Source organism: Carica papaya, chromosome 1 (genome assembly GCF_054855325.1).
Source record: "Carica papaya isolate Zhongbai chromosome 1, ASM5485532v1, whole genome shotgun sequence".
Lineage (NCBI taxonomy): Eukaryota > Viridiplantae > Streptophyta > Magnoliopsida > Brassicales > Caricaceae > Carica > Carica papaya.
This window is the reverse complement of record NC_142309.1, coordinates 2,058,203-2,130,291: the sequence shown is the minus strand read 5'-3', so window position 1 is coordinate 2,130,291 and position 72,089 is coordinate 2,058,203. Positions and strand designations below refer to the sequence as shown.

Sequence of the window (72,089 nt, the reverse complement as noted above, 5' to 3'; positions counted from 1 at the left end):
ATCTTACGTCTAAAAGAAATTGATGTTACACTTAATGTAAATAAAAAAATTTAAATAATTTGCTAAAATGGGTTGTATATCTATCATGTAATAATGGTTTGTACATATTATTTTATACAAATATATATATATATATATCTATATATATATATGTATGTATGTATGTAGACTACAATTACACATGAAGAAACTACAGCTTTTAATTTTCAGCAACGTAAAATTCTGATAATTCATCAAATTATGAACAAAGAAAAATTTAAAGGGTATGAATATATATATATATATATATTATTTTAGACAAACATATATTTAGCAATTAAACTATTTCTCTTTGATTTAATATTATTTATTGTGTGAGGTGGAAGATGAGTGTTGGTAATTTATGATATATTTTTGAAGCTAAAATCTTGATGTTGTCCAGGAGTCATGAACTGGAACACAAAAAGCTGACAGGCATAGTTTGGGATTTTTTCTTCTCTGTCTTTATAGTAGTTTCTTGGTAGGACATAGAAACAGCCGTCAAAAATTGAATCATACATCCACTTAATTGGACCACAACTTACTCATTTTTCACCTGTCTTTATACATATATATATATACACACACACACATATATACATAGTAGGATATGGACAAGTTAAACTCAAATAGATGCATATGATCAGAATTTACCAGTTGAGAGAAAAATAGTTGTCTGGGGATTATAATACAGAGCCTAGAACAGGATTATTGGTCTATGTGATTCACAGTTCAAAGAAGGAAAAGAATTAAAGACAGAACAGAAAGCTATTCTCAAGGACAAAAATAGAGCTAAGACAGAGAACATACTGGACAGAGAATTAGAACAGTTGATTAAAAAAAAAAAAAAAAAGAACCAAATAACTAGATAAGAGAATTTGCAGAGCTGCACAGATTATGCTGGCTGATTATTAGTCTCCCCTCTTTGGTTGATTCTTACTCCAGCAGCTGAACTCACTAAAGTCCATAAGTAAAAACTATAATATGGTAGATCAGGTCCTCAACTTGTTAAGAAAGGGTCTTTTTTAACTCTTTTTGCTAATGAACTCCGAGGGGATGTCTATTGAGGATCTACTATAAGCAAAGGCGGATTTCATGTTCTACTACTCCATCTTTGTCGGTTATTGTTGAGGATTGTGTGTCAGTTTCTGGCATTCTTCGCTTCTTGTAAGGGACAAACCCTCTTCCGAGCTTCTCAGCACTTGCTCTTATTTCAGAGAAAGCTGATCTTTCACTTGGTTTGAACTCAAAAACTTGACCTGTTTCTTTCTCTTCCTTGACAAGAGAAAGCTGGCAACTCTCAGTTTCTACATCTGAATTTTTTTCAGCATCACCCCGGTCGTTCACTGATCCGGAATTTGAACCAGTCCATGATCCTTCCTTCTGAAATTCCTTTTCTTGGAGTTCTTTGATGTTAGAATCAACATGCGAAAGTGTTGGATCTTGTTTTTGGAATGGTTGAACAGGAAGCTGTATACCTCCATAAAAAGTCCAGCATGACAAGGGAGGGACAGAACCGGTTTCTTGGTTTGATTTTTCATTTTGATTTTGCAAGTAATAAAAGGCTCCAGGCATTTTATGTGGTGGATGGCTCCAAATAGATTCTGAATTCCTTGACAATGCTTCAACTGCCACAAGTTTCCGAGGTAATGGCTGGACAGGTTTTCCTTTGTTCATCTCAGATGGCAATTTAAAGGCCGTTATGTTTGGAGAAGCTGGCCTATCGGATCCGGTGACTAAAACAGTCCTTCCAAACAGCTTAAGACTACGAGGGGTCGTTTCCTCAGCTGACACTCCGTCAGGAAACATGTTTTCTTGGGGAAATAACTCAACTTTCTGAACATTCAGCAAGAGGAGATAGTAGCACATGTCAGAAATGAAAGAAGCTAATAACCATTCAACAAAAAATATGGTAATAAAAGGTGTTAGTACCATGGGACATTTCTCATCAGCAACTGCACCAGCAGTAACTGGGACCGCTGTTGATGATCCATTTTCTTCAGGTAACGAGCAGGGCTCTAAAATTGTTATGCGGCCAACGTGAAGACACGCAGCTGATGAAACCGGTGATAAGCTACAATTAGGTGCATCTGAATCAGTAGATCCCAGTGCATCTGAGCCAACTGCAGATAACACAGATGTTGGAGACTGGTTGTCTTGTTCTGAAATTGATAAATTTGGGGAGGACGACCTTCTTGTTTGTTCTGGATTGGAGTTTTGTTTGATAGTAAGATGTGCCAATTTACGGGGATAAGGGTGCATTGGCTTCCTTTTCGGTCTAGGGGGAGGAATTTCAATTGGCTCCACAGAGCTTGTGTTGCTGCCACTTGTCTCTCGGACAACCTACAACAAGGATAAGCCAGAACAAATGTTAAACAATCGTACAGTTAACCCATTTAAAGTCATTAGCACATTTGGGTCACTAAACTTACTTTAATAAGTAGACTATAGACATTATGATAGAGAATGGATACTGGAAAAAGAGCAGTAAACCTTAGAAAAGAACTTCTGAGCATGGCTTCGTATCTGAACAGCAGTTTTCGTACCCACATGTTCTGTTAACAAAACAGAAAAAGGTCATATTTATTTACAGGTTCTAAGAAGACATGCTTCACGATTATAATTTATCACCCAATTTTACCTTCTATACGTCGCCAGGCTCGCCCATAGAGCTTCAGGGCTTCAATGAATTTCTTATGCTCTTCATCTGTCCATCTCTCTCTTTGTTTTGTAATTGTATATGGTTTCCTTACCTAGTGAAAAACGAATTGAGGATCGTGAGCAGAAGTTTCAAACTGAGTTTTAGAAGATAAAAGCAGAAGAGAGAACGCAGGCAATATTAACACCTTAGGAGCATAGTCATGCCCACAAGGAAACTGCTCTTGCCTAGTCACGTTATAGAGGCCAGCGGTCACTATGTCTCCGTTTCCTGCTGTGAGAACTGTGTTTGAACGCGAACCTATGCGCTGATCCTATATTCAATACCCAACAAAAAAAATGAAGCCATGAGAAACTGAGAAATGCTACCTTCATTTCAACATTGGAGGCTGGGGCAACAGAAAGGGAAGATCCATTGCAATTCAACACACCCAAATTACATCGAGAAGCGATCAGTCGGATGTTCATTAATTTCATAAATGTAGAAAATCTAGCGGTTTAAATAGCGAAGTTTGAAGACATTCATTTAGAACACGCTCGAGACTTTTTGCTACTAGTGGAACTTGGAAGCCAAATGAAAACTACCATGTGAGTGGTAAAAACAAAAAAGAGAGAGAGGGTATTCTTAGTCATTTTCAATGCAAAATTTCTCAGAAATTAAGACAGAGAAAAAAAAAAATATTGAGCAAAATTGAATACATATAGCTAAAAGAGAAGCAAGACAGGCCGAATCTCCAATGATATAAGAAGATAATTTACAAAGAACAATGACATATAAACCCATTTATCAGATCTAATTTTTTCTGACACCAAATGAAACCAGGAGTTACTCTTTTATACTGCTACAGAGCTCTGTTGGATCATAAAATACTCTTTTTACGAAATTAAATATTGCATTTGACAATCTCATTAATGAGCCAAGATATTTCTCTTAGACATTTCTATAAGAAGGGCAAAAAGATCCAGAGCAAATACAGTGATTCAGGTAAACACTTTCTGTCTTTCCCCTTCTTAGACCATCTACATAGCTATGCATAGAAAGCAATAATTTAACTGGGATTTCAGATATACCTGAACAGCCATAGCTATAGAAACCATCAAGCCCACAACCGAGCACGATCTCCCGCACGCAAATTCGGAGCTTGAAAATGAAACGCACTTTTTCTAATTTTCCCCACAATCATAAGACGGTGAGATAGTGATAAATCTAAGCTATCTGTTCCCAACTGAACGCCAAATTTTGCTTCCTCTCTTCTCTGAGCCAACAAATCTGTTCACACAATGACTCCTCTTGATCCAAAACAAATTTCTAGAAATAATAACTGATTTCTGGCGTAGATTCTAAACTAAAAAAAGCCTCCCACGAATTCAACGATCTGCTAAGAAAAAAAGCCTTGATATTCGATTTTGATTCCACCAAACAGAGGTTTCGGATTCGCTCCGATTCGACTCAATAACTCTACTGCGTCTAAATTAAAACCTCCCATAGCTTCCGAAAAATCCACGAAATAATCTTATTTCTTCCTCTGAAGAAGAAAACAGGAGAGAATCAACTCAAAGCTATAAACTAGTGCCGCAACATTCCATCACAAAACAGTGATAAACGAAGAGAATAATCCTGAATATAATTCGCGAGTATTTATACTCGATAATTTCGGCAAGCGGAGACGAACAAAAAGAAGAGAGAGAAAGAAAGACAAGGAGAATATAAAGTAGTTTACTCCCAAGCAAAACAACGGTTGTCCGATCACCGGAGAGGCAGTTCTTTTCCCTGAAAGTCTCACCGGAAAAGAAAACGCCGAGACACCAATTCACCGGAAAACCGAGAAATGGAAAAAGGGATTATACAGGGAGACGAAGGGAAGTTAGAGACGAAGAAGAAGAGTAAACTGAGAACAGAGAAAACAGAGAGACTAATGAATAATGGAGGAGAGTGGTATTTGGCTTGTGACGTTTAAAAGAGAAAAAAATAAAATAAAAATAAATAATTAAAAAAAGAACAAAGGAGGTGTTGCCACGTCAGCTTCTGCTTTTCGCTATTTGATTTTTTGGTTTTTTATTTAATTTTTTAAATAAATGGGTTTGATAGAAAGGTCGAGAGATAGATGGAATCTTGTGGCTCACGTTGAAAGATGGCTTGGACACGTGGCGGTCGTGTGTATTCGTGCCCTGCGCTTTTTATTACGCAGATGCTTAATCCATTCCGGAATGAATGAGAGAGAGTTTGAGCGACCAGCGCGTGAAATTACACAACCACCACCACCACTCGCACAGCTTTACTCTTTCGCTTCCCTATTCGCCACTAATTCATCGCCACGTGGAACAAACCCATTTAGATATTTCTTTTTTCATTTCTTTATAAAATAATTTTAAATTACCAATAATTATAACATAATCAGAGCAAATTTTACCAAGTAAAATATTTTTTATTCTATCAAATTGCTTTTAAATAAGTGAGATAATTAAAAAAATTATCCCATCAAAATCTAATATTATAGAATTTTCTATTATCAATAAAAAAATATTTCTCCCTTTAACTCATCTTAAATAAAAAAATATATATATACGCAATAATATTGTATTTTATGTATTCTATTATACATTTAATTGAATACTAATATATTAATACATAACTTCAATTTTATTACATTTAATAATTTTTTTTCTCGATTATTTAATTTATAATTTATAATTTTAATAAGAATAAACCTCATGAACTAAATTATTTATAAAAAAAAAAAAACTAATTTTGGCTTAAATTTATTATAATTATTTTTTTACTTTATTTAATCTTTTGTGATGCAGTGAATTAAAAATAATTAAAAGTAAAAGAGAAAGCGAAATTATATTGGAGCCACAAGGATTGGGAAGGAGGCACGAGAGGGCGAGTAGGGGAAAAAACCATACCCGCTGAAAGTGCGAAAGAAACAAAAAGTTTGAAGAGAAGATAGAGACACAAAATTAAAGAAAATAAATAAATAATATTTTAAAAATAATTAATTAAATAATCAAAAAAATAAAGGACGATATTTTCGTGAGAAAAAAAATAAATAAATAAAATATCTGGAGCCTCTAAAAAACGTAAGGGGAGAGAGAGAGAGAGGAGGTAGGCCACGAGTTGTGGATTAAAAGCGAAGGAGATGATGAGGATGAGAGATAAAGAGTCAGGTGACTTTCTATGCACTTTTTGCCACGTCATCACCACTTACCGTCGGACTTAACGGACAACGCCACGTTACATTGCCAAACAGGAGAGGGCAAACGGATATGGATGGCTGGACGCCACTCGTTCCTTGTTGGTCCTCTTTTTATTTTATTTTTTTTATTTTTTTAATTCAGGAAAAATTATACACCACATGTTTGTTTTAATTTATTTTTTAATTTTTTAATTTTTAGAGTTCGGGCCTTTTAGAGGTTATGGTTAAGTTGGTGGACAGCTACTATGGGACCGCTTCTATTGACTTGTGTCATGCGCTCGCTTTTATTTATATTTTAATAAAATAAATTATTTAGTGCCAGACAAGAGATTTGACCTTTGCAAACAATGCAATTTCAAACCCTCATTAAGTCTTTTTGATAATTATAATTAAAAAAATTAATTAATTAAAAAACATAAAACGTTTTATACATTTTTAATTAACAATAAGCCCGAAAATAAAATATTAATATCGTCAAAAAAAAAATTTGGTATACTATTCTAATATTCATGTTTATAAAATATAGTTTATTCTATAGATAAATTTATCTTAAAAGTGATATACATATATGTATATGTATAGTTCCATCTGGGTAAATTGATATACATATATTGGACTAATTCAAAAAATGAATTAAGTGGTATAAGGTATCAAAATAGTAATAATAATACATAGCAATAATATCATTCTTTTGGTGTCAAGTGTATATTAAACATAGATATTTAATAATTGTGATTAATAATAAAGTGAGATGTGATTTTTCATTTTATACATTTCTTTATGACTAGACATGTCATTTTCAATATTTATATAATTATATGATAATTTTAATTTAGTTATATGAAAAAAAAAATTATTAAATTAATTCTCAAAACTTTACATTTATTACGATTGGATTTCTCTTTTTTTTTTTTATTATTATAATTTGATTCTAAACGTTTATTTTTATTTTTTCATTTCACAAAGAAAAAATAAAATTATTTAATTATATTTGAACATTTAAAAAAATTAGAAAAAATGTTTTTAACCAAACAATTAACTTAATATATTAATATTTTATTAATTAATTGGTCAAATTTGTTTTTATAAATTATTTTTTAATGTATTTAGATATGATCTAATAAATTTTAATTTTTTTAATTCAAAAAATTGAAGAAATTAATAATCAAATTTGAAAATTAATAATTTTCAAACTTTAAAAATTAAATTAGTAATTTAATAATATTATAAAGTATAATTATGTCATGCATTGTATTTGATTTGAATGGTGAATCACCTATTTGTTTGTTCACATACAAAAGTAAATTCATTGGCTTCAAACCAAAAATAAAATGAAATTATTGCATCGGTTAACACTAATCTCATCATCTTTTTATTATGGGGGTGAAAATTATCTTAATTATTATGTGTTAAACTAATATGTTATTGTGATCAATGAAGTTAAAATTATTATTATTTTAATAAAATCATAATTACCAAAAGTATAAAATCAAATTTATTGTGTGTTAACAAAATTATATATATATATATCAAGGGAGGTTTTATTGGCCCCTTTCAACTACAAAAAACTATTTGATTTAATTTAATTTTTTGGTCAAATCATTTTGCTAATCCAAATAAAATACAAGTTTTAGGAACTTAAGCCCAAACTATAAGCTATAAAACCTTAATTTTTGTATCTATATGTAATGCAACAAAGCCATTTTTTTTTGGGGTAAATTTTTAATTAAAAAATACACCAAATTAAGCGTATTTTTTAATTTTTTTTAATAATTCATCAGACATCATATTAAATTAATTGATTTAAATTACATCAAATTTTAAATGATAAATACAAAATTAATCTAAAATTCGATCTAAATTAAATTATCAATAGTTGAATCGGATAATTCATTAAAAAAAATATTACTTAATTTTTAAAAAATTAAACCCTAAATCGAGCATAAAGGGGGAAATCGATCTACACGATGACCCGGAACAATTTGAATACAATAAAAATTGGTTGTGTTATTTAAGAAGGAGAATGTGGTTAGAAATTAAAAAGAAGAGATGAATGAATGAATGAATGGTTTGTGTGTGGGTAAAAGTTGGGGAATTTGGCAGGTTGGGTTGGAGTCAACAATTTATATATTTATACAACAAAACCAAAATAAAACTCATAGTGGTTGGAATTCAGTGCCTGCGGTTCCATGATCCTAAATGCACTTTTCTATGTTTCTTTTGGTGGGTCCCGCTGCCTCCAATTTGCTTTCCTTGGAGTAATTACGTTTGCCCAATCTGGTATTCTTTTTCTTTTATATATATATATATATGTATGTGTGTGTGGCTGCTATTTTTTTCCCCATAATATATACATATACACATACATATACATATACATTTAGGACATTATAAAAAATTCTTGGCACACAATTTTCATATTTGTAATATTTTTTGGGTATGGTGAAGTACAATATCTAATATTATATAGTGTAGAGTTTAATAATATATAAATTAAAATATTTTATTAATTTTGTGTATAGATATAGTGAGTGTCGCGGCCCACCCCTTTTTGTATAAAAAAATTAATATTTAATATTAAATTTGTATTTAGATATAAATTTTAATATCTTTTATGAAAAAAAAAATTATATACTAAATAGGTGATTTTAGGGGAAGCAATTAAAAATACCTATTTAATATATAAATTTCAAGTTTAACTTTAATTTAATATCCAAAAGTTACATGTAAGCTTTGTAATGCCCAATTAATTTTAATGTACATAAAATTGATTTATAAATATAATTTTTTATATTTTAGAATTTTAAATTAATATAAAAATGAAGAAAAATAAGTAAAAAATAAAATTGAAAATAATTTTAGAAAAAAAAAAGTAAAAATAAAAAACTGAATGTCAAAATACAAGTTAAAAAAGTTGTGCAAAGTAGGATGTCGAGTTAGTAGCCGCGACGAACCAGAATGCGCTGCGTGGTAAGGGACGCTGACGCGGTGCCATGCGGGAGGCTATGCGGACGATCCGTATGCCTTCGATCGGACGACCCAGATTCGCTCATGCGCGCACGGACGGTCCGGATGCGTTCCCTCCCCAAATGCGATCGGACGCTCAGATTTAAACACGATCAACAATCCAGATCTACTTCCTCTTTAAACGCGATCGGATGATCCAGATTAGATCGTGATGAACAGTTCAGATTCACTCCTTATTTAATTGCGATTGGCGGTCGAGATCAAATACGATAGACGATCTAGATTAAAAGGGAACGAATATAAATAACTTTCCTCACACTAAGCCCTAATCTTAGCCGCCAAACACCTTCGCCGAAGAAGAAGATCCAACCATATGGAAGGAAAGCCGCCACCACCTGCCGCCGCACTGGAGCTACTTCTGACCACCAAAAGAGGTAAAAAATTTTTTTTTGCTTGGAATTCAATTTTAAACACCGTCATGGCCGAATCGGGGCAAAAAGACTAGCGGATTGGCTGAAAACCACAGATAAAGTCCAGTGGCACCGTTGCGGAAAATTTTAAAAAATGCCTCTGATGAGGTCCTTCTCGATTATTGTTCTGCGTAATTCTTCCACAATTGTAATCACTGTTTCCTTCTTTACAGGTTGACCGAAGCAAAATACCCAACCACAAAGGTGAGCCGGCAGAGCTGTCGCACTGGAGAACCCTGCCGTCATGTTAAAATTCTGAAATTGGCCAAAAAGAGGTCTTGACACTAATTTTGGATTTTTGAGATATTTGTAGGTACTTGTAGAGTGTTTTAATCCCCGAAAAAAAATTCAAAAAATCTGGGGACTTCCAGTAAGCGAAGTCAACAAGTTTAGTATTTCAGGTATCAATTCGAGTAAGAATCCCTCACCCTCTCATATATTATGGAATTAAAGTTAAATTAACAAAAAACGGTATTTTCTTCAATTTAAAAAATATCCATAATTAATTACGGGTTACTAATGGAGGCAGAACCGGAAATTATTCATTGTTGATTTATGTTGAATTATTTTACAGTTTGAATGTATAATAATATTTGTTAATCGATTTTATGATTTTGAATGTATGTGTTGCTGCCTTATGTGACGACAGTTGAGTTGGAAAACTGAGATGTGATTATATTCTCTTATGCATGTTTTATTTGTTTTATGTGATTTCGATTGAATTGGAAAGCTGGAGATTAAAGGTAAATAAAAAATTGTGTGATTAAATGAATGGATGAAACGACAGTCTTACTGGATATCCTGAGAGATAGTGAACGGACCGGGTACATAGGGAACCCTATCATGAACATTGCCTCATACCGAACGGGATATCGAGACTTGGTAATTTGGCACTCATACCGGATGGGGTATGGGAACAACCCGTTTCACCCTCATACCGGATGAGATATTGAGGTTTAATAATTTGGTACTCATATTGGACGGGGTATGGGGATGTCCCGTTAATTAGAAATGTTAAAGAAAAGGGTTCACACGTTGTGGGGATATCCCTATGAACCCCTATGGATACCAGTAGGCTGATAAAAGAGAAAATTATTGTTCCAACCAATTGCATATGAAATCATGAGATGTGTTATGTTATTATCTCTATAAGTTATTTTGTAAATCTCGTTACAGTAAGTAGACGGTAAATGATTTTATTTATGATAAACGATTTTACTAAATTAAGAGCTCCATTAGTTATTTCTATTATTTATACCAATCTTCATTTCTGTGTCGGTGAGTAGCGTGATATTCTTATTGGGCTAGTGTAATTCATTCATTTATTAACCATTTTAGATCAAGAGGACCAGGATTCAGAGCCCAATCCACAAGAGGGTTGCGAGTAGGATGCCAATTTTATTTATTTTCTGGTTATTTCTTTAATTTCTCGTATTTCTCTCAAAAGAGTCATTCTCTATCCCTACTTGGTACTTTAAGTTATTGTGTAAGGAATGTAAATCCTAACTATTTATTTCGCTTCTGCACTTAATTTATAATTTATTTCTTTTAAAATTTCTGGGGTCTTTACAGTTGGTATCAGAGTCATGTTCCTCGGAACCACTCCGTACACAAAAATCCTTAATAAACACAAAAAACAATGAATTATCACTCAACTGTTCCTTATGAAATGCAAGTACAGATAGATGAGGAGTGGAAGGGCCTCACTAAATCGAGTAGCCCGGGAGGGTTCGCTACGAGAGGATGTTGACCGGTTATTAAAGATACTGGAGAGACTCATCGTTGCTCAGCAGGCTCAGGAGGAAAGGAGGGAGCTACTTGATCCTCCCCTACTGCCATAGGTTGAGCCACCCCTACAGCGAGAGGATCCCAAGCCACCCCAGTACGACCCTGCTCTTCCACAGTACCACCTGACACCACTACAGTATGATTTGGTGTCGTAGCCACAGTACCACCCGGCACCACCACAGTATGGCCCAGTGGCCTAACTGCATCACCCAACACCACCACAGTACAATCTAGTATCTCTACCGTATCATCCAGTACCACTGCAAGGCCACCCAGTCCATCCTTAGCACAGTTCAGTCCCTCTTCCACGGGACTCAGCTCCTCCCATGATGGACCCAGGCTATATCGAGAGGTATAAAAGATTAAATCATCTACTTTTACAAGGGGATTCTCCTTCGAAGAGGTCGAGTACTAGTTAGTTGAGACAGAGAAGACCTTTATGACTTTTGGGGTAATTTCTGAACAAAGAGTCATTCTTGCTATCTACATACTTGTGGGAGAGGCAGGCCGCTGGTGGCAACTCAAGCAGGTCACCCTGACTTTTTTAGTCACTTGAAAATAGTTCCTGACAGCTTTTCATGCAGAGTAACTTCTACAGCATCTCCGACATCTGAAGGAGATGAAGTTTGCACACTTGGTTCAAGGGGACATGATTGTATCAGAATATGTTCGAAAGTTCCTAGAGTTGGGCCGGTATTCCCCTGAGAGCATGATGGATGAAGGCAGGAAGGCAAGAAAATTCGAGTGGGGTCTCCGTCTTGAGATCAGACAACAGTTATATGTGTTCAAACTCAGTACTTACTAAGTTGTTCTGGCCAAGGCACAGTTGGTGGAGAGGAACCTTCGCCTTTTCCCTGCCGCATATGTGGTAGAGCCCAACATTATGCAAGGGAGTGCCCGAGAAACCAGAACTAGGCCAAACCTCCTATTTAGGGCAGAGCTTACAACCTCACTCAGAAGGATACAAAAGCTGACCCAGACGTGGTACAGGGTATGTACACTATTTGTAACCATCCTACTCATGTTTTGATTGATACTAGTGCATCGCATTCATTTGTTTCACATGTTTTTGCATCAAAATTAAATGTACTACTTGAAAAACTTGATTGATTTTATGTTGTTTGTGTCTATTCTTGGGAGTAGGACACTACTGGGGAAAGTTATATACAGAGCTTATGTCATAGATATAGTAGATAGAAAATTGAGTGTGGAAGTAATAGAAATTGACACGGGGGACTTTGATATAATTTTAAGAATGAATTGGTTAGCGGTGTATCACACAACCATAGATTATTTTCGCAATAAGTTTGAATTCAACCCTCCTAATGAGGAATCATTTATAAATTAATAAAAAATTTAAACATTTGTTTTCCTCATGGCAAATTCTCTTATTATCAAGTACTTTAACTCGACTGCTTTATCTAACTAGGCAAACCCAAGAAATATATTTGTATTCAAGAGATTGTAGTAGTCTGAGACTTTGCAGATGTGTTCCCAGATGAACTACTTAGACTGCCAGTGGTATCCATGGAGTCCATAGGGATGTCTCCACTACGCGTGAATATTTATTTAATATTTTCAAATAACGGGCCGTCCCCATACCCTGTTCGGTATGAGCGCCAAAAGATATCATCCCTCAATACCCCGTTCGATATGAAGGTGAAATAGGTCGTCCTCATACCCCGTCCGGTATGAGCACCAAATTACTAATCATCGATACTCTATCTGGTATGAGGCAATGTTCATGGTAGGGTTTCCTATATACCCAATCCGTCCACCATCTCCCAGGATATTCAGTAAAACTGTCGTTTATCCATTCACTTAATTAAATAATTTCTCGTTTACCTTTAATTTTTAAGTTTTTAATTTAACCATAATCACATAAAATAAATAATACATGAATCAAGGAAACACAATCGTATCATCATACTAATTTAAATATATTATCATACATTTAAAAACTGTAAAATCAGGCAATCAGTTAAACATAACAAACAGTAATAGGTAACTAGTTTCGGCTCCATTAATAACATGTAATTAATTACAAATATTTTCTAAATTTTACAAAATACCATATTATTTAAAATTAAACTTCAATTCCATAATAGGGAATAAGGTGAGAGATTCTTACTCGAACTGATGTGCGAATGCTAAGCTTTTAACTGCGCCTACTAGCGGTCATCGGATTTCTTAAATTTTTCTTCAGAGATTAAAACGCATTTTAAGTACCAAGAAGTACCCCAAAAAACTCAAAATCAGTGTTAGAAACTCTTTTTTGGCCAATTTTAGAATTCTGACACGGCTGTTTTGCCGTGCTCTGGCGACAGCACCGACGCCCGCAATAGTGGTTTGCCTCAGGTTGGCTATTTTTAGCCGTTTCTGGTCGATTTCTGCTGATTTTATACTAATCCCTACGAAAAATACGTTAAGGGACATCGGTTGGTCGAAAAAAATCAGAAAACCAAAGCTTACCAGCTGCGGGGTTCTTTAGTGCGGCGGCTCTATTGGCTCACCATCGCAGTTGGGTGTTTTACTTCGGTCAACTTGTAGAAAAAGGAATGGTGATTACAATGGTGAAAAATTTACACAAAACTATAATCGGAAAGGGCCTCATCGGAGGCGGTTTTTATTTTTTTTGTGGTGGTGCCGCCGGACTTTGGCTACGGTTTCTGGCTCATCCACCAGTTTTTTTACTCCGATTTTGCCATGGGGGTGTTCAAAATTGAATTTTGAGTAAATGGAGAAATTTTTACCTCTTTTGGCGATCGGGGGCGGCTCCAGCACGGCGGCAGGCAGCGATTTGACTCCTTTCCAAGTGATTGGCTTTCTTCTTCGGCGGGGGGGAGGGGGGGTCTGTCGGCTAGGATTAGGATTTGGTGTGAAGAGTGGTATTTATATTCGTCTCTTTTTAATCTGGACCGTCCGATCGCGTTTAAATAATAAGTAAATTTGGACCGATCATCGTGATTTGATTTGTACTGTCTGATCGCGTTTAAATAAGATGTAGATCTGAAAAGTTCATCACGTTTAATCGTGACAGCCAATAGCGTCTGAGGAGGGAACGGATCCATACCGTCCGTGCGTGCGAAAATAAATCTGGACCGTTCAATCGGCAGCAATCGGATTGCCAGTGTGGCCTCCTGAGTGGCACCGCGTCAGCGTGCCTTGCCACGCGGCGGACTCCGGTTCGTCGGGATTGCTGACTGGACGTCCTACTTGGCACAAATTTTCTAAATTATATTTTCACTCCCAGTTTCTGATTTTTCTTTCAAAAACACTTCTAGAACTCAAATTTTCTAAAATTGTTTTCAATTTCATCCTCCACCTATTTTTTTTCATTTTTACATTAAATAAAAATTAAAAACTTATATTTATACATTAATTTTAATTACATTAAAATTAATTAAGAGTATTACAATCTTCTTATACATAATTTATTTTTTTTAAAAAATATTTTGTATGTTTATATTTATATCGCTTTTATGTTCAAAAGTAGAAATTAATCCGAATAAATAAACTGAAATAAGAGAATTTGTTTTTAAGATCAATTTAACAATGACCTAATTGTGGTTTGAAAAAAATTATACCTAAAAATGGAAAATTACAAAGTTAGGGAAGTAAGAAAATGTAACTAATAATGTTAAATTATAATTATAAGTTTCTAAATTAGGCAAGTTATATCTCTACTTCCCTAACTTTTTTCTCTTTTGAATCTCCCTTTATTCCTATTTTTGGTAGTAGAATGTATCTGTCTATATATGTATGTATATACATTTTGAGAAAATATAGAATTTTAGTGATGCTAAAAAAGGAATTAATTTCGATGGAACCTCTTAAATGGGGAAATAAATACAAGAGAGAGGTGTCTTTTTCAAGTGCAAAAAACAACAAAACAGAAAACCATAGAGATTTCTACTGGGATCTTATATATATATATACACACACACATCCATATATATATATGTGTATGTAGTTATGATGTTAGAGCACCATAAAATCCTACGAAAATAACTCTTTGACTACTGAGCATCACAAGAATTAAAACAATTAATTTCTCAAAATTAAGAAAGAAAATAAAAAGAATATATATATATATATATGTATGTATATAGGGACATCCATATATGCATGCATGTGGCTAATTTAGAATTGCAGCTATGAACACAAGTATTTGGTGAGTGATGACAACCTTTTCCAAGTACGAAATTGGTGATTTCCATTTATTTTTCTATCTACTACTTCAAGTAATCTGTCACACACACACACACACACACACATATATATATATATATATATATATCAATTTTTCAAAAGGTGCTATATTTATTTAATCATTTAGATTTGTTAATTTTTTTTTTTTTATATTTAGATGATTCTATTATATAACATATAAAATCTAAAATAACTAGTTTAATTCAGTTATATATGAGTTTCAAATGCTAACTATTTATAACACGTATAATGTAGCGCCCGGAAAGGGTAGGAAAAAAAAAAACACCACGTTAGCAGCCACGTCAGCAGACCCAGTCAGCAGTCCTGGCCAACCAAGACCTGCCACTTGGCAAAACCACGTCGACCGGGAACGGGCCACGTTAGCGATCTGCGTACGCGCGATCGGACGGCCCAGATCAAGCGTGCGCACGGACGGCCCAGATGCAATCGCACAGACGGCTCAGATTCAATCAAAAACGGACGACCCAGATTAAATCAAAATGGACGGCTGAGATCAAAAGGCAAAAAGGTATAAATAGAACCCCCCACACCTGACCACAAAAACCCTAGCCGCCTGCCCTCGCCGGAGAAGACGACCCAAACGCCGGAGAAGCCGGCCGCCGCACCGGGGAGATTTTCGACCGCTGATCGAGGTAAATTTCATACCCCCGACTCGTTTTTCCACGCTGATTTCCCCTGTGGCCAAATCGGAGCTAAAATCCCGGCCAAACGGCCGAAACCCAGCGGCGTCGCCGCGCCCCTTCTCAGTTTTTGCCTCCGATGAGGCCCTTCCCGGCCTCCGTTTGATGCAATTTTTATATCACCGTGATCACCATTCTTTTCTCTACAGGTTGATCGGAGCCGAATCACCAAAACACGAACTTCACCAGAGAGCCGCCACACCCGAGAGCACCGCCGCCGGTAAGCTTCGGTTTTTCGTAATTTTTTGGCCCCCCGAGGGCCTTAGGGTTGTTTTATCGCAAGGACCGATGCAAGTGTGGCCGAATTCGGTCGGAAACGGCCGAAAACAGCCAAACCGAGGCAAATCATCGCCGCTTGCGGCGGCGCCGTAGCCAGAGCACGGCGGAGCCGCCGTGCCGGAATTGCGATATTGGCCAAAAAGGGGCCCTGGGCCTAATTTGGGATTTTTTGGAACACGTGCAGGTACCGGTAGTGCGTTTCAGTTCCCCGAAAAAAATTCAGGGAAAATTAGGGACAGCCTGTAGGCGCACTGTGAAGCCGTGTTCGGACCCCGAAACGAGTAAGGACCTCTCACCCTATTTTCTATCACGGTATTAAAGTTCAACAATGATAAAACAGTATTTCTTGAACCAACGAATGTGTGAAATTGCTTAAGGTCGCTAATGGAGCCCGAGTCTAGTGTGTTTGTCGGTTAACTGTTATTTGGCCTATTTTACAGTTTAAAATGCAGTATGAGGTTTGATGTTTTTATTTTATAGCTTCGTGTGCATATTTTACTGTTTTATTAATTATGAATTGAATGACTGGGATATTGATGATGTATGTTGTCTGTTTGGCATAAATTACCGTTTTGCTTGTTTGTATGTGGATTAATGATGCTAACTGAGGAAAAAGAGAATGAAAGATTATGTAAATGGGTAATTGTATAATGGGATCAGCCTGACTAGATATCCTGGGAGATGGTGGACGGACCGGGTCCGTAGGGAACCCTACCGGGATTGTGGTCTCCCATACCGGACGGGGTATGGAGATCTTATGTATTTTGGCGCCCATATCGGACGGGGTATGGGGACGACCCTGGAATCTGATTTCAAGTGTTAAGGGTTAACGGGTAGCGGGACTCCTATGGATCCCCATTAATACTAGTGGGCTGGTAAATGAGGAAAATATGTTGTGTAACGATTGAATTACAAAAGGCTTGATAAGTATTATGTTATACAGTTTATGTGATTTCATGATGATGATAATCTTATTGCTTTCGTATATTATTTTATGAATTTTACCAAAGTAAGTAGATAGTAAAGGTTTTATTATTGATAAAAGGATTTGTTGTAAATTATGTTCCATTGGTCTTTTGTGTTTTCTACCCACCTTTACCTCCGTGACGGTGAGATATTGTGATGTCCTTACTGGGCTAGTGTAGCTCATTCCTTATTTAATCATTTCAGATCAGGAAGACATTGTTCCCGAGCCCGTTCCGCAGAAGGACGACGAAGGGGACGCCTAAAGACTCCATAGTCATATTCGTAGCTTTTACTTTCAAGTTTCTCCTTTAGGTAGTTGATCTTTTATATTTTGTGAGCACGTTTTTGGTTTTAGTGTAAGGGATGTTAATCGAATTTTTGACTTCGCTTCCGCATTTGATATTTTTAATACACATTTCATTTTAAATTTTCGGGGTCGTTACATATAATCCCACTTAATTTGCATAACTATTTGATTATGGTTTAATTATTCATTAGTGATGATAGTTTTATTTAAATTTTAAATTTAAACTAATATAAATAATAAACTAAACATATTTTTTGACAAAAAAAATACTTTAGAAGAGATTTATAAATTACTAATTAATATATTAATTAATTATAGAATTTACTTATAATAAAGTAATTTTGATAAACGAGTTTTTTAACAAGTGTTGACTTGTATATAACATGAAGGGTTTGGTCTTTGGGAATAAAATTGTAAAGACCCAAAATTTTAAGGTAAAGAATATATATTGTAATGACGGAAGTAAATAATAATTTACAATTTACATTCTTTACACAGTAGATTACGATACCCAATAAAATTATGGGAATGTCTATTTTAAAGAAGTTAAAATAATAAAAACTAAAATGAAACTAAAATCCTATGGGATTAAGGTAAAGAATATATATTGTAATGACGGAACAAATAATAATCTAGAATTTACATTTCTTACACAGTAGATTACGATGCCCAATAAGTTTACGAGAACGTCTATTTTAAAGAAGTTAAAATAATAGAAACAAAAATAAAACTAAAATCCTATGGGATTAACCTCTATTGGCAACTTTGATGGAGTCCAAGAGGTAGCCTTTACTCGCAACCCTCCTATTGTTCAAGATCTGGATATTGGTCTTCTTGATATGAAATAGTTAGATAGAGGGATGAACTACACTAGCCTAGTAAGAATATTACATTAATCACTAACATAAAAAATTGAAGATTGATAAAAATTATAAAACAACTAATGGAGCCATTAATTTAGGTAAATTCATTTAACATAAAACTGTTTATTCCATTCTTACCATTATGAGTTCCCAAAATCAACCTATAAAGACAATAAATCAAATAACATTGTAATTTCATATCTAAATGAATAAGAATAGCAACTTAATCTTTTTTTCTACATGTTTACCGGTACTTTTGGAAGTCCATAGGGATGTCCCCCTACACGTGAACCCAATATCCAAATTTGTCAATTAACTGACCGTCCTCATACTTTGTCTGAAAATGAGCGTCAAACATACCATCGTCTCGATACCTCGTCAAGTATGAGAACAAACTATCTCTCCCAAACCCTTTCGGCATGAAATTTCTCAGCCCCGTTTGCCTGAGATAATGTCCACAATATGGTTTTTTTGTAAAGGCCTGGAACTTAAGGGAAAATAAATACATAAATTAAATGCGAAAGCGATTAATAGAGTTAGGATTTACATTCCTTACACAATAATTTTGAATGTCCAATAGAGCTACGGGAATGTCCATTCTAAAGGACAAATAAAAATTAAAGAAATAAAATAAAAAGCGAATAACTAGGACAACGTTCACTAGGACTTGAAGAGAGTTTGGATAGTGAACTACTCACAAACCTCTTGCTCATCGAGATCTGGATCTTGGTCATTTTGATTTGAAATGGTTAATGAAAAGGTGAGCTATACTTACCTATTAAGAATATCACACTAATCACAGATATAGAAAACTGAAGATTGGTAAAAAAATCAGAAAATAATTAATGGAGCCCTTATTTTATTTAAATACATTTGAAACTTGAAAACATTTATTTAATACTTACCATAACGAGTTTTCCAAAGATAACATATGAAGATCCATATCCATATCATATTTTACTTTCACACGTAAGAGAACGAGAAATAATAACTTTCTTTTCTTACATACTTACTAGTACCCTTGGGGTCTATATGAGTGTCCTCCCTATTCGTGAACCTAATATCTAATTTTACAATTGACCAGTCGTTTTTATACTCCGTCTGGTATGAGAGTGAACTATATCTCCTAAACCTTTCTGGTAAGGAACTTTTCAGCCCCGTTCGACTGAGATAACGTTCATGGTAGGATTTTCTATGTACAGGGCTCGTTCACCCTTTCCCTGGGTAACCAGCAAATCTTTCACATATAGATTTTCATCAACAAACCAACAAACTCATACCAATATCTCATGTCATATACATAGATCAATTAAACTATATTCATACTTATGGTATATAACCAAAATAACCGGATAAGTCGATAAGACTATTGAACTATAAATTAAGAATATGTACTATACGAAAATTAAGTAAGACAATACAGAAAAATAAATAAGAAATTAAGACAATTGTGAACTAGCCAGTTTCGACTCCGTTAGTAACTTATAATTATTTTTAGGATTTTCTAATTGTTCACAAAAATAAAACTATACATCGTTATCCCACAATTTACAGTAACAGAGAATAAGGTGAGGGATCCTTACTCGGATCAGTGTTTCGAGATGTCGAGTTGTTTACTATGCCTCCTAACGATACCTAGTTTTCTAATTTTTTTTGTAAAATTTAGAACACTCGTCACATATCTAAAAATACCTCAAAAATCTAAAATCGGTGTCCAAAACTTATTTCGGCCAATTTTGGGGTTCTGACATGGCGCCGGCTCCGCCGCCCATGGCGGTTCGCCTCAACCTAGCTAATTTTGGCTGGTTTTAGCCATATCCCTATAGAAAAACACGTTAGGGGCCTCGGTTGGCCAGAAAATCATTAAAAATTTGAACTTAACGGCAGGGGAGACTTCCGGGTGTGGCGACACTGCCGGTTCTCCTTCGCAGCTAAGGTTCTTTCTTCGGCTACCATGTACAGAAAAAGATGATGAACACAATGATTGAAAAATCACATGAAACAAGAATCGCGAAGGGGTTCATCGGAGGGATTTTAGAATTTTAACAGTGGCAGCTTTGCCGGTCTTTGCCCGTGATTTCTGGCTCACTCGTCGTCCATCTTGCTCCGATTTGGCCACATGGGTACTCATAATCGAATTTCGAGTGGGTAAGGAAAATTTTTACCTTTTTAACAGTTGACAGTGGCCATGGTGCAGTGACGATCGACGATCGACCTCCTTCTCCAATGTCTGGTTCTTCTTCTTCAGTGGGAGCTGGCAGCTAGGGTTTAGGTTTCCGTGTGATGTAAATTATTTATAACCATTCCGTGTTAATCTGGAACATCCATCGTGATCGATCTCGTTCGTCTGATCATGTCTAATGAGAAAATGAATATGTACTGTTCATCGTGATGAATCTCGACCATCTGATAGCGCCTAAGGAGAAAATGTATCCGAGCTGTCCACACACGCAATATCGATCCTGTGTTGTCCGATCGCAGGGCACGTGTATCGCCAGCGTGACATCCCTCGTGGCATCGACGTCAGCGCGCCTTGCCACGCGGCACGCTCCAGTTCATCGAGCCTGCTGACTAGGAAATCCTACATGGCTGAACTTTCTCTATTTGTACTTTGACTCTCATGTTTCTAAGTTTTCTTTCAAAAACACCTATAGAACCCAAATTTTTATCCATTTTTTTCAAAATTATTTTCAATATCGTCTCTAATTTATTTTTTCTCAAAATTCTATTTAAATAAAAATGAAATGAATTAATTAATTATTTTAAATTAATAATTAAATAATAAAAATTTATCTCGGGTCATTTTTTGGGCTCGGATATTACAACTTTCTCCCCTTAAAAAAATTTAGTCCATCAAATTGGTCACTCTCTCACTCAGTTAAACACCTAGGGGTACTGGGCCCTGAAGCTTGATTCCAGTTCTTAAGTGGCCTCTTTCTGCGTATGGTTCTGCCATAGGATCTTGATGAATGAAATTTCTCGGTTATGGAGTATTCTACTCTTTCGGTCTATAATGCCTACGGGTACCTCCTCATAGGATAGATCCTCCTGGAGTAAAAGGGGCTCGTGGGACATGATGTGTGACATATTTGGGTTGTACTTGCGTACCATAGATACATGGAACATATTATGAACCATTTATAGTTCTAGAGATAGTGTCAGTCTGTAGGCAGTCGTATCAATCCGATTTAAGATCTCAAATGGTCCAATAAACTGGGGATTTAATTTTTTTCTCTTCTCAAATTCTAAATCCCTCCTCTGGGAGCCCGCATAACTTTTTTATCTACTCTAAGCTGTCTGGATGTTCTTCCTGATCTCAACTATCTTGGCTGTAGTATCTTCCACAAGATCTGGCCGAATAATTTTTTATCACTCATCTCTTCCCAATAGATCAACAATCTGCATGGACGGCCATACAATACCTCATACGGAGCCATGTCGATACTTACCTGGTAGCTGTTATTGTAGGAGAACTCTATCAAAGGTAGGTGATCATCCCAATGACCTCTAAAATCTAGAACACAAGCTCGGAGCAAATCCTCTAGTGTGTGAATCATCTTCTCTGATTGTCCATCGGTTTAAGGATGGAATGCGGTACTAAAGGACAGTTTCGTTCCCATGGCTTACTGAAAAATAGACCAAAATTGAAAAGTGAACTTAGAGTCTCTGTTAGATACCACTAATACTGGAACTACTTGTAACCTGACTATATCTCAGATATACATTCTTGCTATCTTGTCTAAGGGGTCAGTCATCTTGATAGCCAAGAAGTGAGAAAACTTGGTGAGCCAATCAACAATTATCGAAATGGTATCTTGTCCTGAGCGTGCCTTAGACAACCCTGCTATAAAATTTATTATGATATGTTCCCACTTCCACTCCGGGATCAATAATGACTGAAGTAATCCGCCTGGGCGTTGATTCTCTGTCTTAACCTATTGGCATACTAGACACTTGAAAACAAATTTAGCTACCTCTATTTTCATCATGCTCCACCAAAACTGGGGTTGCATACTTTGATACATTTTAGTACTTTCAGGATGTATAGCGAACTTGGAGCTGTGAGCCTTTGTCATGATGTCTCTTTGTTAGTTCACTATCATCAAATCACACTGACCGACAAATACACCAGACTCGGTGGGCCGAAAAATCACGAAAAACTGAAACTTACCGGTGGCGGTGCTCTCGGGTGCGACGGCTCCTCCGACGTGAGTCGCGTTTTGATGTTTAGCTCCGATCAACCTGTAGAGAAAAGAACGGTGTATTTGTCGGTCAGTTGTTGTTTGTTCTATTTTACAGTTTTAAATGCAGTATGATGTCTGATATTTTTATTTCATAGTTTCGTGTGCATATATCACTGTTTTATTGATGATGGGTTGAATGACTGAGAACCCGATATTGTGTGTTATCTTATTTGGCATAAACTACTGGTTTGCATGTTTGTGTGTGATTTGATGATAGTGACTGAGGAAAAAGGGAATAAAAGGTTACGTGAATTGATAAATGGATAATGTGGATAGTCTGACTAGATATCCTGGGAGATGGTGGACGGACCGCGTTCGTAGGGAACCCTATCGGGAACGTGGTCTCTCATACCGGACGGGGTATGGAGATCTTATGTGTTTTGGCGCCCATACTGGATGGGGTATGAGGACGACCCGTTTCACCCTCATACCGGACGGGGTATGGGGACGGCTCTGGAATCAGGTTATAAATGTTAAGGGTTCACGGGTAGCGGGACCCCTATGGATCCCCATGGATACTAGTAGGCTGGTAAATGAGGAAAATGTGTTGTTTAATGATTGAAACGCAAAAGCGTGGTAAGTATTTCGTTATACAGTTCATATGATTTCATGATGATGATAATGTTATTGCTTTCATATGCTGTTTTATGGACCTCACCAAGGTAAGTGGATAGTAAATGTTTTTATGTTAATAAACGAGTTTATTATAAATTATGCTCCATTGGTCTTTTTATGTTTTCTACCCACCTTTACTTCCGTGGCGGTGAGATAGTGTGATGTCTTTACTGGGCTGGTGTAGCTCGTTCCTTATTTAACTATTTCAGATCAGGAAGACGTTGTTTCCGAGCCCGTTCCGCAGGAAGATGGCGAAGGGGACGCCTAAAGACTCCGTAGTTATATTTATAGTTCTTATTTTTGAGTATCTCTTTTAGTTAGTTTGTTCTTTTATACTTTGAGTACGTTTTTTATTTTAGTTTAAGGGATGTTAATCAAAATTTTTATTACGCTTCTGCATTTGACATTTTTAATACACATATTTCATTCCAAATTTTCGAGGCCGTTACACCGTCACCTTGGGCGGCAGTTTGCCTAGGCCTGGTCAATTTTGGCTAGTTTTGGCTAGTTTTAGCCATATTCCTACAAAGAAATACGTTAGGGGCCTCGGTTGGCTGAAAAATTACAAAAAAATCGAACCTACTGGTAGTGGGGACCTCCGGGTACGGCGATTCTGCTAGTCCTTCTTCACGGCTGAGGTTCTTTCTTCGGCTACTCTGTACAGAAAATGACGGTGAACATGAAACAAGAATCGAGAAGGGGCTCATTGGAGGGATTTTGGGGTTTTAGCAGCGGTGACACTACCGGGTTTTGCATGCGGTTTCTGTCTCACCCGCCGTTTCTCTTGCTTCGATTTGGCTACAAGGGTACTTAGAATTGAATTCCGAGCAGGTAGGAAAATTTTTTACCTTTCTTGGCAGTCGGTGGTTGCCCTGGTGCGGCAATAGTTAGCGGTCGGCCTCCATCTCTGGTGTTTGGTTCTTCATCTCCGGCGAGGGTTGACGGCTAGGGTTTAGGTTCTCGTGTGATGTAAAATATTTATAACCATCCCGCATTGATCTGGGTTGTCCATCGTGATTGATCTCATTTTTTCGATTGTGTCTAAAGATAAAACAAATCTGAATCGTTTATTGCGGTTAATCTCAATTGTTCGATCGTGCCTAAGAAGAAAATGGATCCGGACCATCCACGCCCGCGGGATCAATCCTGGGTCGTCTGATTGTGGGTCACACGGATCGTCAGCATGGCCTCTCGCGTGGCACCAACATCACTGCACATTGCCACGCGGTGCGCTCCAGTTCATCGAGACTGCTGATTGTGCGGTCCTACGTGACGAACTTTCTCTATTTGTACTTTAACCCATATTTATAATTTTTCTTTCAAAAATACCCCAGAATCCAAAATTTCACATCTTTTTTCCAAAATTATTTTTAATCTCGTCCCTAATTCATTTTTTCTCAAAATTCTACTTAAATAAAAATAAAATAAATTAATCAATTATTTTAAATTAATAATTAAATAATAAAAATTTATCTCGGATAGTTTTTCGGGCCTGAGTATTAAATTTTTTCTATGTACCGGTTCCGTTCACTCTTTCTTAAGTTACCCAGTAAGTTTTCATACATAGATTCACATCATCAACCAATCACCAATTACATACCAATATATCATATTGATAAATTAATAATAAGTCATGAAAAGACACGATGTGTAAATCAAGAAACCGTGATTAGGACATTTATTACAAAACGAACCAACAGATGAGGGCTACGTAGTTAGGTAACGAAATAACCGAAAAAATAATTAAAACTAATAATTTAAAACACACAATATAACAGTAAGCATTTTAGACAGAATATGAGAAAATAAACAGTAAACTAGCACAAATATACACTGACCGGTTTCAGCTCCACTAGTGACATGTTATTAATTTTAGATTTTTCTAATTTTTATAAAACACAACATTATTGATTATTAAACTTCAATTTATATTAATAGAAAAAAGGGTGAGGGACTCTTACTTCATATTAGTATCTGAAACACTGTACTTTTTACTGTACCTCCTGGTGGTCCCCGGGTTTCTTGAATTTTTTCTGTAGAAATTTAAATTACTCGTCACGTATTTAAAAATACACCAAAAGGCCAAAATATGCATTTTAAAACTTTTAAGGCAAATTTTAGGGTTTTGACACAGCGGTGTTGTCGTGCTCCAATGTCGGCTCTGCCGTCCACGGTAGTGGTTCATCTCGATTTAACCGTTTTCGACGTGTTTAGACTGGTTTTACATGTAGGCCAGCAAAAACCAAGTTAAGAGGTCTCTATTAGCCCGAAAAGACAAAAAAAACCAAAACCCTACTAGTTGAAGGTCTCCAAGTGGGGCGGCTCTACTGTTCCTCCTTCGCGACCGAGGTTCTCCTTTGACTAACCTGTACCAGAAAATGACGGAGAATACAATGGTAAAAAAATCATGTGAAACAGGAACCAAGAAGAAGGTTATCGGAGAAAGATTTTGGGTTTTGGCCATGGCGACTCGGTCGAGCTTCACCTCTAGTTTTCGACTCACTCGTCAGTCCTTTGGCTCCAATATAAACATAGAGAGATTCGGGATTGAATTCCGAGCGGGAAAGGAAAAGAAGATACTTATTTTGGCGTCGGTGGTGGCTCTAATGCGGTGATGACAGTGGCTGTCCTCCTTCTCTGGTGCCTGGTTCTTTCCTCGGCCGCCCTTCTTTTTCTTCTCCGATTATTCCTATGTCAGCTAGGGTTTCGGTTCCCTGTGAAGAGGAGTTTAAATACCCCTCTCCATCCGATCCCGATCGCTAATTCGAGTCGGCCATCCGATGATTTTCTATTTCCGATCGCGTGTGCGAATCAGGACCGTCTATCACGATCAACCTCATCCATCTGATCGTGTCTGAAGAGAAAATATATCTGAGCCGTTCATGTGCGCAGGATGTGATCTGGACCCTTGGATCACCCAGACACGCGGATCGCTCCCATAGCCTCTTGCTTGATGCCGATGTTAGCGTGTCCGCCACTCGGCGCGCTATGACTTGTCATGGCTGCCGACAGAGCCGTCCTATGTGGCTATAATATATATTTTTACGATTTTATCCTCTGTTTTCAATTTTTTTTTTTAAAAAAATACTCATTTTATTCACAATTTCACTTATTTTTCTTATAATTATTTTCAATTTTGCTTCTAATTCTATTTTTTTCAAAGTTCTAAAAAAATAAATTAAAATAAGGATTTGATATATATTTTTATTAATTGAAGAATTGTCCCGGACCACATTTTCGGTCTCGAGTGTTACAAAAATACCTTAAATATTTATTTATGAATTAATTCTAATTTTGACATGGATACCTTTTGATTAAATTAAATTAAATTGTAACGGCCCCGGAAATATTAAAAAGAAATGAGTATTTAAATATATCGAATGCGGAAGCGAGATCAAAATTTCAGTTAACATCCCTTACACGAAAAACCAAAAACGTACTTAAAATATAAAAGGTTAAACTAACTAAGAAAGAAAACTCGAAAATAAACTATGCGTATGACTACAGAGTCTCTAGGCATCCCCTTCGTCGTCCTCCTGCGGAACGGGCTCGGGAACCATGTCTTCCTGATCTGAAATGGTTAATTAAGGAGTGAGCTACACTAGCCCAGTAAGAACATCACGATATCTCACCGTCACGGAGATAAAGGTGGGTAGAAAAACACAAAAAGACCAATGGAGCATAATTTACAACAAAACCTTTTATCAATAATAAAACTTTTACCATCCACTTACCTTGGTGGAATTTATGAAAACAATATGAGAAAAACAATAACATTATCATAATCATTGAATAATCTAAGCTGTAAAACATAACACTTATCACGCCTATTGTAATTCAATCATTGTACAACATATCTTTTTCTCATTTACCAGCCTACTAGTATCCGTGGGGGTCCATAGGGGTTCCGCTACCCGTTAACCTTTAACATTCATAATCAGTTTCCAGGGCCGTCCCCATACCCCGTCCGGTATGGGCGCCAAAACCATGAACCTCAATACCCCGTCCGGTATGAGGGTGAAACGGGTCGTCCCCATACCCCGTCCGGTATGGGCGCCAAAACCATAAACCTCAATACCCCGTCCGGTATGAGGGTGAAACGGGCCGTCCCCATACCCCGTCCGGTATGGGCGCCAAAACCATAAGATCTCCATACCCCGTCCGGTATGTGAGACCACAATCCCGGTAGGGTTCCCTACGGACCCGGTCCGTCCACCATCTCCCAGGATATCTAGTCAGGCTGACCCCCATAATACAATTATCAGTCTACACAATCTTTCATTTTCCTTTTCCTCAATCAGCATCATCAATTCACATTTAAACAAGCAAATCGTAATTCATACCAAACAGACAACATACAGTATCAGTTTTTCAGTCATTCAACCCATAATTAATAAAAATGTAGTACATGCACACAAATATGTAAAATGAACACATCAAACCTCATTTTGCATTTAAAGCTGTAAACAGGCCAAATAACAGTAAATCATCAATCACACTAGACTCGGGCTCCATTAGCAACCTTAAGCAATTTCACACATGCGTTAATTCAAGAAATACCGTTTTATCATTTTGAACTTTAATACCGTGATAGGAAATAGGGTGAGGGGTCCTTACTTGTTTTCGGGATCCGAATACGATTCACAGTGCGCCTGCAGGCCGTCCCTAATTTTCCCTGAATTTTTTTTCCGGGGAACTGAAACACACTAACAGTACCTGCACGTGTTCCAAAAAAAATCCAAATTAGGCCCAGGGCCCCTTTCGGACCAAATCGCAACTTCGGCACGGCGGCTCTGCCGTGCTCCGGCGACGGCGCCGCCGCTGGCGGCGGCGAGTCGCCTCCGGTTGACTGTTTTCGGCCACACTCGCATTGGTCCTTGTCAGAAAACAACCCTAGGGCCCTCGGGGGGCCAAAAATCACGGAAAAACGGAGCTTACCGGCGGCGGCGCTCTCGGGTGCAGCGGCTCTCCGGCGAGGTTCGTGTTTTGGTGATTCGGCTCCGGTCAACCTGTAGAGAAAAGAATGGTGATCACGGTGATATAAAAATTGCATCGAACGGAGGCCGGGAAGGGCCTCGTCGGAGGCAAAAACCGAGAGGGGGCGCGGCGGCGCCGCTGGGCTTCGGCCGCGTATTCCGGCCGTTTGGCCAGGATTTCGGCCTCGATTTGGCCATAGGAGGAATCAGCGGGGAAAAACGAGTCGGGGGTATGAAATTTACCTCAATCGGCGGTCGGAAATTTCCCCGGTGCGGCGGCGAGTGGCGGCGGGTGGCGGCGGTCGGCCTCTGGTTCGTCTTCTCCGGCGAGCGGCTGGCGGCTAGGGTTTTTGGTCTGGTGTGGAGGTTCTATTTATAACCCCTTGCCTTTTGATCACAGCCGTTCATTTCGTTTTAATCTGAACCGTTCGTTTTTTATTGAATCTGGGCCGTCCGTGCGTTTGAATCTGGGCCGTCCGATCGCGTGATTGATCTGGGCCGTCGGATCGCACCCACGCGGATCGCCAACGTGGCTCCTTTCGGAGTGACGCGATCTTGCCACGTGGCAGGCCCTGGTTGGCCGGGACTGCTGACGTGGCTGCTGACGTGGCCCCCCCTTTTTTTTTTCTTTTTTTTTTTTTTTTTTTTTTCCTCCTTTCCGGGTGCTACATAAATAATTTCAATATGGTGAAAAAATACTTTAAAATGTTATTAGGAAAATACCCAGAAAATAGAATTAGAAGTAATTAATATTTTGGATATATTACTTTTACTAGTCAAATTAATTAAATGGGTATGTAGGTAAATTTGATATTATAAAGTGAAAAGCAGATTTTTCAAAATAATTCTACAATCTTCTTTCTTCTATGACTCATCAAAGGTTAAAAAAAAAAAAAAGAAAAGAAAAGAAACTTCTAGTAATTATTTTAAAGAATAAAAAGTAACCGAAAAGATATAATGAGTACATATCTTAATTTGATATTTTTTCATTAGTAATAAACTTTATTTTGTAAATTTTATGGACCACTTTATTTTTTATTAATAAAAATATCGTATAAATAAATTTTTATTCAAACTACTAATACAATAATTTAATTACTAAAATTTTGTATTTTTATAAAAAAAATATAAATTTAAATATTACTTAATATATAAAATTTGTGGATAATTTATTACATTTAATTTAATTAAATTTAAAACTTACTTTATTATTAAATTATTAGAATTGTGATGATCAAATTAGATATTATCATAATAAATTATGATATTTTTTGATAAAAAGAACAATCTGCATCTCAAGAAGTTAAAAGATTCAATGTAATTTTTTTTAAAGATAATAAAATTTTATGGGATAAAAAATAAATAATTTAATTTTCTTTAATTAAAAAAACATTTTCTTTTAATTTAAAATATTTATAAATAACAAAGTTATTTAAATTAACCTAAAAAGGGTTATGGTTGACTAATGATTAGTTGATGATATTATATTTTATTAATATAGTATGATGCATATATATATATATAAATTATAGTATATGTTTGGTAACTTCTTTAAAAAGCACATATAGTCACGTAGGAAGTAGGTGTATCTGGCAACGGTCTTATCTTTCTGGACCTTTCAGTTGTGATAAAGTGTCACGTAATCATGGCTATGACTTGAGCCAAGTATTATATGACCGTCTTTTATATATATATATATATTTATTTATTTCTCTCTATTAAATAATAATTATCTTATTGAATGGCTACAATTTCCTGCTATTTTTTTGTACAAAAATCTCTTGAATTGTATTTACACAGTACATTTTTAAATATTATTAAATGTTATATTGTAAATTAAAAAATATAAATTATTCATGGTATCATGAGTGATACAACACTTCTTAATGCGAAGTTTTTATTGCTTCAATATTCTACTCCAACAATTGTAACAATTCGCGACTTAAAAGAAAATAAAATTATAAATTAAATACGGATACGGAATAATAGAGTTATAGTTTACATTCATTATACAATAGTTTTAAATACCTAATAGGATTACGAGAATGTCTCTTATAAAAGAACAAACGAAAATTAAAAAAATAAACGAAAAATAGACAACTAAGTATTATAGGACGACCTTCACTAATTTTTGAAGGAGTTATGGTGGTGAACTATTCATAACCTCTTTATTGATCGGGATTTGAGTTTTAGTTCTCTTGATCTGAAATAGTTAACGAATGAGTGAGCTGCACTAGGCTAATAAGAATATCACACTACTCACTGATACAGAAACTGAAGGTTGGTAAAAATCGTAAAAATAACCAATGAAGCTCTTAATTTAAGTAAATTCATTTATTATAAATAAAACTATTTATTGCATACTTATCGTTGCAAGATTTTTAAAACCGATCTATAGAGACAATAATTCAAATGGTATTCCAATATTATTTTCAAGTAAGCAATAATAGCAACCTTCTATTTTTATTTGTCTACTAGTATCCATAGGGGTCTATAGAGATGTCCAACTATGCATGAATCATTATTCAACATTGTCAACTAACTGGTCATCATCATACCTCATTTGGTATGAGCGTCAAGAATACCATCTCTTAATATCCCGTCCAATATGAGGGTGAAACGGGCTGTCCCCATACCCCGTCTGGTCTGAGCACCAAAAATACCAATTTTCGATACTCCGTCCGGTATGAGTCGACGTTCACGGTAGAGTTCTCTATGTACTTGATATGTCCACCATCTCTCAGGATATCCAGTAAGGCTATCATTCATTCATTTACTTAACCAATCAATTTTCCGTTTACATTTAATTTTCAGTTTTATAATTTAACCGTAAATCAACGCAAGACAAATAATACATGCATTAAGGAAATAGAACTGAATCATTTTACCAATTCCAGTATGTTATCATGTATTTAAAGGTGTAAAATCAAACAATCGGTTAAACAGGACAACCAATAATAAGTAACAAGTTCTGCCTCCATTAATAACCTGTAATTAATTCTCAAAGTTTTCTAAATTACACAAAATACCGTATTATTGATAATTAAACTTTAATTCCATAACAGAGAATAAGGTGAGGGATTCTTATCCGAATCGGTGTTCGAAACATTAAATTTTTAGCTGCGCCTACGGTCCCCAGATTTTCTGAATTTTCGTGTGGAGATTAAAGCTCGCTTCACATACCTAAAAATACTTCAAAAAATCCAAAATCGGTGTTAAAAACCTTTTTTTTGGCCAATTTCGAAATTTCAGCACGACGACACCACCGTGCTCCGCCGATGATATTGCCGCCCGTGGTGACGAGTTGCCTCGGACTGGCTATTTTTGGGCAGTTTTGGTCGGTTTCGGCTGATTTTATACCTATTCCTATGAAAAAACACATTATGGGACATCTGTTGGCCAAAAAAAGTCAAAAAATAAAAACTTACCGACAGTGGGATTTTTCGGTGCGGTGGCTCCACCGTCTCACCCTCGCAGCCGAGTATTTTTTTTCTGTTAGCCTATAGAAAATAAAATGATGAATACAATAGCGAAAAAATCACACGAAACAGGAAATGGGAAGGGGCTCATCGGAGGCGATTTTTTGTTTTGCCCGCGGCGGTGCCGCCGAGCTTTACCCACGGTTTCCAACTTATCTGCTGTTCTTTTTGCTCCAATTTGACCATAGAGGTGTTCGAAATTAAATTCCAAGCGGATATGAGAATTTTTACCATTTTTGGTGGTCAGATGTGGCTCCGATGCAACGACCCCGAAAACTCCAAATGTGATAAATTATAAATTTAGTGCGGAAGTGAAATAATAAATTAGGGTTTATGTTCCTTACACAACAATTGAAATTATCAAATAGGGCTTACATCGCAGATGCGGTTTGCCTCAGATTGGTTGTTTTCGGCCGAATTCGACCAGTTTTGTACCAATCCTTGCGAGAAAATACGTTAAGGGGCATTGGTTGGCCAGAAAAAAGTGAAAAAACTGAAACTTACCAACGTCGGGGTTCTCCGGTACGGCGGCTCCGCTGGCTCATCTTCACGATTGGGTGTTTTGCTTCGGTCAACTTGTAGAGAAATGAATGGTGATTATAATAGTGAAAAAATTATACAAAACGGGAATCGAAAAAGGCTTCATCGGAGGCAGTTTTTGCTTTTTCTCGCGGTCTTCGGCCAATCCGCCGGTCCTTTTGCTCCGATTTGGCCATGAGAGTGTTTAAAATCGAATTTTGAGCAAAAATTTTTTTTTATCTCTTTTGGCGGTCGAAAGTGGCTTCGGCGCGGCGGCGGCGTCGGTCGGCTCCCTTTCCAACGATTGGGTCTTCTTCTCCGGCGGGAGGGGTCTGGCAGCTAGGGTTAGGATTTAGTGTGAACAATGTTATTTATATCCGTCTCCTTTTAATTTGGGCTGTCCATCACGTTTGATTTGGACCGTCTGATCGCATTTAAATAAAAAGTGAATCTGTACCGTCCAATCGTGTTTAAATAGGAAGTGGATCTGGACTGTCCGATCGTGTTTAAATAAGACGTAAATCTAGACCGTTCATCGCGATTTGATCTGGATCGTCTGATCATATTTTAATAGGAAGTGGATCTGGACCGTTCATCTCATTTAATCGTGACCGTCCGATCATGCCTGAGGAGAGAACAGATCCGGACCTTTCGTGCGTGCAAAAACAAATCTAAACCGTGCGATCGTAAACACATAGTTCGCCAGCATGGCCTCCCATGTTACACCCGTCAGCGTTCCTTGCCACGTGGCGTGCTCCGGTTCATTGGAGCTGCTGACTGGGCGTGTTATGTGGCACAATTTTCTTAAATTACGTTTTGACCTCCAGTTTCTGATTTTTCTTTTAAGAATACCTCCAAAACCTAAATTTTCATCATTTTTTTTCAAAATTGTTTTCAATTCCATCCTCCATTTAATTTTTTTTTTATTTTTAAATTAAATAAGAATTAAAAAATTATATTTATACACTAATTTTAATTACATTAAAATTAATTAATTCAAGGGTATTACATCCGGCGCGACGGCGGACGACGGTTAACTATCTGCTTCGACGATTGGTTCTTATTCTCTGACAGGAGGCTGGTGGCTAGGGTTTGGATTCGGTGTGGTGCGAGATATTTATGCCCGTCTTCTTTAAATTTGGGTCGTTCAACGCATTTGATCTCGATCGTCCGATCGCGTTTAAAGAGAAAATAAATCTGAACCGTTCATCGCGATTTGATCTCGACAGTACGATCGCTGAATATGGACTGTTCATCGTGTTTAATCACGACTGCCTGATCCCGCCTGAGGAGGGAACAGATCCAGACCATCCACGTGCGCGAGAACGCATCCGAGTCATCCGATCGCAGACATGCAGATTGGCAGTACAACCTCCAGCGTGGCACCGAGTTAGCGTGCCTTGCCATATGGTGCGCTTCGGTTCGTCGGAGCTGCTGACTGGGCAGTCCTACATGGTACAATTTTTTTTAATTGCGTTTTAACTGCTAGTTTTTGATTTTTCTTTCAAAAATACCATCCGAACCCAAATTTTTACCATTTTTTTCCAAAATTATTTTCAATTTCATCATCAACTTATTTTTTCCTAATTTTATATTAAACAAAATTTATAAATTTAAAAATTATATTTTTATATATTTTTTTTAACTTTAAAATTAATTTTGTGCCAAATTTCATACCCGACCATTACAACAATTCTCTCCATTCATTCTTATGCATTATGATCTAGAGAGGGAAAGTCTAAATCAAATTTGCTGGTCCAATTTCTTTTTTTAGTTCAAATAAAATAATACTTGCTTTTGCTGTAGATAATTGACTTGCCTATCGTATAATATTTATAATTATACTTTTTTTTTATCTTAAGATTTTTTATTCTTTTTATTTAGTTTTATAAAATACTTTTAATATGGAACTAACATATATTTTATAAATTTTTTTAAAATATAATAATTAGTAAAAAATCTAACAATTTTTTTTTTGAATACTTAGTAACTAACAAATCAGAATCTGATAATTAAGTAAACAAAAATATTTAACAGTTTTTCATAAAATATTTAATAATTAAGTTGTTGATATCTAACACCAAGTTCACAACACTTGGTCTAAACTCTTTTTAGTTACTTTTTAATAAATATTTAAAAGAATGTGTTAATGGAAACTTAATCCCATAAATATTCACCACTTAATTATTGATTAAAAATAAATATTATATTTTTTCACTAATAAACATACATAGATAATAAGATTATAAAGTTAAGCTCTTTTTTATTTTTTAAATATCTTTATTTATTAAATGTCAACTTTGTATGACAAACAAAGTGGCCAACCAATCTAACATACACTAAAAAATAATTTAAAAATAAAAAAATAATTTTAATTTAATTTTATTAAATTATTTGGGAAAAAATAGGTTAGAAATATAATGAAAAATAATTTTGAGAAAAATTAGTGAAAATTTGAGTTAAGGGAATGTTTCTGAAAGAAAAATTAGAAATAAGGAGTCAAAATGCAAAAAGAAAAAATTCGATCACAGGGGACGGCCCAATCAGCAACCCCGACAAACCGGACCACGCCACGTGTCAAAATATGCTGATGTCAGCTCCACACGGGTGATCCGTGTGCCCAGTGATCTGACAGCCCAGGTTCGATCCCACACGCGTGAACGACTCAGATTCGTTATCTTATTAGACACGATCAGACGGAGGAGATCAATCGCGATGAACGACCTAAATTCGCCTACATAATTGACTTAAATAGGCAAAGATTGGACGACTCTCGCTCCACATTGATGTAAATGAACGACCCAGATCGACGCGGGATGGGTATATAAATATCACATCGCAGGGTAACCCAAACCTTAGCCCGTAGCCCTCGCCGGAGAAGAAGGCCGACTGTCGACTGCCACTGCACCCGAGCGACCACTAACGCCAAAAAAGATAAAATTCTCCTCTATTCGCTTGGAATTCAATTCCGAGTCTCTCCATAGCCATACCGGAGCAAAAGGGGCACTGGGTGAACCGAAAACTATGGATAAAACCTGCGGAGCCGCCGCATTCGAAACCCAAAATCTTCTTTGATGAACCCCTTCATGTTTCTCGTTTCACACAATTTTTTAACCATTGTGTTCACTGTCATTTTTTGTGCAGATTAGCCAAAGAAGAAACTCTAACCGCAAAGAAGAACTGACAGAGCTACTACACTCGGAGACTCCTTCCCAGTAGGTTCTGTTTTTGTGATTTCTGGCCAACCAAAGCCTCTTCACTTGTTTTTTCATAAGAATATGTGTAAAACCGGCCAAAACTGGCCAAAATTAGCTAGGCCAAGGCGAACCCCTGCCATGGGCGGCGGAGCCAGCGCTGGAGCATGGTGGCCGTGCCGTGCTAGAACCCTAAAATTAGCTGGAAAGGGTTTTGAACACTGATTTTGAATTTTTTAAGGTATTTTTAGGTACGTGACGAGTATTTTGAGTTCCTGCAGGAAAAATTCAGAAAACTTGGGACCTGTTGGGAGGTACAGTAGACAGTTTGGTATTTCAAAATACCGATCTGGGTAAAGATCCCTCACCTTACTCCCTGTTACAGTAAATGAAGGTTTTATAATTGATAATTATGTGTTTTGTAAAAACTAAAAAAATCCTAACAATAATTATAGGTCACTAGTGGAGCCGAAAAAACGGTTAGGTTACGACTGTCCTAAACTCGTCTATGTGGCTATTTATTTTTCTATACTATATAAATTACTTATTATTCTACCGTCTGATTTAAATTATCACATTTAATTGCTTTCTCGTTATTGATTGTTTGATTGAAATTTTTATTTGATTGACTGAGTTGAAAATTAAGACTTTAAGTACATTTCTTGGTTATTAAGCTATGAAGTTGTATTGTTTGCATAAATATCGTTAAATTAATTTGTGAATATGATATGAGAGGTTAATATACGCTTGGTGTTTGTTTTGTTGGTGAGTATTTTTATGTGAAAAACTTATTAGGTATCCTAGGAAATGGCGAACGGACCTAGTACATAAGGGACCCTACCATGAACATTACCTCAGTCGTACGGGACTGAAAAGTCCCATTACTAGAAGAGATTGAGAGATATAATTCATCATCATACTCGACGAGGTATCGATGCGATGGAATATTTGACGCCCATTACCGGACATGGTATAGAGATGACCGGTTAATTGATAAATTTAGATATTTGGTTCACGCATAAGAGGACATCCCTATGGACTCTCAAAGGTACCAATAAGCAGATAAGAAAAGAAAATTGTTGTTTATTGTTTACTTGTGCGTGAAATTAAAAAGTTGTATGGATATTGGCCTTCATAAGTTGATCTTTGGAAAACTCGTAACGCTAAGTATATAATAAATAGTTTTCTTCATGATAAATAAATTTATTTAAATTAAGGGTTCAATTAGTTGTTTTGTGATATTTACCAATATTTATTTTTCGTATCAATGATTAGCGTGATATTCTTACTGAGCTAGTGTAACTTACCATTCTATCAACCATTTCAGATCAAGAGGATCAGGATTTAGACCCCGATCAATAAGAAAGTTGTGAGTAGTTTACCTCTCGGACTCATTTAAGAGCTAGTGAAGGCTAACTTTTATGACATTTATCTATTTGTTTTAAATTATTTATTTGCTTCTTTTTTTACGAGCCACTGTACATTTTCAAAATTTTATTGAGTATTCTAATTTACTGTGTAAAGAATATATATCATAATATTATTATTTGGTTCAAGCCGACACAATTGGCATTGCGATGCGAAGAGCTTTGCTTGGAGAAATAGAAGGAACATGTATTACACGTGCAAAATCTGAGAAAATACCACATGAATATTCTACCATAGTAGGTATTCAAGAATCAGTACATGAAATTTTAATGAATTTGAAAGAGATTGTATTAAGAAGTAATCTGTATGGAACTCGCGACGCCTTTATTTATGTCAAAGGTCCCGGATATGTAACTGCTCAAGACATCGTTTTACCGCCCTCTATGGAAATTGTTGATAATACACAGCATATAGCTACAATTACACAAAGAAACTGAGATTTCTAGATTTTGTATCCAATTGAATTGCAGAAATATTCTAATTTTCTTCATGAATTATTAGAAACCAACCTCTTGGATTCATATTTTATATAATTTTCAGTTTGTAGTACGAAACGAGATAGTCCTTTGTGGCTTCGGTGGCAACTAGATCAGTGCGTTATTGCTTCAAGAGAAGCTCCCATCGAAGTTCACTATGAATCTTTGGGTACCTATCATGAAATTTATGGACACTATCTAATAGTAAGAAGTGTAAAAAAAGAAATTCTTTGTATATACATTCGAACCACAAGTTCAATGTTAGCCAGATTAGTCAACATTTATATGTTTCGATGCAACAACAAGATGTTATTTGTAATAAGTAGTTTTGTTGGTTGGTTAATTGGTCACATTTTATTCATGAAATGGGTTGGATTGGTATTAGTCTGGACACAGCAAAATAATTCTATTAGGTCTAATGTACTTATTTGATTTAATAAGTATAAGTACCTTATCCGTATTTAAATTATAAATTCACTCTATTTAAGTTACAAATCTTAACAGATTAAATCTTATAAAATTATATTAATTAAGATAAAAAAAATGATATTTCTGTATCAATTAGAAAGTATATGGGCTAAATACAAGTTTGACAGTTAATCTTTCACCAATTTTATATTTTAGTTCATGATTTTTTAAAATGTACAATTTAAAAATTATTATCTTATAAATATCATAATTTAATTATTCTATCAGTTTTTTATGTGAAATTTATCAAAAATTTGGTGATCTGATTTTTAATACGAGAAGAAATTATTTTGTAACTAGATATCTGTTGATTTCTATAATATTTTAATTAATGATTAAAATTAAACATTATCTTATTGTAATTTTATTTGGTTAACCAATATTTTAAAGCTTTGATTTAAGGAAAAATAAAGTGAAAAATAAGATTTGAATTCGGAAGTCCTTGATTGTGGTTGTGTATAGGTTGGATAAGAACATTAAAGCTATGTTTAAAACAAATAAACTTTATTTCTAGAAGTTATTTGAAAAAATTCTCTAAATAATTTATCCATGAAAAAAATATATGAATAGTCAATTCATATACACGGATAAGAATGTAACAGAAGTTGCTCATGGAACCAATTAAGCGAATGCCGCTTCCGGTTCACCAATCTTACATCTCTTTAGTCAAAGGTTGACCGCTCTTTTCTTTTTTCTTTTTTTTTTTTTAATTTTGTTTTTGAAGGAGAACGATGGGCGAATAATTTATTAAGAAAAGTACAAGGAAAATGCTCATATTTCAGTAATTCTAATATATTTAAAGGAAATTTTGATTTACGCTTTTTAAAAGGTCAGAATATCTTGTAATTGTTTTTGCATATAGAGATAAAATAATTTCAGCTGACAACAAAAAGACTAAATTATTCACATTGAAATTGAAAGATTTGCAAAAAGGAAAAAATCTCACAATCTTTGTCAAGGATATCAAACTCCAAACTTCACTACTAATTCAATGTTTTTGAAAATTCCCAAGAATTAATTTTTCTCAACATTTTCAGTAAGATACATACATATATATATATATATGCATCTTCGTGAATATAAAAATGTCTAGAATGTTACCCTTTGTGGTTTGTGATATTAAATAATTGATGAGAGAGGTGGAGATATTAAACCCTAAAGAATGTGAGGAGCCCACACACTTGTGGTGAGGCCCATTTCTAGTACCAACTGATGTGGATATCTGACTTGGACAAGCCATGTGCTTAGCTCGGCACAATAATATTTTCGAAAATAATTAGAAAATAGAAAAGATATACAAAGAAAGGAGGAAACAATGCTCTAGATCTTGTCTCCTAGGATGATCTTTAACCCTGTTCACTTTACTGCGCCTTTCCCTCTAAACCTGTCGACCTTCCAACTACACTTCAACACCATATTACTTCAAACCTTTTTTGTACTTAATAGTGATTTTTTTTTTTTGTTAATTCAGTAACTGTAATATCATAATTAATTATTTTATAAACAAGTAGTACTTTTATTAGAGAATATACGGAGACCTGTGATTAAGTGCACGTGTAAAAATCAGAGCTAAACCCCCCAAAAAAAGCAAAAATGGGACAAGATACAATAATAAGTTTATGCGGCGTGACAAAAAATCAAATCACGAAGTGTTAAACAAGCTCAAAAAATAATGAAAAATTCACCATATGATATTAAATTTTATTTTGCATCTAGCAAGAGTAAAATTAATCGTCAGTAGAAATGAATTCTCCATCTTATTAGATTTGATAAAAGGTTAGGAAATCATCCATAAGAAGAATTTTATAGGAAACATTAGCCGTCCTTAAAAATACTTGTCCTAAACTCTAATCACACAATCAGAAAGTTTACTTTCCGTGAAAATAAAATGATTGGATTTCCTCACTCAAAAAGAAATTAATTCTTTTGTTGAAAATTAAAAGAAAATTACCTTAGACAATGATAACAACAGATATTTCCACCACTATCTATTAGCCATCAATAGGAAGGTCCACTTGCACTAAAGCAGCCCACCTCCAAAACCACTTTCACCAACACATACACTGCATTGCTACTACGACTACGGTGTACCACCAAATAACATAATGCAATCAGCCAAAAAGCATAAGGGATCCATATTAAATAATACAACAGATAATTTTCAGATTATTTTGGCAATCACAATCATCTTGATTGACAATGGGCCAATATTCAAAATGAATGCAAAAAAAAGAACAGTAAATTACCAACTTCTATATGCCGCTTGAAATGGTAAGTTAAAGTTGTAGGTTTTTCAATGAAGTGTAAAGCGTAAATAGCAATGCCAAAACAAAAACTGGTAACGACAGAGGATGAAGGGAGAAAAAGGCATAGAACTAATATTCCAGATCAATATCTCATTTGAAAAGGGCAGCCGAAAATCATAACCTCCTGATATTGTAAGGAAGTGTCAGCACAATGAGTAAGAATGGGAGAACATGCCCATCACTTTCTCAATGAGGCTTTCCCGATAAACATTGACAGTTTTAACTGTAGCAAACTATAAATGCTTATTTACCTATCAAAACACATTACCGCTCTGACAAAAACAAAAGTACTCTCTTGTCTTCATTTCCCAGGATGGGGTATATACCCTCATAAGACAGGTCAAGTTTAGAGGTCCTCTGGGCCATTGATTTCCTGAATGAGAAAATGGTATGCTGTAAAACCACAGACTAAAGTATGATGTACAATACCAAAGGAAGAATCAAAGAACTAATTTACCTTGTTCTGAATTACAGCACCATCAGGAATTTCCAATTTTACTCCAGACTTTGCTGCGATGGTCACTTTACCCTTCAGATAGAAAGCCATTGTGAGAATAAGCGTTCTTTGGTAAGGGACGTGGGAAACCAGAAAAATATATATAAAAAAACTGGTAGAATAGAGTGAAAGACGTAAGTATAAAGAATTCAACAAGTAGATAACACGGTTAGTCTACAGCATGTTGCCATGCATGAACTTATGGTCAGTAAGGTATGTGTACTAAGACTTAGTAGCTTGGATCATTCATGTCTCTAATTGTTTGTGGCACAAACTCAGTTTTACCATATCATTCATGAATTTGTTTCAGAAAAACTAGTTCGAATACCAATCATAATCTATTCCGGTAGCAATTCCTAGACACAAAAAAAGAAAAAAAAACCTTTTAGGCAAGGTTATAACACAAAATGGCTAAAGAGTGTATTTTCTTCTCTATATGCTTTTTCTCTCAAAGTAATTTTCTTTTAAAATACCAATGCAGAACAAGAATAAAGTGAATATATTTCAATAATCAGAGATATTTTATGTGTTTGTCATGTTTATATATTAAGGAAACCCAAAAGTAAACATATTTCAATAATAGGATTTATTTATGTAGTTGTAATGTCTATTCATTATTAAGGTATTTGGCTCATTAAGAAATTATTAACTATAGATTTATTATTAATATGAGTGTACTATTCCTATTTTGTTAAGAAGTCATTCTCTATTATAGATTATTCAATTAATTAGCTTATTTTCCTTTCTACCAGACTTTTAAAATTGATTTAAAGTTCCCTATTTTGATCGTATTTTGGTACCTAAAGGTACTCTACCTAAGTTATTTATCATTATTTATATAATCATTACGTAAAAATTTTTGCTTGATTTTTTAGATTTGAGACCAATTTTGATTCTTAACGTATTTTCTCTAGTGTTATTTTCAAACTCTCTTTGAATGGATTTGTTTGGTTTGGATGACACCTGATATTCAAACTAAACCACTAAATTTGATTTTTACAAAATTGAAACCAAACCGAACTGTTTTAACTAATAAAGCCAAATCCAACCAAACCAAAATAATTCAGTTTAGTTTAGTTTGGTTCGGTTTATACTTATTTTTTTAATGAATTTTGAGAATTCTGCCACTTGCACTATACGGTATTAACTTACATATTTATAATAATGTATCTTAAAACAATTTTTCTCACAAAATAAACAAGTTATATATACAACTTAGCGGAAAAAAAAGTAAATATACATCTATCTCAGGTACCTAAGGCAAATAGAGTAGACACTTCAGTTATTTAATAATTATTTATATAGACTACTTTTTAATTATATAATTTGGATTTTGTTTAAAATTTTTTGAAACTAAAGTAAAACCAAATTCAAAATTTGATTGGTTTCCAATCAAAACTAAAATTTTGGAGAGTAAAAACAAACCAAACAAAATCATTTGTGGTTGGGTTTAGTTTTCCAGTTGACACGAAACAATTCAAACTTCTACATGCTTGTGCATGTGTGAAGACACGAGAAAGGCAAATGAGAGACATCATTATGCATGAGGTAGGATCCAGCTTCTGTGTAAACTTCCTATGCATGTATGAGGTGTTTTGGCACATACAGGTTTTCAATAAATAGTATCAGTTAAATATCTTTGCATCTATCATGGAATGCCCTTTTCCTCGCACCCATTATCAAGCCTATGGTCTTATTAGCATTTCTTTTCTTATTCTGAGGCAGTTCCTCCAACTTCAGCATTTGTCTTTTCAAAGTGAACCTGAGCCTTGTGTGACTCTCAAAAAGTTCAACAACTTACTAGCCAATTCCAAGGGAAATCCTAAGAGAAATTCTTTCTCATCGAAAACAGAGATTATTTCTTCAGACTGTAAAAGTTAGCAGGGCTCACCTAACCGATAATAACTACATCGTTTTATTAATCAAAATACTAAAATTGACCAAAGAAAATATTGTGACTGCAGCTAAAAGGCATAGAAGAAGTCTTGCACTTTGGATACCAGTTATGGTTGAATGTTGATGATCAAGGCAGTGAAGCACCACCAAAATTTCCAGTTTGCAACAGGTTCTTTTTTGCACTCAAACATAAAGAAGATAAACACTGACTCATTTTGTTTTCCCACCTCATTGGCAACAAATTAGCACAAATCTCATTTCACCTACTAATCTGTTCTTTTCGTCCCAGTAAATTATGAATTGAAATGCATGACCTAACACATCGCGATGCATTTGATGGAGTAAAATAGCTTGTAAAAATTGCAAAAAGACACCCAGTACCTATAGACTTTTTTAGGATATTCATACCAAGATTGAATTCTAAAGAACAACCATTATTGCAGGAAGAATTTTATCCCCTAAGTTATGTTTTCTCTGCATGAAACATGATGTTAGAAAAACCTTAGATTAGAGATTAAAGCAATAAGAATATATCAATTACCTTGAGAATAATATTGGCACCAAACCACACATCACCAGTCACCTTAAGGCTGTCAAGCTCAATGATACTAGGGATTGACTTAAATCGACTCAAGAAATTGCCAACCTGGTGTGCAAATTAGATATCATTACAATGATCATTATAAATAAACACATCTAACAACACCCAATCAACATGTGATTTTTTGACCTTCTTAAATTCAGGCCCCAACTCAATAGATGGATTTGCAGGATTTGTTCTTGCTTCGTTTCGGATAACAAAACCATCAGCTAAGGTGTAAAGATCGGACTGTAAAATATGTTCAGAAATTCAATATTAGCGTAAATTGGAGACATTATCCACAATCTGTATTAATATCAGGAAAAGTTGTCCACCTGAACAAGAAGCAAATCTGAAGTTGCCTTCACTGGGAGGAACCGAGATCGAGGCACATTGATACCAATAGCATGATCAAAGAACTGGTTGACAGATGGAAACATAAATATAAATTTTTTTCAACATTTCTAGAAATCAGCAAATAATTCATGTTTGAATAATCAATACCCTAATTGCTGCTCCAGCTGCAGTTTCTAGTTGAAGAACTTTGATGCCATCCACTTCCTGAATAGGGAATCAGTTTTGCCATGAGAAAACCAGATTTGGAACCCCAAAACCACCAGAGTAAGAATGGGAATATGTACCTTTGGGTTTGGAATAATCTCCATTTTGAGTGCATCAGCTTGCACAAGTCTTTTAATTGCCTTCAAGTTAACCCACCTGTAGATTGAAGTTGTTAGTGCTGCATCAAATTGTGTTTACACCATTCAAGGCAGAACAACTTACAGATTGTTTGTGTTGAATATCTTGAACTTCTCAATTGACTTGAATTCGTTGACCTAGGAGGAAACAGAAAGTATTGATTAAACCCGAAATTGGCATTAGGTAGTGTCATAAACATCGCCGATATATGATTCTAAAGTATCAAAGCTCTTTTGCTCTTCCTTCTCTCTATGTGTGTGTGTGTGTGCGCACGCGTGCGCGCGCGTTTGTGCATGTGTTTTTGCTGCTCTGTTGAGAAAGGGAAGCACCTAACATCTTACAGAGTTAGGGGCAGAAATCTCAGAAGTAGCATAAAGGAATGCCTGGGACAAGGCAGAGTGAAATGCAACTGCAACTCTATCAACTAAAATCTTAAAGGAGGTTGGTCCCACTTATCTAGAAGTCCAAAACTTCCCATGAAACAGAAATTAAAGAAATGCACCACCCAAACACCCACTTTCATGTGTGAGTGTCATGTCAATGTAAGAGCTCAGCACCTTGCTGATTCCCGTCTTTTAAGGTCCTGGGCTCTTACATTATGACAATCATAATTTTGACAAGGAAAAGAAAGATCACATGAGCTTTAAATTACTGACTAAAAGAGAAAATCTGGAAGAATGCATCACTTACATGTTCATCAGGGACCTGAGCAATTTCCAGGAGCTGAATTAAATTATAAAAATGTCAGTCAAATTGTAGAATAGATGTAATACAATTTCTATTCATCCAATAATATGGGAAAAAAATAAGATACATAGAGACATTTGATTATTTAAAAAAAAACTGTGAAATGATTTCTTACATAAGGAAGTTCCTACATAAAAGGAGAAAAGCAATGCGACAATTGTTTAAAAAAAAAAAAAAAGCAACAGGACTATTAAACAAGAGCTGCTTCACATGAACCATGTTAAATCACCTATGTTACCAATTTCAAGTTCTTCAGCTGAAGATGTAATTGGCCTGTAATTAAAAAGCAAGCCCTATTGAACCAGCAGAACATAGAGTATGGATATACCAGAAGCCATACCCACTTGTTCATAGTTATACACTACTGAATACAGTCATCTAGCTTATGCTCAAGCCTTCCAAAAAGTGAATGATATTTTTTTTAAAAAAGAGGAAAGATCTCCTGAGATGCACAAAGAGGGTAGCATCCACATACAAAAACAAACAGCAAGCAGAAAACAGAAATTGCAGAAGGGCTGCAGATAAAACATCAATTATTTTTTCTAAGAGATAAAAAAACACAAGGTTTCCATCCAAAACAATCAAATACGCTTTCCAAAATCTTTTAGAGAGATGGATATGATCTTTAAACAAAATATATATGGTCTGGAACAAAATGGGTTTCTAATCTAAGACTAGCAGAAACGTTAAGGTATACAATGGTGTGTAATAGAAAGTGAAGTTCTTTCCCATTCAAGAGAATGTGATGCAAGATAAAATCTCGGGTGAGGAGGATGTAATCTGAGGTCCTTACATACCACATAACATTGTCAACCAAGCTAAGCTCCAGTTGGCTCCTGAAATGTGAGTTTCAGATTTCATTACCACTGAATCTATTTTTTCCTTCAAAAAAAATTATAGGATGGGATATGTACTCCATGTGTATTCCAATTGGTTTTATCTTGGGAAGAAATTTTGATTAGAACTTGGTTGTTAATTTGTTTAACAGTGTTTGCATAGGGGACAAAACCACCTATGAACTTCCACTGATAGTATCAAAGTGCAAAAGCAGAGTTGACCAACTGTAAAATAGTAACAAAAATGATTTGGTACTCAACAAAGAAAGCATCGAGATATTTTCCCATTTACTAGTTAAAATTCCATATTTAACCCTAAAAGTCAGATAGGAAAAAGATCCATTTGTAACATGATTTGAGACAAGATTTCTTCATATGCTAAAATTTACCAGGAAAATTTTTAAAATAAGAATTATACTAAGTTAGTGTAGTTTGGAAAACAAGATTGGTGTCGATTTTATTTTAAATAAGAACCAAACTTGTTATTGGATTTTATTTGCATCTCAATATCAAGTCCTCGTCATACACAAAAAAATGTGAAGCAAAGGAAGATTTTAACTGGAAATAGGATTCCCTTTCAATTTCCATCATTGGAAAACCTAAGGCTCTAGTCAGAGAGACCATCCAAATTACTATAGCAATTCATTATGGCAGGCATCCAGCCAGGGCACTTAATAAAAGCGGTCACGACCTGGCTGCCCCATGGGGGGAGACTCTGGTTCAAGATGGTGATGGTGGCATGTACAATATGAAAAGAAACCCAGTTTTCATAATTCCAACATCTAAAATTTGAACTATCCGACACTCAAACAGTCAAATATAACATATTGATCCATATACTCATATCGTAATAAGAGGATAAATATATCCTGGTGTTATCAAAAAACTAAACAATCAATTGGACGAGGATTCTGTTATCTGCAAAATATAAAAAATTTATTGGAGTTTGATTATCATCTATGAGCTCCAGTTACAAGTTAGCAGATTACATGGTCATTTTGCAACTTGCATACCCACAATTTTCAAGTTTCCATTAACCTACATACTAATTGTATCCTGTATGGCAGTTAACTAAAAATTGACCTTCACAACCTGACAACTTAATGAAAACAGAAGTTTTTGACTAAGAAATGAGAAAACAACAATAAATTAGAACATACCTGAACTTTTCCTTCGTAGGAGATGAGAGTGCCTCCCTTCACATCGGCCAAGGTTTTGGGTGTCACCTGTATAACATTGAAGATCTTATAGCAAACAAATGATTTCTTTTGGATGGAAACAAGCATATGATTTTAGTAATCCGTTATACCTCCATGCAATACTCATTTTTGTTCTGGATCAAGTGATGCAAGATTTCTAAAGCATGTTGTCAAGGACAAAAAACAGCTCGCAGGGAAGTTGCTTCTCGTGCATTTGCATACATAAAACAGAAACATGTAACACAAAAAGATTCAAGATTGAAAGTAGAGTCCATTGTGAACCAAAAAAGGATACTCAAGTCAACAATAGCTCCCAAGTTATCTGAGTTGGCAGCAAATACATACTCCTTACCCTGCCATGACAAATAAGTGCAAAATAAGTTTAGGAGTGTGAATAAATCCATGACGACATCTGAAGAATATATCTGCATAAGATATTAACAGATTATATGACAGTTATAACCTGTGATAAGAATGCGTCAAGCTTGCCACTGTTCATTAAGGATGGGAACACATCACCATGGCCAGGAGGGTACCTTCAAATGTTTATAGTTGTTGTTAATGGAAACTGATAATGATCAAATGCAGTATTCAACAACTCTGGCACTAATAACAATATATTCTAATAAATGAAACCTCAAAAACTAGAAAGACAAAGTTAACCTTCAACTTTTAACTTTATACAGCTGTTTCAGGATAATTGAAACTCTCCAAAATATTACAAAGCACCATGTGAATTGAAAACATCTTTATGTCAAAAGTTTAATAGACCGTATTCATTAACTGTCTCTAGTTACTAATTTTAATTATGTGAAGGCCGAATCCTTTACGAGTGAGCAATTTTCTAACTTAAGGTACAAAATATCAGAGCACTTGCAGACTGTGAACCATCTTTAATGCAATGACTCAGCCCCATAACAGAAAAAAGGTAAATTCAGGACTCCCACTAAATGCCAAACTATAAAGTGAAGAAAACTATACCATCCATCCTTGCCCGCATTTCCTTTGCATGGCAGTGGGCTAAAATCATCAACAACAAGGCGGGGATATTGACTCTGTGTGAATGAAAAGAAAAGGAAATGAAATAAGTTCCTACTTTCAGTTCTTGATAAATTAATGAGTTGATATCCAGCAGCTTATTTGACATTGTATTACAAACCTGATTAAAAGTATGAATCTCAATGTTTGAATTTGAGTACTTCTCCACGATCTACATAATTAACAAGATTACACATGATATCTAATAAAAAATGCAGAGAGAAAGATCAGAAATAAAGGTAAAAGTGAGCTACCTTCAAGGTATCTTCATGAGTGTTGAATGAGTTCATGAGGACTAATGGAACATTGCAACCATACTTTGAATTTAGATGCTACAAATATAAGAAACAGTGAATTGATTCAGTAACAATCATAAGAGGTGAAAGCAGGGGTAACAGCAGAACTAATGAACAATTACCTCAATCTGGATAACAATTAGGTCAAGAAATGTCAATCCATTACGAACTTCAATGACAGATCTGTATTGCATATGAAAAAAAAAAGAAATACATAAGAGATTACAATCAATCAACTGACACATATAATGTTAGTACATAGATTTTATCATTATTATATTTGTTATCAATGCACAAAGCAAATATTTGAGAGTTAGCTCAATTACTATATGAATGCCATGTAATAAACAAGAAATGAGGACAAAACAGATCCAACATTAAAGCTATCAAATATTAAGCCAAGTATGATAAAACCACGGAACACAAAGGAAGAAGACTACATTTTATATATTGTAAAAATTTTCTACATCATAACAGGGAATTTAAAAACTTTTGGTCTACACTTTAGGATACAAAAGTAGCCAGGGCATGGAATCCACAAGAAGTAAGAATGTCAAAGCCATTTATTCGTGTTTGCTTGTAAATTCTAGGTTGATATAAATCCAGTGTTTAAAGGAGATTTCAGCAGCAAATGCAAATGCCATGCAAGAAGCAAACCAAAAATGTTATATGTATTAGATCAACCAACATACTTGGGCCCAGTGCATCCCATTGTTGTTCCTAGACCTCCATTTAGCTTTAGCACAACAAGTTTGTCCAGTAGTTTTTTGGTTTCACCAATGTCTGCATCCAATCCGAAGATTATATTATTGAAACTAAAAAGTGATGTCGAAACAAGAAATATTGTAGAATTGTAAGTTGTAATAAAGATACTAGCAAAGCAAGCCAATTCCCCAAAGAATTCCATTGCGTAGATCATTTACCATGAGGAGTTGGTGCCAAGCTATCGTAAGGAACCACTACATCATCAGTTGGTGTCTGGATCTTACTCCATTCGATGTGTTGGGCTTCGCCACTTCAATGCATAATTTCACATAACAGGCAATACTAATTAGCCGCTTCAGTAAACCAGAAAAACTCCGTTCCATTTGATGGAAATGTAAACAAAAAAAAAAAAGCGAACCTAGAATTTCTTTTAACATCACTTATTACAAAGAAGAGACACTGAGCATAACAGTATTACAATTATTTATGTGATCTTTATTAAATATAACCGAAAGCACAAGGAAACAAAAGAGAGCGATAAGAAAAAATAATTTACGCGAATCACAAAAAGAGGAATCTGAATATAGAAAGAAAAAGAAAGCCTAAAAAATGGAAACGGAAAAAATCATTTGCAACCAAATCGAGCTACCTGAGGTAGCGCGTCACAAGGCTGATGAATCCGTTCTTCTCATTCTCACTGCAAACACAAACAGTAGAGCAAAAAAAACAAATCAAGCACAAGAATCAAAACCAGATCCAGGATCTCACAATCTCAACGTGCAACTGATCTAGCTCATCCGAATTATCAACAAAAGCTTCCATCAAATATCAGAAAGAAACGGAAGCAATCAACAGTAATAGAACAAAATTAAACCGAATTAAAAAAAAAAAAAAAAAAGAGGAATGAAACCGACACCTGATTTGATTGAGGCCAGCAACAGCAGACTTGAGCTGAGAGAGCTTCTCTGTAGTAGTAGCCATTGTAAACGGACGAAATCTTCGATCTATCTAGGTAGACTGAAAACCAGAGAGACAGAGAGAGAGGAAGATGACGAACAAGGAAATGAAGAGTGAGATAGAAGTGGCCGGTATTTATATATGTATGATAATGTGTATGTGCTCCGTGTTGTTTCAAAAAGAAAAAAAGATTGGAGAACATGCAAACAATAAGGGTAGTAGAAAAAAAAAAAGAAGAATTATTTTTAAAAAAAGAAAAAGAAAATACCTAACCGGATGTCTTCTTTTTCCTTTTTTTTCTTTTTTTTCTTTTTTTGGCTTTTTGGTTTTTTGAAATCTGGGATTCCAGGGTGAGAGTCTGGTTATCGAAGTATTGATTTCATAAGACCCACAAGGCGAAGCCACGGTTGGTTCGGAATCAGGTTCGGTGGCAGGTGAAGAGAGGATATGCGGCGAATATGACGCCCAGCCCATGATTTGAGTTTGGCGCAAGAGAAGCAAAGTGGCGCCTATTTAACGCTAAGGTGACACGTACAACTCTCATGAGTGTCTGTGGGGATTCTCTCTGGGTCGGGCCTTTGGGTGCGTGTCATGTCATTAGAAAGATTAGGCAACGTGTTCGTTTTATGATGTGAATAAAGTGAGAACCAGACCAGATCAATCAAGATTAAATTAATTAATTAGACCAGACCAATCAAGATTAAATTAATTAATTAATTAATTAAAAATAAAATAAAATTTAAAATTATTTTATATTTTATAATTTTCGTATAAACTAATTCATAATACTACATTAAAATAAACAAACAAATTTTTTCAATACCGTAATAAGTGAATTTAGAGTTACACTAAAAAAATATTTTCTCTGTAATGAATCAAACAATCGGTTCAAGTTCAACATTTCGGTCTGGACTTGAAAATGTATACTCTTATTGTAAGTTAGGCATTTGTATTAATTTTTGAAAATTTTTAATAATTCAACATGTTGCAATAACACAAAAGATATATTAAATTAGTCTTATTATTAAATTAAATTATTATTAAAAAGTTGTAATTATGGAGATAAATTATTCAGTTAAAGTTAAAAAGAAAACTAATTTAATTTTTACGTACAAATTGATTTGATCTGAAAAAATTAAAATTTGACGTGTAATTGGTAGAAATTAGTTATTTATTTACATTAATAACTAAATTATTTGTTTCTAAATATACTACATTATATATATATTAATTAAATATAAGTATATATCTTTAAAGAATTATAAATATAAATAACAATAAAGCGCTCATATATATTATTTATTAATGAAAAACTTCTAAAATCATATTTTTTTTACGACTATATCAACGATAATCACAACGAAATTATGATAACGACAATAAAATAACAACATATCTAGTTATACTTTAAGCAATAGACATTACATTTGAAGTTCTAATGTTCACAGTAACAAACATTTGATATATTATTTTACTCAATATCAGAGCAGTTAAGAGCACATTTAATCCTCTGAATTGTTGAGCTGATAAGAGTATTGACAGTAGCCACAGATTCCATGTTCAAGTTCTTTGTAGTCATAGGGCTAGAAACCAATATTTGAAAAGCCACTGTTAGAAGGGAACCACCACTTCTCCTCATACCTGAGCTAGTATCAGCACTGGTTGAAGCTCCTCCTGTATCATTTTGATGACCATCACCAGAAATCACAAAACCTGAAGGAAGAATAGGTATGCTCATTATAATATCATCACCGGTTATTGCCACATTCATGGTTGGTACATCAATTGGAGCATACACCACCATTCCTCCCAAGCTGTCGACGAAACTCTCTTGAAGCATTACCATGCCATTCTCAGTAGAGTTGAAAGGTTGCTATATGAAGGTGATAAGTAAAAAAAAAAAAAAAGGACAGAGAGAAAGAGAGATGGTTAGTATAATATTTTATTTAAGTATATGTTAGAAGACATTTACTATATGTAAACTAACATAAAAATATACTACTTTATATTAAACATTAAATTTAGCATGTGTAATTTATTGTTAATGAAATGGATATTTATAAAAAAAAAAGAAAATATTTGACCTTTGTTATCTTCTGACTCAATTAATTGAAGAGAAAATGATAAGTAATATAGAATTTGTGTTCCATGCACATGTTAAACTACTTTTAATGGGTACCCCAAATTCAATTCTATAGTCATCTCAATTAATATTATCATAGATAAATTAATTATTTAGAAAACTAAACCGAATATTATCTTAATAGAAAAAATAAAATGGCTAATGAGAAAATACTTACTCTAAGAACAGATATACAATTCCCTGGGTTGTTATTATTTGTGATTTGAGTGACCACATTTACCGGATTTCCATTGCACAAGACATCCCACTGAGAGTACCATATACACATATACAATAAAAATGGATCATATAATATGATAAGCATTTAGATTTAAAATGATTTAATTAATTATGTAATAGAAAGATACAAAATATTTAAATTGTAATAAACTAAATTAATTTACCTGATCTCGCATATTCTCATCTTTAAAAAAATTAAAGACATTAAGAGGAGGGAGAGGAAGCCAAAGAGAGGAGGCAGCACTGACGATCATGCCACTAGGTTGGCCTCGTCCCATGCCCTCACGGACACAAACTCGAACCCCACTACTATTGACTTCAGATATTTGGGGAAAATCAAGTTTGTTATCACATGACATGCACAAACCTGCGCAGAAGTCTTTTACCATTCTGTGACAAAGCTTCAACATGCTCTTCATACTATTAGGCATAACTGAAACCAAAACGAAAAAAATGTATTAATTAATATAGAAAAACTTAAAATATATGTATTAACATTATCATTCTACTTATAATATATATTTTTTAACTACTATTTAGTATGTTTCTTTCTCTATAAGAAGTTATGGTTTCAAGTTATGTTGTGCTACCGTATTTAACATAATTTAAAGATTATTTATATGATGTTACAGTTGATATCTATATATCATTTAATTAATAGATATATACATCATCTACTAAAAATCATAGTATAAATGTATGGTATACAAGATATATCTCATATGTGCACAAAAATAATAACAAAAAATTGCATCATAGTCTTGGTGATAATCAAGCCAACTTACTCTAAATTTTTATCCCTTGTTGAACTCATTAATTGGCATTGCAAGTTTTACATCAATTACAATTATAAATAGTATAATTAGAACAATATTTATAGTGTTTTAATTATATTTACATAAAATAATGAAGTTATGCACAAAATAGAACACACAAATGGAAAATATAGCATTGCAAAGAAGATTCGTAATCTTGGCACTCCATACTAGTATAAAAACTAAGATTATCGTTGGAATTTATTCTCTTTATATACACATACACATATCATTTTTACCTGAGTTGTGATGATAAACATGAGGATTATCAGCCATGGAGAAAGCCAATCTCTCACATATTCTTTGAAGCGTAACAATCCATCGTTCAGCCCCATATGCAGATCCACTGCATAATAGATCTCTATATAATCGATGAGTTAGAGTTTTATCATCAACTTCCACATGTTCGATCCAAATAACCTGTAGTATAGTTTTAGAAAATTATAACATAAGTATATGAAAGTAAATTTATAACAATAAATTAATAAAAATATTTAATTGACGATGATCCATAAATTACATTTCAAAAGTAAAAAACAAAATATGTGATCACGCAAATCTCTTAATTTGTCCAAAATTCATAAGGTGTATGTACGTATAGACATATACATATATGCATATGTACGTTATCACATGCAACAATGAAGCATATTATGTCTACGACTCTAATGATTTGTTTAGGGTTTGGAATTGCCTACCTTTGAACACCCATTTGCCATTTCTTGAATCATACATCCAGAAGGTAGCTTCCAACAACGAGAAGGGGGAATATGGCCTTTTAAATCATAGGATACATCTACCATCACCCATAAGCCTTTTTCTAATTGCCGACAGTGGCGAAGGATGATGAATTCACGAGCTGGCACCAATGGGGAAAGGATGTGCATTTTCTCATACATCTGTCATCATGTATCATATATATATATATATATATATATACATATTCCATCAACGTAAATCATATAAGTATATATATATATATAATATCCATATCCATCATTATATGGAAATATAAATTAAGGCACATATACATAATTGTAACTTGAGAAAAATGATATATTGTGGCTAGCTCTATGATATGTATATGGGTATGTGTGTGTGCTTATGTATATTTACCAGCAACAGGCAACCATTTTTGTTGCCACTTGTTCCAGCTTGAACTTCATAAAGTTGTTCTGTCTTGCAAACAATTGTAGGGAAAAGGTCCGTCCATTTCTCCTGAAAATTGAAAAGTAAGATCAAATGTAACATATATGATATTATATGGATATCATAATTTATGTATCTAGAATTAAATAATTACTTACTACATATATGTATATATGATAAAGTAGTTGAAATTAGGGAATTAGAACCATATAAACACATAAAATGAAGACTTACTGGATCCATAATCATTTTAACCAAGTGAGCTCCACTCATTGTTATCATCCCTGATTCTTTAGATGATTCGATACGAGAATTTGAGTTTTTAAACCTATTAATCCTAGGAAAGATCTTATCATAAGTGTCACGGTGAATAACTGCTCTTGATCCACTCAGTTCAGACCTAATCCACAATGGTTCATTGACTCTCAAAAGCCTAACTAGTTCATCCATGGCGGATGCAGCAGTCTCCACCATGAAAGCTTTTTCTACATCCGAAATCAACCTAGCGTCGAAGTGTTGTTGAAGATCAATCACATGATTATTCGCTGGTAAGTTGTTATTAATATTTTCTCGATATTTTTGGCTGAAATTATCAAGATTGTCAAGAAAAGGGAATCCAACTAGTCCTTGAGTCAGATAACTTGGTGGCAAGAAATCCAAGGCATTGGACGGTCCTTCACCTCGAGTCGAAGTACTCATTGCTTCAAACTGGGAAATTGGTTTCCCTAAGTACTTTGCAAGAAGGTTACTCACCTTCTCATGCTGTAAAACAAAGTAAACATTGTTGCTAATTTTATTAATTACCATGCATATATATATATATATTTATATTTATATAAACTGTATGGATTATATACATATATAGGTTAGTCACCTTCAAATGTATCAATGCCTGCCCATATACCCATTGGAGAGATATTGAAAAATATTACACTAACCCATGCAGTTTATTAATTTTACTAACTAACATGTATAGATATATACATATACACATTCATATAAACTATATGAGTTAATATATTATCTTTCAGTACCTCTCAAATGGATATATGGGTAGGCATTGATACATTTGAAGGTGCCATAATATATATATATATATGTTAATTAAGATATAGATATGATGACTACCTCTTCTTTCAATAGGGCATTTTCCATCTGAAGTTTTTGCAGGCTGCGTTGACGTTCTTCTTCTCCAAAAGGAGGACCTCCACAAGCTGGACACATTACGTTCTTTAGTGCCTCTCTAATTGCTAGATTCTCACACTGAATTCGCTCATTTTCTGCTCGGAGGACAGAGTTGTCTGCTCGTTCACTTTGAGCCTGAATACATATACATATATGTAGTTCAGAAAATGAAAAAAAGAAGAATTAATTAATGGAACCCTAATTTTGAACAACTTAAACTTTTTTTTTTTGAAAAAAAAGAAACCAACCTTTGTTTGAGTCCTCTTGTTTTGAAACCAGAACTTGACTTGTTTTGGTTCTAGTCCAAGTTCCGTACTAAGTTGGCGTCTTTGGCTTTCATCCGGGTGAGGACAGTCCTTGAAAAATCTTCAAACACCCAACAAGTTAGATGGGTTAGAATTTTTCATTATAAATTGGATGAGATATGTATGTATATGTTCCACGACCATCAAGATCAATATCATCATCGTAAACTAAGATCGAATTGCCCAAACAAATTAATAAAGAAAAACTTATGAGTTCCAATCAATATTATCAACATAAATTAAGATTGTAAATGAAAAAATTAATCAAGAGAACTATTGAATCAGATCGATTTAATTAAAAGTTGGTCCAAAAATACATTTATTATTACTTCTACAAAATAGATAGTTACAATTTGGGATGTTATATCTGGTTACTGGTCCGATCATGAATTACGATTAAATTTATCAACATAAACTAAAATTATTCTAAAAAATTTAATTAAAAAAATAATCGAATCAGATCGATTTACATAAAAGTTTGTCTGATAATATATTTTATATTACTTTTACAAAATGAATACTTACGATTCGAGATGTTCTATCTGACTACTGGTATGACGATGATAGATCTTTTTCTCTGAGCCACTGCGATTCGAAGTTCCTTGTTCGTCACTTGAATTGTTAGTACCATCGTTCCCCATCCCAAGATCCATTATAGAACACTTAAACTCTCAACAAGCCAAATGGCTATGGATTTATGCGTGAATTGAATACTCTTAATAATGACAGCTCATATTCAAGGAGGAGAGAAAGAGAGAGAGAGATATAGATAGATAGATAAATATATGTCACATGTATATGATGACTAATAATCTTCTCACTTGGTCAAATCCAAAAAGGGACAAAATCAAACCTAGCCTTACAAAGAGATCGGGCTGAATCTGGTTTCATATTTCTGATTTGGGTTTTGGATTTTCATTTATTTTAATTTAACTTTCCTTTTTTATAAAATTTCCCTCCTTTTTTCTTATTTTAAATGTTTATTGAAATTAAGTTTTTTATTTTAAAATAAGTGAAAATCAAGAAAAATCTGAACAAAAAAAGTTATAAAATATTCCTTGTATATACAAAAAAAAAAAAAAAAGGCTGAAAATGTATTTTCCTTCTAAGATTTTTCAACGTTCATAAGAAGAAATTTAACGTCTATGACCACATTCAAATCACTGTCGGATGTGTTTCCTTTTTAAAAAAAAAAAAAAAACTTCATCTAATTCGAGTATAAGGAAATAAAAATATTAATGCTTATTTTTTTTTCTTTGACTGAAAAATAGACTCTTAGGTATGAACAGGACCATTTCACCCAGCATTGTTATTGATATATATATATATATATATATTTTTTTTTTAATTGAAAAATGGTATAAGAGTTATTTTTTAGATAACTTCATCTATTGCGGGACCCACTGAAGTTGAGTGCTTCAATTCAGAAAAGATAAAACAATTATTCAAATTTTGGTAAAAATATTAATTTAATCCTATATTTTTTTAAAAAAATTTAATTTGGTATCTCATTTTAAAGTTTCTATTGTTAATGACATTAAGGATTAATTTCATATATTAAATTTGACAACATGTAATATTTTTTTATTTGTAGTTTATGTAAATGAATGTCATAAGACATTGGTAGAAAAAAATAATATAAAATGGTTCAACTGGTTCATATATTAAAAAAATAAATTAACGTAGATGTGATATCTATCTGTTCATTCTCGAAATTCCTCTTTCTCTCTCCCTGCTCACTTTTTTTTTTTTTTTATTTTAAACACTAAAATTATTATATAAATATTCTTTTTTTATTTAAGTCTTTTTTTTTAACCATTCATAAAAACTCCGAAGATCTCTCTTTTTTCTCATTGAAATACACTTTGTTCTTCTCATTTCTTTCAGAGCCACGACCTCCTCAGCTCTGATTTCACTATTTACAATTATCTCTTTGTCTTTTTCTTCAATGTCATTTTTTTTACTATACTCTCTCTGTTCTTTGTCGCTCTACAACAACTATTTTAATAATTTATATACATTTTTTTTACAGTGTTAGTTCGGGTATGATCATCTCCTTATACTATATGCGAGGAGAGGAGGTAGCTTGAGGAAAAAGATAAGGGTGAAAGGAGGCAACTAAACGACGAAAAAGGAATGTGAGTGAGAGAAAGTGAGATGAGAAGAAGAACTTACGACTTAAAGGTATTTTTTTTTAACTGTGTTGACCAATTTAAATATGTCAACATTAATTTTTTTTTTTTTTGCATCACACTTGAGTGCAATTTATTTGTAAACTATGAATGAGAAGATATCACGCATTTTAAATTTAATATTTGACATCATTCTTAACATACTTAATAGAAAATTAAAAAAAAAAGATTATATCATAAAATTTTTAAAAATATAAGAACTTATTTGATCAAAATTTAAAAGATGAATCAATTTAAATAAAAATTAAAGATACAATTACCAATTTATTATTTTTGCCTTTAAAAATTTAAATACCTTCATTTTGATAGTGTATTTTTTTAAGAGATTAAAGACGTGAGTGTTTTAAAATGTGTCATGTGTAATTTAATAATATATATTTAAAAATTTTAATTAAAATTTATCTAATTTTTCTTAAATTTAATTTATTATTATAAATTTTAAAAAAAATATAACTGTTACAAAATGCGTATATATTATAAAAATATAATAAATTCAGTACAATAAAACTAAATTAAGTTATTAATTATAAAGTATATCTAGTTTACCATCTCATTATTATTTAAGAATTCATACTATTCTCTATTTAATGGTGTTTACTACTCTTTATTTATATGCGTATTCAATATTAATTTTTATAATAAATGGTGATATGCTCTCACTTTCACTCCGAAATTGGTAATAGCTGAAATAGCCCATCTGGGCATTGATGCTCTGTCTTGACCTGCTAACATACCAAATACTTAGAAACAAAGTCAGTCACATCTCTTTTTATCATGTTTTACCAAAATCGGAGTCGCATACTTTGATGTATCTTAGTGCTTTCGAGATGCCTGGTAAATTTTGAGGTATGGACCTCTGTCATGATGTCCATTTTTAACTTACTATCACTTAAAACATACACCCTGTCCCTAGAATCTGAGCAACCCATCGGCAGAGACTCAAAATTCTGAATTAACTCCATGTTCTGCATCTTTCTTGAGGGCTGCTGTGGTGGAATCGACGGACTGAACTTCTTATATTTTATGGATTAACTCAAGTTGAATGGTCAGGTGGGTCAAACATGTGACTCTCTTCAGATTCTAAATTTGTACCTGTTATGCGACTCCTATTACTCTGCATTCTAAAACTATGGTAGAAGGATTACGCAAAACAAGAATCAGGAAGGGCCTCATTGGAAGCAGTTTTTGGAATTTTTCGCAGCACCGCCGCTAGGCTTTGCTCGCGGTTTCCAACCAATCTGTTGATCCTTTTGCTCCGATTTAGCCATAGGGATGTTTAAAATTGAATTCCGAGCAAAGAAAATTTTTTTTACCTCATTTGGTGGTCGGAAGTGGCTCTGGCATGGCAGCGGGTGGCGAGCGACTTCCTTCCTAGCGGCTGGATCTTCTTCTCCGGCGAGGGTATCTGGCGGATAAGGTTAGGATTTGGTGTGAAGATGGTTATTTATATCCGTCCTCTTTTAATCTGGGTCGCACATCACGTTTGATCTGAACCGTCCGATCGCGATTAAATAGACAGTAAATCTGGACCGTTTATTGCGATCTGATCTAGACCGTCCGATCGTATTTAAATAGGAAGTAGATTTGAACCGTTGATCGTGTTTAAATTTGACCATCCGATCGCCCGCGCGGATCGCCAGCGTAGCCCCCCGCATGGCACCACGTCAGCATCCCTTACCACGTGATGCACTCCGGTTCGTTAAGGCTGTTGACTTGGTATCCTACGTGGTACGACTTTTTTAAATTGCGTTTTGACCTCCAGTTTTTAATTTTTCTTTCAAAAATATTCTCAGAACCCAAATTTTCGCTATTTTTTCTCAAAATTATTTTCAATTTCATCCTCACCTATTTTTCTTCATTTTTTCATAAAAAAATTATATTTATAAATTAAGTTCAAGTATATTAATTTTAATATAAAAGAACCAAATTAACCAAATAAAGAGATGTGATTTTTTTTTGTTATAATTAATTAAAATTAAACCAGTGAGTTTCAGACAAAAATTCTCGTGTAGAATTTTAATAAAAAACTTAAATAACATTTTGGCATTTATATTTTATTAATAACAAAATAAAATTATATTTTATGTTATAAGTATTATAAAAAGGGTTTTAACGATTAAAACCCAACAAACTTGCATTAAAAAAAAATTTAATTTGGTTAATTTTTATATTTAATATAGGAGTAATTTAATAATAAAAATAATTTTTTATGTTGTGAATTTTAAAAATTTATTCACTAATTTTTTTAATGGAAGGTAAATATAATTATAAAAAATGTTGCATATTTAAAAAAATTAAATTATATATTTAATGAAATTGACTTTTGAAATTTTAATTATAAATTTGTAATAAAAGTTAAAGTTTTTTTTATAATTAAAAAATTAAAAAATAAGGGCATTTAAGGAAAGTAAAATGAATTTTTATTTTTTATTTATTTGAGATAAAAAAACCGGGCTTAATCCAAATCGGGCTTCGTGGATATCATTGGCTCTGTCTACACACAGTAGTCGTCTGTCTTTCAACTGCCAATCCCTACCGCTGCTACCCGCCGTCCGATTCCTCATTTTCACGCCAGTCACCGTCCAGCCATCAGCCAAAGTCGCCGGAACTTCTGCCTTCTCTTCTTTCTTTCTTCGCCGTGTCCTCGGCTTTCGGTTTTCCTTTTTTCGGTTCTTTCCTATTCGCGCAGTTTTAGGTTTTTCCTAGGATTGCGTGGAAGGATACGGCCGGCACCAGGTATTTCTCTTCTCTATCTCACGGCATTTGTTTGTGTGATTGAACTTGCCGATGAATCTCCTGGCCAGTTAATTTTCTTGCGGTTAATGGAGGTGGAGTAGATTGATTGCTGTTATGTGATCCATTTTCGCAAAAAAATTTCTAACACAACAAAATATCTATCTATGATTTTAAGCAATCGACATTACAATTGAAGTTCTGATGTTCACAACAACAAACATTTAATACATTATTCTACTCAATATTAGAGCAATTAAGAACATCTTTAATCCTCTGAATCGTTGAGCTGATAAGATTTTTGACAGTGGCTACAGATTCCATGTTCAGGTCCTTTGTAGAAACCACTACTTGAAAAACCACTGTTATAAGAGAACCGCCACCTCTCCTCATACCTAAGCTAGTATCAGCACTGGTTGAAGCTCCTCCTGTATTATTTTGACGACCGTCGGTAGAAATCACAAAGCCTGAGGGAAGAATAGGAATGCTCTTATTAATGTCATCACCGGTTATTGCCACATTCATGGCTGGCACATCAATTGGAGCATACACCACCATTCCTCCCAAGCTGTCGATGAAACTCTCCTGAAGCATTACCATGCCATTCTCAGCAGGGTTGAAAGGCTGTTAGATGAAGGTGGTAAGTAAAAAAAAAGAGAGAGTTAATATAATGGTTTTATTAAACATTAAATTTAGCATGTGTAATTTATTGTTAATAAAATGGGTATTTATTAAAAGAAATTAGTAAAGAAATATTTGACCTCAGTTAATCCAAGAGAAAAGGGGAAGTAGTACAGAATTTGCTTTCCATGCACATGTTAAACTATTAGTGATTACCCAAATTCAATTCTATAATTGTCTCAATTAATTCTATCATAAATAAATTGAACAGATTAGAAAACTAAATTGAATAATACTTCAATACGAAAAATAAAATAATTAATAAGAAAATACTTACTCGAAGAATGGATATACAATTCCCAGGGTTGTTACTATTTGTGATTTGACTGACCACGTTCACCAAATTTCCTTCGCACAAAATATCCCACTAGAAAGTACCATATATGCATATAAAATAAAATAGATCATATAATATTATTAAAATTTAGACTCAAAATTATTTAATTAATCATGTAATATAAAAATTACTAAAGTACTTAAATTTTAATAAATAAATTTAATTTACCTTATTTCGCATATTCTCGTCTTTAAAAAAATTAAAGACACGGAGAGGAGGGAGAGGAAGCCAAAGAGAGGAGGTAGCACTAACAATTGTACCATTAGGTTGGCTTGGTCCAATTCCCTCATGAACACAAACTCGAACACCACTACTATTTACGTCATGCATATGAGGGAAATCAAGTTTGTTATCACATGACATGCACAAACGTGCGCAGAAGTCCTTTATCATCCTGTGACAAAGCTTCAACATGCTCTTCATACCATTAGACATAACTGACAACAAAACAAAAAAAAAAATAATTAATATAGAAAAATTTATAATATATATGTTAATATTATCATTCTACTTATAATATATATATATATATATGTTAATTACTGTTTAACTAGATATTTAATACATTTCTTCATATATTAAAAATTATAATTTCGAGTTAGATTGTGCTCCCATGTGCATCTTTATTTAGAAATTATTTATGTGATATTTTAATTGGTGTTTATATATTATTTAATTGATGAGTATATATATTATGTGCTAAAAAATTATAATACATATATATAATATACAAGATATATCTCATACGTGCATAAGAACACTAGCAAAACATTGCATCATAGTTTTGGTGATAATCAAACTAACTCAATCTAATTTTTTTATCAATTATTGACCATATTAATTGACATTATAAGTTTTACATCAATTACAACTGTAAAGTAGTATAATTAAAACAATATTTATTACGTTTTAGTTATACTTAGATAAAGTAATGAAGTTATGCATAATTATAATTTTGTCTATATTTAAGATTTATTTTAATTACATACACATATCACTTTTACCTGAGCTGTGATGAGAATCACAAGGATTTTCAGTTTTAGAGAAAGTTAATCTCTCACATATTCTTTGAAGTGCGACGATCCATCGCTCAGCTCCATATGCAGATCCACTGCATAGTAGATCTCTATATAATTGATGAGTTAAAATTTTATCATCAACTTCTACGTGTTCGATCCAAATAACCTATCATACATGTTCCCAAAAATGGTAATGTAAATATATGAAGTAAATATTAATAACTTAATAAAAACATCTAATTAGTGATCCATAAATTACATTTCAAAAGTAAACAATAAAAATATATGATCATACAAATCTCTTAGTTTGTCCAAAATTAATAACATATTCGTACATACATGTATGCATAAATACGTTATCATATGCAATAACGAAGCATATTATATCTACAACTCTAATTTTTGTTTAGGGTTTGGAGTTGCATACCTTTGAACACCCATTTGCCATATCTTGAATCATACATCCAGAAGGTAGCTTCCAACAACGAGGACGAATATGATCTTTTAAATCATAAGATACATCCACCATCACCCATAAGCCTGCTTCTAATTGCCGGCAGTGCCGAAGGATGATGAATTCACGAGCCGGCACCAACGGAGACAGAATGTGCATTTGCTCATACATCTGTCATCATATATCATTCACATATATATTTCCATTAACATAAATCATATAAGTACTTATATATATCTGTTAATGCGCAATAATTAAATTAAACTACGTACAAGCAGTTCTAGTGATATTAAATATATATATAAATCCATGCTGCAATATAAATTAAAGCATATATATAAAATAACTAGATAAAAATGATATATTGTGGCTAGCTCTATGATATATATGGGTATGTGTGTATATATGCATATTTACCAGCAACAAGCAACTATTTTTATTGCCACTAGCTCCAGCTTGAACTTCATAAAGTTTTTCTGCCTTGCAAACAATTGTCGGGAAAAGATCCGTCCATTTCACCTGAAATTGAAAAGTATGATAATATGTAACATATATGATATTATATGGATATGATAATTCATGTATTTAGCATTAAATAATTACTTACTCCATATATGTATATATGATAAACTGAAATTAGAGAACTAGAACCATATAAACACTTAAAATGAAGACTTACTGGATCCATAATCATTTCAATCAAGTGAGATCCATTCATTATTATCATCCCCGATTCTTTCGATGACTCGATTCGAGAATTCATATTCTTAAACCCATTAACCTTAGGGAAGATCTTCTCGTATGTATCACGATGAATAACTGCTCTTGATCCACTCGATTCTGACCTAATCCACAATGGTTCATTGACGCTCAAGAGCCTAACTAGTTCATCCATGGCAGATGCAGCAGTTTCTACCATGAAAGCTTTCTCTACATCTGAAATCAGCCAAGGATCGAAGTATTGTCGATGATCGATAACACGATTATTCACTGATAAATTGTTTCCAATATTTTCTTGATATTTTTGGATGAAATTATCAAGATTGTCGACAGAAGGGAATCCAATTTGAGTCGAATAACTTGGTGGCAAGGAATCAAAAGCATTGGACGGTCCTTTGCCTCTGGTTGGTGAACTCATTTCTTCAAACTGGGAAACTGGTTTCCCTGTGTACTTCGCAAGAAAGTTACTCACCTTCTCATGCTGTAAAACAAAAGTGAATAATGTCATTAGTTTTACTAATTATCTACATAAATATATATACGTATTTATATTAAATATAAACTGTATGTTTTAATATAGTATCTTTCAATACCTCTCAAATGGATATATGGGTAGGAATTGATACATTTGAAGTTGCTACAAAAATATATATAACATATGTGTATTTATATGTTAATTATGATTACTACCTCTTCTTTCAATTGGGCATTTTCCATCCGAAGTTTTTGTAGGCTGCTTTGACGTTCTTCTAAACCAAAAGGAGGACCGCCACAAGCAGGACAAATTGCATTCTTTAATGCCTCTCTAATTGCCAGATTCTCGCATTGAATTCGCTCATTTTCTTCCCGGAGAGCCGAGTTGTCTGCTCGCTCACTTTGAGCCTGAATATCCACATAACATATATATATATATAGTTCAGAAAATGAAAAAAGAAGAATTAATTAAATGGGAACCCTAATTTGAACAACTTAAACTTTTCTTTTGAAGAAAAAAAAACAACCCTTGTTTGAGTCCTCTTGTTTTGAAACCAGAACTTGACTTGTTTAGGGTCTAGTCCAAGTTCCCTACTGAGTTGACGTCTTTGGCTTTCATCTGGGTGAGGACAGTTCTCGAAAAATCTTCAAACACCCAACAAGTTAGATGGGTTAGAATTTTCCATTATAAACTGAATGAAATGAGTATATATGTGATCTACGATGATTAAGATCAATATCATCCACGTAAACTAAGATCGAATTGTCTAAAAAAATTAATAAAAAAAAAACCTCATGAGTTACGATCAAATTTTACATAAACTAAGATCATAAATAAAAAATTTAATTAAAAAAGTTAATAAATTAAATTGATCTACTTAAAAGTTGGTCCGAGAAGGTATTTATTGTCACTTCCATAAAATGAGTACTCATAATTAAAGGTATTGTATCTGACTATTGATACGATCATGAATTACGTATAAATTTATCAACATAAATTAAGATTATTTTTAAATAATTAAAAAAAATTAACTAATCATATTGATCAACATAAAAGTTAGTTTAAAAATATATTTATTGTTATTTTTACAAAATAGATACTTACATTTCGAGATGTTGTATTTGGCTACTATTATGACGATGGTGGGTCCTTTTTTCTGAACCACTACGATTTGAAGTTCTTTGTTCTTCACTTGAGTTGTTAGTACCACTGTTTCCCATCACGATATCCATTATAGCACCTTAGCTCTCAACAATCGAAATGATTATGAACTTGTATATCTGAATTGGATATTCTTAATAATGACAGTTCATACCAGAGGGGGAGAGAGAGATAGAGAGAGAGGGAGATGTATCACATGTAAATGATGACTAATCTTCTTATTTGGTCAAATCCAAAGAAAAGACAAAACCAAAACTAGCCTTATAAAGAGATTTGCAAGAATCCGTTTCATGTATCTGATATGGGTTTTGGATTTTCTTTTATTATATTCCAACCTTCCTTTTTATAAAAATTTTTCTCCTTTGAAATTATGATTTTGATTTTAAAATAAGAATACACGTGAAGAATGTAACACTGAAAATTAACAAAATCCTGAGCAAAAAAAGATATAAAATATTCCTTGTATATAAAAAAAATACTAAAAACGGGTTCTTTTTTCAAGATTTTTCAATGTTCATAAGTGTTAAACCGTTGAAGAAATTAAATCTCTATGACCACATTCAACTCATGAGATGTTTGAATTGCAAGTGATATGCTTTAGATAGATTCATTGTTGTAGGCCCCACTAATATTATTAAAAATTAGTAAAAATAATAATTTAATTATATACTTTTAAAATTATTCAATTTAGTTAATATTTTTAATTTTATATTAAATGAGTTAAGGATATCTCATGCATTGAATTGTGTATCACTTTTTCATTTATGGTTGTACAAATGAATGTCACATAATATATGACATAACATAAAAATTTAAATATCAACTAATTCAATCTGATTTTTTTTTAAAAAATAATAATATAAACGTGACATATCTTTTCACTCTCAAATTCTTTTCTTATTTTTTTTTCACTTTGCTCACTCTCTCGTTCCTCTCTGACACTTAACCTTCGCCTAAATCTTCTTCCTTCATTCAAATTCCTTTTTCGAATCCTAAGCTACCAATGTTCATAAAAAAACTTAGAATTTTTTTTCTCTCACTAAATACTATTTTTTTCATGCTATTCTCTCTCTCTCCCCCTCTTCTCTATTGCTCAATTCCTTTACTCACACTCTCTAATGCTCATATATTCTTAACGAAATTTCCAAAAGCCTAGAAGCTCACCCCCAAAATTAAAGCTCTCAAGTCCTCGCCCTCTCGGTCTTGTTAGCTTCTTCCTTTCGTAATTGTAACCTCCTCAGCTCTGATTTAAAATTAAAAGGATTTATTTAACTAAATTTGAGAGATGAACCAATTTAAATAAAAATTATACGTATATTGATTAATTTATTATTTTATATGTAAAAATTTACATACTTCGTCATGTATTTATATATATATATATATATATTCAAAAGATTAAATATTTGAGTGTTTTGGGGTGTGTCAATATAATTTGAAGCTCATAAAAATTATTTAAAATTCAGTTAAAATTTATTTAATTAATTTTTTTAATTTTTTAATCCTTTGTGATTACCGAATTAAGAAGATTTATTCATCACGAATTTTTTTTTTTCATCTAAAAATATAATAGAATTATTGAGATTAAATTCAATTAGTATATCAATTATAAAGTATTACTAATTTACCATCTCATTATTATTTAAGAATTCATACTATTCTTTATCAATGATGTTTACTACTCTTTGTTTATATGACTATTCGATATTATCTTATATAATAATTTAGACACATTTAGCATTTTGTTTTTTGGAATGCAATGCTATTTTAATTTTTTTTAAAAAAAGATTAAAACATAACAATCTTGCATTCCAAAAAAGAAAAAAAAAACTAACTTAGATGGAATATTTAGTATTTAATATATGAGCAAAACATTATATTTTTGATGAATTAAGTAGGTGTTTGGGATGACTATAATTTATGTTGTGAATTTTAAAAATGTTATTAAATTAGTAATTTATTAAATTTTTTTAATTAAAAATTATTTTATATTTAGTCAAAATAATTATAAAAAGTGTTGTTTCTTTAAAAAAAATAAGAATTTTATATTTAATAAAATTTATTTTAAAATTTTTAATGTAAATTTTTAATAAATGTCAAAATTATTTTTAACAAGTTACACATTATAATTTTTTATTTTAAATTTATCAAAAACATACTTTAATTTTCACTGTTACCAAAAATATTTTTTTGAGAAAAAAAAAATACCGGGCTTAATTCAAATCAGGCTTCGTGGATATCTTCGGCTCTGTCAACACTCAGTAGTCGTTTATGTTTCAGTCGCCAATCTCGACCACAGCGACCAGCCGTCCGATTCCTCATTTTCGCGCCAGTCACTGTCCAGCCATCAGCCAAAGTCGCCAGAACTTCTGCCTTCTCTTCTTTCTCTCCTCGCCGTGTCCTCCTCATCTTTCGATTTTCCTTTTTGCGGTTCTTTCATATTCGCGTAGTTTAGGTCTTTCCTCGGGTTGCATGGAAGGATACCGCCGGCACCAGGTGTTTTTCTTCTCTATCTCACGGCATTTGTTTGTGTAATTGAACTAGCCGATGAATCTCCTGGCTAGTTAATTTTCTTGTGGTTAATGGAGGTGGAGTAGATTGGTTGCTGTTAAGTGATCCATTTTCGCACAAATTTTTCTAACACAACAACATATCTGTCTATGATTTTAAGCAATCGACATTACAATTAAAGTTCTGATGTTCACAAAAACAAACATTTAATCCATTGTTCTACTCAATCTTAGAGGAGCTAAGACCTTCTTTAATCTTCTGAATCGTTGAGGTGACAAGAGCGTTGACAATAGCTCTAGATTCCATGTTCAGGACTTTTGTAGTTGTAGGACTAGAAACAGTGGCTTGAAAAATCACCGTCAGAAGAGAACCGCCACTTCTGATACTTGCGCTAGTATCAGCACTGGTTGAAGCTCCTCCTGTATTATTTTGATGGCCATCAGTAGAGATCACAAAGCCTGAGGGAAGAATAGGTACGCTCATTGTAATGTCATCACTGGTTATTGCCATATTCATGGCTGGTACATCAATTGGAGCATATACCACCATTCCTCCCAAGCTATCGATGAAACTCTCTTGAGCCAGTACCATGCCCTCCTCATCAGAGTTGAGAGGCTGCCACATGAAGGTGGTAAGTTAAAAAGAGAGAGAGAGAGAGAGAGAGAGAGAGTTAATACAATGGTTTTGTTAAATATACATTAGAAAATGTTTACTAGGTGTGAGTTCACATACAAATATGTTATTTTATATTAAACATTAAATTTAACATGTGTAATTTATTATTAATAAAATGGGTATTTATTAAAAGAAATTAGTAAAGAAATATTTGACCTCAGTTAATCCAAGAGAAAAGGTGAAGTAGTAGAGAATTTGCTAAACTATTAATGGTTACCCAAATTCAATTCTATAGTTCTCTCAATTAATTCTATCGTATATAAATTAAACTATTTAGAAAGCTAAATTGAATAGTACCTTAATACGGAAAATAAAATAGGTACTGAAAAAATACTTACTTTAATAATAGAGATACAATTTCCCGGATTATTGCTATTTGTGATTTGATTGATCACATTCACCGGATTTCCATAGCACATGATGTCCCACTGCAAAGTACATATATGCAAATACAATAAAAAGGGATCATATAATATTATTAGAATTTAGACCCAAAATTATTTAATTAATCATGTAATAAAAAATTACGAAGGTACTTAAATTACAACAAACCAAATTAATTTACCTTCCCTCGCATTTTCTCATCTTTTAAAAAATTAAAGACATGGAGAGGAGGGAGAGGAAGCCAAAGAGAGGAGGCAGCATTGACGATTGTGCCACTAGGTTGGCCTGGTCCCATTCCCTCACGAATACAAACTCGAATTCCAGTACCGTTGGATTCACATGTATGAATGAAATCAAGTTTGTTGTCACCCGATATGCACATACTTGCACAAAAATCTTTTATCATCCTCTGACAAAGCTTCAGTATGCTCTTCATACCATCAGATATAGCTGAAACTATAATAAAAAAGACATATTAATTAATATAGAGAAACTTATAATATATGTATTAAAATTATTATTCTATTTATAATATACATATGTCAACTACTGTTTAACTTAGTAATCGATACATCTCTTTTTCTATAAGAAGTTGTAATTTTAAGTCAGATTGTACTTTTATGTGTATTCTTATTTAAAGATTATTTACGTGGTGTTGTAGTTGGTGTGTGTATATCACTTAATTAATGAATGTATACATCTTCTACCAAAAATTATAATATACATATATAATATACAAGATATATCTCATACGTTTTGCATAAGAACAATAACAAAACATTGCATCATAGTCTTGGTGATAATTAAGCCAACTTACTCTAATTTTTGTATCTACTATTAAACACATTAATTAGTATTATAAGTTTTACATCAATTACAACTGTAAAATAGTATAATTAAAATAATATTTATTGCATTTTAGTTATACTTAGAAAAAGTACTGAAGTTATGCACAATTATAATATATCACACAAATAGAAAATATAATTTTGTACAAAGAAGACACCTTCTATTTGGAGTACCAAACTATTATGGAAATCGAGTTCATTATTGAAATTTAGACACATTATTTTGTTTATAATTTTGTCTTCATTTGAGATTTATTTTATTTATATACACTTGTCATATTTACCTGGATTGTGATGATAATCATGAGGATTTTCAGCTATAGAGAAACTCAATCTCTCATACATTCGTTGAAGTGTGACAATCCATCGTTCAGCTCCATATCCAGATCCATTGCATAATATTTCTTTATACAATCGATGAGTCGGAGTTTTATCATCAACTTCCACATGTTCGATCCAAATAACCTATCATAAATGTTCTCAAAAATCGTAACATAATCATATAAAGTATATTTATAGTAACAACTTAATAAAAATATCTATGGGATAATCAATAAATTACATTACAAAAGTAAACAACAAAAATATATAATCTACACAAATTACTTAGTTCATCCAAAATTAATAGGGTGAATGTACATACGGACATACACGTGTATGCCTAAGTACGTTACCACATGCAATTACAAAGCATATTACGTCTACGACTGCAATTATTTTTTTTTAGGGTTTGGAATTGCGCACCTTAGAACACCCATTAGCCGTTTCTTGAATCATACATCCAGAAGGTAGCTTCCAACAATGAGAAGAGGGGGTGTGACCTTTTAAATCATATGATACATCCACTACCACCCATAAGCCTGCTTCTAATTGCTGGCAGTGGCGAAGGATGATGAATTCACGAGCCGGCACAAACGGAGAAAGAATGTGCATTTGCTCATTCATCTGCCATAATATATCATATATATATTTTCATTAATGTAAATCATATAATTACTTAAATGTATAGCAATCCATATTATTATATAATTAATAATAAATTATATTAATTATATATAAATCCGTTATGCAATATAAAATAAGGCATATATGTAATTATGACTTGAAGAAAAATAATATATTTTCGCTAGCTCAATGATATATATATATATATATATATGACCGTATCTATGTGTGCGTGTATGCAAATTTACCAGCAACAGGCAACCATTTTTGTTGCCACTAGTTCCAGCTTGAACTTCATAAAGTTGTTCTGCCTTGCAAACAATTGTAGGGAATAGATCTGTCCATTTCTCCTGAAAATTGAAAAGTTTGATCATATGTAACATATATGATATTATATAGATATGATAATTTATGTATTTAGCATTAATAATTACTTACTCCATATATGTATATATGATAAAGTAGTTGAAATTAGGGGATTAGAAATATGTAAACACATGAAATGGAGACTTACTGGATCCATAATCATCTTAACCAACTGAGATCCACTCACTGTTATCATCCCTGATTCTTTGGATGACTCCATTCGAGAATCCGAATTCTTAAACCTTTTAACCCTAGGGAAGATCTTCTCATAGGTGTCATGATGGATAACTGCTCTTGATCCACTCGATTCGGACTTAATCCACAATGGTTCATTAACTCTTAAGAGTCTAACTAGTTCATCCATGGCAGATGCAGCAGTCTCCACCATGAAAGTTTTCTCTACATCCGAAATCAGTATAGGATCGATAACACGATTATTCGCTGATAAATTGTTACCAATATTTTTTTGATATTTTGGGACGAAATTATCAAGATTGTCAACAGAAGAGGATCCAATTTGAGTCGGATAACTTGGTGGCAAGGAGTCAATGGCATTGGATGGTCCTTCGCCTTTGGTCGGAGTACTCATTTCTTCAAACTGGGAAAGTTGGGAAACTGGTTTCCCTACGTACTTTGCAAGAAGATTACTCATCTTCTCGTGCTGTAAAACAAAAGTAGATGATGTTATTAATTCCACTAATTATCATGTATCCAAATATATTTATGTTCATATAAACTCTATGGATTAATGTAATGTCTTTTAATATTGTCCAGTGGGTAGGCCTTTATACATTTGAAGGTGCTACAAAAATATATATAACATATATATATTGGTATGTTAATTAAGACATGGATATAATCACTACCTCTTCTTTCAATTGGGCATTTTCCATCTGAAGTTTTTGTAATTTGAGTTGACGTTCTTCGTCTTCAAAATAAGGACCTCCACAAGCAGGACAAATTACGTTCTTTAGTGCATCTCTAATTGCCAGATTCTCGCATTGAATTCGCTCATTTTCTTCCCGGAGAGCCGAGTTGTCTGCTCGCTCACTTTGAGCCTGAATATATATACACACACAACATATATATATATATATATAGTTTAGAAAATGAAAAAAGATTAATTAATTAATGGGAACCCTAATTTGAACAACTTAAACTTTTTTTCTTTAAGAAAGAAAAAACAACCCTT

The 72,089-nt window shown here is 33.7% G+C and overlaps 5 protein-coding genes and 1 long non-coding RNA gene across 7 annotated transcripts; 1 reads left to right on the top strand and 5 right to left on the bottom strand.

The window, feature by feature from the left end:
• Positions 1 to 675: 675 nt before the first annotated feature.
• RVE1 (Homeodomain-like superfamily protein) lies at positions 676 to 4,613 on the bottom strand. 2 transcript variants are annotated; one of them, XM_088213455.1, is made up of 6 exons: positions 3,748 to 4,613; positions 2,865 to 2,990; positions 2,660 to 2,771; positions 2,451 to 2,573; positions 1,951 to 2,361; positions 676 to 1,854 (listed from the first exon to the last, which is right to left on the bottom strand). In XM_088213455.1, the coding sequence occupies exons 4-6, from the start codon at positions 2,568 to 2,570 to the stop codon at positions 1,093 to 1,095; spliced, it is 1,293 nt and encodes a 430-aa protein (XP_088069581.1). In that variant the 5' UTR covers positions 2,571 to 2,573; positions 2,660 to 2,771; positions 2,865 to 2,990; positions 3,748 to 4,613; the 3' UTR covers positions 676 to 1,092. The 2 variants fall into 2 exon arrangements, with proteins under 2 accessions (XP_088069581.1, XP_088069577.1); XM_088213451.1 differs by having other exon boundaries at positions 2,512 to 2,573.
• Positions 4,614 to 40,177: 35,564 nt separating this feature from the next.
• Positions 40,178 to 49,990, bottom strand: LOC110807265 (UTP--glucose-1-phosphate uridylyltransferase). Its single transcript, XM_022032344.2, has 22 exons — positions 49,849 to 49,990; positions 49,540 to 49,640; positions 49,273 to 49,320; positions 48,842 to 48,933; positions 48,611 to 48,701; positions 48,041 to 48,101; positions 47,877 to 47,954; positions 47,744 to 47,794; positions 47,566 to 47,639; positions 47,048 to 47,120; positions 46,880 to 46,937; positions 46,695 to 46,741; positions 46,546 to 46,611; positions 44,493 to 44,525; positions 43,887 to 43,939; positions 43,745 to 43,820; positions 43,608 to 43,664; positions 43,439 to 43,522; positions 43,254 to 43,352; positions 43,065 to 43,169; positions 40,589 to 40,660; positions 40,178 to 40,504 (listed from the first exon to the last, which is right to left on the bottom strand). Exons 2-22 carry the CDS (start codon positions 49,602 to 49,604, stop codon positions 40,478 to 40,480), a joined length of 1,410 nt encoding a protein of 469 aa, XP_021888036.1. The 5' UTR covers positions 49,605 to 49,640; positions 49,849 to 49,990; the 3' UTR covers positions 40,178 to 40,477.
• Positions 49,991 to 51,051: 1,061 nt separating this feature from the next.
• Positions 51,052 to 56,165, bottom strand: LOC110807286 (homeobox-leucine zipper protein ROC8-like). Its single transcript, XM_088210560.1, has 10 exons — positions 55,922 to 56,165; positions 55,340 to 55,457; positions 55,035 to 55,226; positions 54,141 to 54,668; positions 53,874 to 53,975; positions 53,456 to 53,656; positions 52,997 to 53,177; positions 52,107 to 52,375; positions 51,881 to 51,970; positions 51,052 to 51,453 (listed from the first exon to the last, which is right to left on the bottom strand). Exons 1-10 carry the CDS (start codon positions 56,047 to 56,049, stop codon positions 51,052 to 51,054), a joined length of 2,211 nt encoding a protein of 736 aa, XP_088066686.1. The 5' UTR covers positions 56,050 to 56,165.
• A 3,902-nt stretch (positions 56,166 to 60,067) lies between these two features.
• LOC148269075 (uncharacterized) lies at positions 60,068 to 61,086 on the top strand. The gene is made up of 2 exons (XR_015817053.1): positions 60,068 to 60,324; positions 60,630 to 61,086. It is a non-coding gene; the product is annotated as an uncharacterized LOC148269075 (long non-coding RNA).
• On the bottom strand, positions 60,463 to 65,489 carry LOC110807285 (homeobox-leucine zipper protein ROC8-like). The gene is made up of 10 exons (XM_088213433.1): positions 65,112 to 65,489; positions 64,534 to 64,651; positions 64,223 to 64,414; positions 63,492 to 64,013; positions 63,230 to 63,331; positions 62,786 to 62,983; positions 62,338 to 62,524; positions 61,508 to 61,776; positions 61,280 to 61,369; positions 60,463 to 60,945 (listed from the first exon to the last, which is right to left on the bottom strand). The coding sequence occupies exons 1-10, from the start codon at positions 65,237 to 65,239 to the stop codon at positions 60,559 to 60,561; spliced, it is 2,193 nt and encodes a 730-aa protein (XP_088069559.1). The 5' UTR covers positions 65,240 to 65,489; the 3' UTR covers positions 60,463 to 60,558.
• Positions 65,490 to 67,898: 2,409 nt separating this feature from the next.
• LOC110807283 (homeobox-leucine zipper protein HDG11-like) lies at positions 67,899 to 71,549 on the bottom strand. Its single transcript, XM_088210559.1, has 7 exons — positions 71,046 to 71,549; positions 70,780 to 70,881; positions 70,331 to 70,531; positions 69,871 to 70,051; positions 68,920 to 69,194; positions 68,693 to 68,782; positions 67,899 to 68,294 (listed from the first exon to the last, which is right to left on the bottom strand). The coding sequence occupies exons 1-7, from the start codon at positions 71,547 to 71,549 to the stop codon at positions 67,899 to 67,901; spliced, it is 1,749 nt and encodes a 582-aa protein (XP_088066685.1).
• Positions 71,550 to 72,089: the final 540 nt, after the last annotated feature.

Coding starts and splice junctions, on each gene's coding strand:
- LOC110807265 (XM_022032344.2), bottom strand. CDS start 49,604: ATGGCTACTACTACAGAGAAGCTCTCTCAGCTCAAGTCTGCTGTTGCT. Junction 48,102..48,610: donor ATGGGATGCACTGGGCCCAA/GTATGTTGGTTG, acceptor TATGCAATACAG/ATCTGTCATTGAAGTTCGTA. Junction 46,938..47,047: donor TTGACGCATTCTTATCACAG/GTTATAACTGTC, acceptor TTGTCATGGCAG/GGTAAGGAGTATGTATTTGC.
- LOC110807283 (XM_088210559.1), bottom strand. CDS start 71,549: ATGAGTAATCTTCTTGCAAAGTACGTAGGGAAACCAGTTTCCCAACTT. Junction 70,052..70,330: donor CGGCTAATGGGTGTTCTAAG/GTGCGCAATTCC, acceptor CATTTATGATAG/GTTATTTGGATCGAACATGT. Junction 68,783..68,919: donor ATGAGAAAATGCGAGGGAAG/GTAAATTAATTT, acceptor TGTACTTTGCAG/TGGGACATCATGTGCTATGG.
- LOC110807286 (XM_088210560.1), bottom strand. CDS start 56,049: ATGGATCTTGGGATGGGGAACGATGGTACTAACAATTCAAGTGACGAA. Junction 52,376..52,996: donor TGTTTATCATCACAACTCAG/GTAAAAATGATA, acceptor TTTTGGTTTCAG/TTATGCCTAATAGTATGAAG. Junction 51,454..51,880: donor ATTGTATATCTGTTCTTAGA/GTAAGTATTTTC, acceptor ACCTTCATATAG/CAACCTTTCAACTCTACTGA.
- RVE1 (XM_088213451.1), bottom strand. CDS start 3,774: ATGGTTTCTATAGCTATGGCTGTTCAG. Junction 2,772..2,864: donor GGCATGACTATGCTCCTAAG/GTGTTAATATTG, acceptor GTTTTTCACTAG/GTAAGGAAACCATATACAAT. Junction 2,574..2,659: donor AGCCTGGCGACGTATAGAAG/GTAAAATTGGGT, acceptor TTTTGTTAACAG/AACATGTGGGTACGAAAACT.
- LOC110807285 (XM_088213433.1), bottom strand. CDS start 65,239: ATGGATATCGTGATGGGAAACAGTGGTACTAACAACTCAAGTGAAGAA. Junction 63,332..63,491: donor TTGAAATGATTATGGATCCA/GTAAGTCTTCAT, acceptor TTTCAATTTCAG/GTGAAATGGACGGATCTTTT. Junction 60,946..61,279: donor ATTGTATATCCATTCTTCGA/GTAAGTATTTTC, acceptor TTCATCTAACAG/CCTTTCAACCCTGCTGAGAA.